The following is a 72,089-nucleotide window of genomic DNA, read 5'->3' on the forward strand; positions in this document are numbered from 1 at the left end:
AAATTCCGTCGGCAAGAAAGACTCCAAAGTTGGTGAGTTGTAATTTCAAACTCCTCGACTCGCGGAGTTTGAAGGCAAAAGTTGCCGCGAGTCGCAGAGACCCAAATTCTGAAACTCCCTATAAAAGCAAACGAATTCTGATCGCAAAAACATATAATATATATCCATCCTCTCTATATCTATACGTAAATATTTATATTTATATTTTAAATTTAATTTTAATTTTAATTTTAATTTTAATCCTAATAATAAGGGTATGTTAGCGAATATTGTAAGGGTGTAAGTCGAAATTCTGTCCGTGTAACGCTACGCTATTTTTAATCATTGTAAGTTATGTTCAACCTTTTTAATTTAATGTCTCGTAGCTAAGTTATTATTATGCTTATTTAATCCGAAGTAATCATGATGTTGGGCTAATTACTAAAATTGGGTAATTGGGCTTTGTACCATAATTGGGGTTTGGACAAAAGAACGACACTTGTGGAAATTAGACGATGGGCTATTAATGGGCTTTATATTTGTTTAACTAAATGATAGTTTGTTAATTTTAATATAAAGATTTACAATTGGACGTCCCTATAAATAACCATATACACTCAATCGGACACGATGGGCGGGGTATTTATATGTACGAATAATCGTTCATTTAACCGGACACGGGAATGGATTAATAGCCACTAGAATTGTTGAAACAGGGGTGAATTACATTCAAGGGTAATTGGTGTAATTGTTAACAAAGTAGTAAAACCTTGGTTTACACGCAGTCGATAACCTAGTGTATTCATTAAACAAAGTATTAAAACCTTGTTACAATTCGAATCCCCAATTAGTTGGAATATTTAACTCCGGGTATAAGGATAATTTGACGAGGACACTCGCACTTTATATTTATGACTGATGGACTGTTATGGACAAAAACCAGACGGACATATTAAATAATCCAGGACAAAGGACAATTAACCCATGGGCATAAAACTAAAATCAACACGTCAAACATCATGATTACGGAAGTTTAAATAAGCATAATTCTTTTATTTCATATTTAATTTCCTTTATTTTATATTTAATTACACTTCTAATTATCGCATTTTTATTGTTATTGTATTTAATTGCACTTTTAATTATCGCAAGTTTATTTTATCGCACTTTTATTATTCGCAATTTCATTATCGTTATTTACTTTACGCTTTAAATTAAGTCTTGTATTTATTTATTATTTTACATTTGGTTTTAACTACGACTAAAGTTTTAAAATCGACAAACCGGTCATTAAACGGTAAAAAACCCCCTTTATAATAATAATATTACTTATATATATATTTGCATTTTTATAAAAGTAAACTAATATAGCGTTAAGCTTTGTTTAAAGATTTTCCCTGTGGAACGAACCGGACTTACTAAAAACTACACTACTGTACGATTAGGTACACTGCCTATAAGTGTTGTAGCAAGGTTTAAGTATATTCATTCTCTAAATAAATAAATATCTTGTGTAAAATTGTATCGTATTTAATAGTATTTTCTTGTAAAATTTAATAGTATTTTATACCCCTTAGCTTTAACCATCAAGTATTTTTGGCGCCGCTGCCGGGGACAATTTAGCTTAAAAGCCGAAAGCGCAACGCTAATTAATTAATTAAAAAAAAAGATTTTTATTTTTAGTTTACTTTTATTAAAATTCACTTTTATAAAAATACGTTTTAATTATTCGAAAATATAAAAAGAAAAACAAAAATATAAGTATTTTTAAGATTTTGTTAAATATTTAAGTTTTATAAAGTTTCTTTATTTTTATATAAGTTTTATTTAAGTATTTTGTTTTTATTTAAAATATAAAAAAAAAACCGAAAAAAAATATATATATATAAATCTAGTTTTAAGATTTTTATTTATAAAATTATAAAGTAGTTCTATTTTTATTCTAGTTTTTAAAATATAAGTTTTTATTATATAAATATTTTAGATTTTAAAACAGAAAATATAAAACAGAAAATATATAAAAAAAAAAAACGTCGAATTAAAAACTGTACCTGAGTTGAATTCTGGAACCCCGCGACTCGCGGAGTTTGCAGCCTCGAATACCGCGACTCGCGGAGACACCCTGACACCGACAGAAACCCTAATCTGCATTTAATTACGGGGTAATTATTAATTATTATTATTATTAACCCTAATTAGTTTAATTATTATTATAATTTAGTTTAAGTTTTTAATTAATATTAATTAGTTTAAGTTTTAATTTAATTAGTATAATTTATTATAATTAGTTTTAATATATATAAAAATTAATGCTTTTATAAAATAATATAAAATTAATATTTTTATAAAAATTGTAACTTTTTACAACTTTTTGTATATTTTTATATTTTGTCCCTTTTTAATTGTTTTAGCGTAATATTTGTATTTTTCGCTCATATTTAGTTTTAAACTTAGCTTTTGCCATAGTTATTTTTACTTCTAGATTTTTAGGCTTTGCCGTAGAATTCTTTAAGTGCTTTTTCTTTAGACTAAGATTTAGGTACTTTAGAATTTTGCGACGCCTTTTTAAGTTTTAGTTTCTTTTTAAGTTATTTCCATTTGGGATATAGTTTTTCCTGTAAGCTTTAATATTTTTAGACGACTTTTACCTATGTATCAATTATCATTCCAATTAGTAATCTCAATTTGCGATTATAATTTTAAGTTAGTTGTAGTAATAAGGTTAGGTTAGTTAAGTGTTTTTAAGTGTTATAAGTTTCTTTTATTTTTCCGTCACCTTTTATTTTTCAACCATTTTTCTTTTTCGACACGCTCTTTTTCTTTCTTATTTCTCGCTATTCTAGTTTTTAGGACATAGATTTTTATTCTACTTCTTATCTAAATTTCTTAAAATTACGAAAATTTATTTTAAGTGGTTAAATTAATAGACATCAAAATTTTCTGGTTCGTAGTAATAGTTGGATTTGTACGTGGACCGGGTTATTGGAGCCAAACAGTCCTCAATTATATTGAGACCAAATGAATCCTGCCCATCTGCTGCATCTTTTGGCTATTCAAAACGTGGGCAAAATCAGAAAAGTCTATTGATTGGATAACTTATTATAATTTTTCTTTCCTTTTAAAAACTAATAGGATATTTAGTGAATGCACCGAGCAAGACGTTCACCACCTTTTGTACGTTCACCACCTGTAACTAGATCAAGACATTTAGCAAATATTACTATCGTTGATTTTTCTTTAGAATCATCATCCAGTCGACCAAGTACTCCAGTTCAAATTTCTGATAATCCATTTTTTGAACCCAAACTCACAATTGAGAATCCGGAGAATATTCAGGAACGATTCATAGATCCTGAACCACTAAACTTTCCTCCGGAACCACCAATCATTCAAACAGAGATTGTTGAGGAACGAACCATTAAATCAGAATCCTCTAGTGATTCCGATTCAACAAATTCAATTATGGAGAATCTGGAACCTTTAAGTATGGAAGACCGAATGAGAGCTAAACGCACTGGCCAACATCACGCAATTACTCATCCAGACATTAATGCGCCAGATTATGAAATCAAAGGACAAATTCTACACATGGTGACTAATCAATGCCAATTTAGTGGTGCACCGAAGGAAGATCCAAATGAACATCTTCGTACCTTTAATAGGATCTGCACACTATTTAAAATCCGAGAAGTGGAGGATGAACAGATAGATCTCATGTTATTTCCCTGGACTTTAAAGGGAGAAGCCGAAGATTAGTTGGAATCGTTACCTGAAGGGGCGATTGATACATGGGACGTTTTAGTTGAAAATTTTCTTAAACAATTCTTTCCTGCATCTAAAGCCGTAAGACTTCAAGGAGAAATTGTTACATTCACACAGAAGCCGAATGAAACTCTATATGAGGCGTGGACTAGATTTGGAAAGTTGTTAAGAGGATGTCCGCAACATGGTTTAGACACCTGTCAAATAGTACAAATATTCTACGAAGGATGTGACATCACTACAAGAAAAGACATAGATATAGCAGCTGGTGGTTCTATTATGAAGAAAACCGAAACTGATGCTTACAAAATTATTGATAACACTGCTTCCCACTCACATGAGTGGCACCAAGAAAAAGATATCGTTAGATCATCTAAAGCAGCTAGAGCCGATTCTAGCCATGACTTAGATTCCATTTCCGCAAAGATAGATGCTGTCGAGAGACGAATGGAAAAGATGACTAAGGATATTCACTCAATACGAATTAGTTGCGAGCAGTGTGGAGGACCACATTTGACAAAAGATTATCTCAGTATTGAATTAACAATGGAACAAAGAGAGAATATTTCATACATAAACCAAAGGCCTGGAAATAATTATCAGAATAATTATCAACCGCCAAGACCGATTTACAATCAAAACCAGAATTATAACCGAAATATTCCATACAACAACCAAGAAGGTCCTAGCAATCAACAAGTATCCAATAATAATTACAATCAGCAAAGACCTAATTTTCAAAACAAACCACCACAAGAAAACGATGATAAAAAGCCGAATTTAGAAGATATGATGACGAAGCTAGTTGAAACTCAAACTCAGTTTTTCACATCTCAGAAACAATCTAATGAACAAAATGCTCAAGCATTTAGAAATCAACAAGCTTCTATTCAAAACTTGGAACAAGAAGTAAGTAACCTAGCAAGATTAATAGGTGAAAGAAAACCGGGAAGTCTACCTAGTGATACAAATGCTAACCCCCGGAATGAAACAGCTAAAGCCATTACCACAAGAAGTGGTACAACACTTAAACCACCTGAAATACTTGTAACTTCTGATGAAGCTATTCCTACTCCACAAGAACCACAACCTAATCAAGATAAGGAAAAAGAACCGGTAGTTGAAAAGGTTAATGAAAATAACACAGCTAAGGATAAACCTTATGTTAAACCATACCAACCACCACTTCCTTACCCGAGTAAAATGAAGAAAGAGAAACTTGAAGCCGAGCAATCCAAATTCTTTGATATGTTTAAACAGATAAATGTAAATCTTCCTTTCATTGATGTGATTTCAGGAATGCCTAGATATGCTAAATTCTTGAAAGATCTGATCTCAAATAGAAAGAAAATGGAAGAACTCTCGGCTGTTACTATGAATGCTAATTGTTCAGCAGTGCTGTTGAATAAGATACCAGAAAAACTATCTGATCCAGGAAGTTTCACAATTCCATGTTTTCTGGGAAGTCTTAGTTCAATAGAAGCATTGGCATACTTAGGTGCTAGTATAAATCTAATGCCGTATTCACTATACGCTAAACTAGAGCTTGGAGAATTGAAACCAACCAGAATAAGCATACAACTAGCCGATAGATCAATAAAATATCCTAGAGGGATAATGGAAAACATGCTAGTTAAAGTTGGTACTTTAGTATTTCCAGTAGATTTTGTTGTTCTGGACATGGAAGAAGATTCTCAAGTTCCTCTCATATTAGGAAGACCATTCTTAAACACGGCTAAAGCAATGATAGACGTGTTCGGTAAGAAATTGACCCTAAGTATAGATGACGAGAGTGTTACCTTTTCAGTTGATAGAGCAATGCAACAACTGCAATCTGCAAATGATACATGTTATTATATTCAAACTATAGATGCACATGCAGAATTATTAGAAGAATTTCCAGAATTACAAGGAACAGGAGAATGTTCTTTAGGAGAAGGAACAGAACAAATTGATGAAGCTGAAATGTTAGCTACACTTATAGCTAATGGATATGAACCAACAACAGAAGAAATTCAAATGCTAAAAGAAGAAGACAGATATCGATACAAATCATCGATAGAAGAACCACCGACATTAGAGTTAAAGCCACTTCCAAACCATTTGGAATACGCTTATTTACATGGTGAATCTGAATTACCTGTAATAATATCGTCTTCTCTTACTGAAAATGAGAAATCACAACTCATTTCTGTGTTGAAAGCTCATAAACCAGCCATTGCATGTAAGATTCATGATATTAAAGGAATAAGTCCTTCGTATTGCACACATAAAATCCTTATGGAAGAAGGTCATAAAACGTATGTGCAACGCCAACGAAGACTAAATCCTAATATGCAAGATGTAGTTAAAAAAGAAATTATTAAACTACTAGACGCAGGTCTAATTTATCCAATTTCTGATAGTCCATGGGTAAGCCCAGTTCAATGCGTGCCTAAGAAGGGTGGCATGACTGTCATTACAAATGAGAAAAATGAGCTTATTCCTACTAGAACTGTAACAGGATGGCGTGTGTGTATTGATTATAGAAAATTAAATGACGCCACCAGAAAAGATCACTTTCCCTTACCTTTCATAGATCAAATGTTGGAAAGATTAGCCGGAAATAGTTACTATTGTTTTCTAGATGGATTTTTCGGATATTTTCAAATTCCAATAGCACCCGAGGACCAAGAGAAAACCACATTCACGTGCCCTTATGGTACTTTTGCTTACAAACGCATGCCATTTGGACTTTGTAACGCCCCTGCAACCTTTCAAAGGTGTATGATGGCGATTTTTCACAACATGATAGAAGAATGCATGGAAGTTTTCATGGATGACTTTTCAGTCTTCGGTGATACATTTGAATCATGTCTAGTTAATCTGGAACGACTGCTTATTAGATGCGAACAATCAAATCTAGTTCTTAATTGGGAGAAATGCCATTTCATGGTTAAAGAAGGCATCGTTCTTGGACATAAAATTTCAAAAGAAGGAATTGAAGTGGATAGAGCTAAAGTAGATGTAATTGCTAAACTTCCACATCCCACCAATGTTAGAGGAGTTAGGAGTTTTCTAGGGCATACCGGTTTTTACCGACGTTTCATAAAAGATTTTTCTAAAATTGCCACTCCTATGAATAAACTCCTAGAAAAAGATGCTCCATTCATCTTTTCAGATGAATGTATCAAATCTTTTAATATTCTTAAAGAGAAACTCACTAATGCGCCGATCATGATAACACCAAATTGGAATCTACCATTTGAACTAATGTGCGATGCAAGTGATTTTGCAATGGGAGCCGTTTTAGGACAAAGGATTGAAAAATGATTTCAACCTATATATTTTGCTAGTAAGACGTTACAAGGAGCACAAACGAACTATACAACTACTGAAAAAGAACTCCTTGCTATTGTCTTTGCTTTTGACAAATTTCGATCATATCTCATTCTAGCAAAAACGGTAGTTTATACCGACCATTCTGCTCTTAGATACCTATTTTCGAAACAAGATGCTAAACCAAGATTAATCTGTTGGATCTTACTCTTACAAGAGTTTGATATTGAAATTCGAGATAAAAGAGGAGCAGAAAATCTCGCCGCTGATCATCTTTCTCGTCTTGAAAATCCTGAATTAGAAGTTCTAAATGAATCGGCCATACAAGACAACTTTCCTGATGAATATCTATTGAAGATAGATTATAAAGAAATTCCATGGTTTGCAGACTATGCAAACTACTTAGTTTGTGGATTCCTTGAAAAAGGATTATCGTACCCAAAACGAAAAAAATTCTTCAGTGATATAAAACACTATTTCTGGGAAGATCCACATCTGTTTAAAAGTTGTCCCGATGGAATAATACGCCGATGTGTATTTGGAGATGAAGCTAGTAAAATATTAAACCATTGTCACACAGGACCAACAGGAGGGCATTATGGGCCTCAACTAACAGCAAGAAAAGTTTATGATGCTGGATTCTATTGGCCTACAATTTACAAAGACGCACACCTTCTTTGCAAATCCTGTGATGCTTGTCAAAGGGCCAGAAAAATAAGTCAACGTGATGAAATGCCACAAAATGTCATCCAAGTATGTGAAGTATTTGACATTTGAGGTATTGACTTTATGGGTCCATTTCCAAAATCTCATAATAATCTATATATACTCGTAGCCATTGATTATGTATCTAAATGGGTGGAAGCACAAGCTCTCCCAACTAATGATGCACGAGTTGTAGTCAACTTTTTAAAACGTCTTTTTGCAAGGTTTGGAATACCGAAAGCTTTAATAAGTGATCGGGGTACTCATTTCTGTAATAATCAACTTGAGAAAGTTCTTAAAAGATATGGAGTAACTCATAAAATCTCCACCGCATATCATCCACAAACAAGTGGACAAGTTGAAAATACCAACCGAGCTTTAAAACGTATTCTAGAGAAAACCGTAGGATCAAATCCGAAGGAATGGTCCATTAAATTAGAGGATGCACTCTGGGCTTTTAGAACAGCCTACAAAACTCCAATTGGAACCACACCTTTTAGACTTGTTTATGGAAAAGCATGTCATCTTCCAGTAGAAATTGAACACAAAGCATTTTGGGCTTTGAAGACATGTAATCTTGATTTACATGAAGCTGGACGTCTACGATTAAGTCAACTAAACGAATTAGAAGAATTCAGACATGAAACATACGATAATTCGTTAATCTATAAGGAAAGAATGAAGAAATGGCATGATAAAAAAATCAGAAGTTCAAAAGAATTTAAAGAAGGAGACAGAGTTCTTCTTTTCAATTCATGATTCAAGCTATTTCCTGGAAAATTGAAATCAAGATGGTCTGGACCATTCATAGTCAAAAGAGTTTTCCCATACGGAACGATAGAATTAATAAATTCAAATGGGATTGAATTTAAAGTTAATGGTCACAGAGTTAAACATTACATACATGGTCCGATGGAAAAAGACAATGAAGTTAATCACAATTTCGATACCACAGCTAACTAAGTATAGGGGGTTTATGTATTTCTGTTAGAGTTAGATTGTCTGTTTTCGTGTAGTTCTCGAAAATGGAACCCGAACGGTCTTTCCCTAGCAGACCCTAAAGAACTAGTCTTCTCCCCCCATTCTGAATTTTTATTTTTTTTAGGAAATGAAGACTGCCTGTGAACTAAACCATGGTCTAATGCTACACGCTTTGATCACTAAACGTAATAATGACACACTTCCGAGTGAAATAGTATCAGTAATCAGAGAAAGATTGGACGGAGTTAGAAAAGAATCCAGATGCGAAGATAATAAGTTACAATTTGGTAAAGGAAAATCAAAATCCGCAGCGAAAAGAAGAGCACGACACCTAGAAAGATGTCACAAATGCGGAAAATGGTCACATGGAGGTAAATGTTTAAATAATCAAACCTATTCAAATACCGAATTTGTTACTTTATGCAGAGACGGACCGTTCGTATGTTTAGAAGAAAAAACACCGAATGCTCGAGGTTACGCCTATGTAGCCATGGAAAACCAATTAAACCGACTATCTTATGAATGGGATAGATCATATAACTAAGAAATCTATTTCACAGGTATGTTTGTACAGTTTTTATTTTTTTTATTTTTATTTTTAACCTTTTGATAATAAACGCTAATTTGTTCGCTATAAAGTATTAAATTAGTATTAAATAAAATTAGGTTTGGCGATCGAAATTATTGATATCATTCAAAAATTTATTACATCACTGCGAAATTTAACGTTTATTCTTAAGGTATAAATATCTTTAATCAAATCAACCCAAAATATTTCAAAAATTCGTCATGAGTTAAATTAGGTCTTGGAACCGAAATTACTTTACCGAAAAGAGGGGCGCATATTTTTGATAATATTTGATTGATTAAAGTGGGATAAAAAGCCAAAAAGATTTTTAATTTTATTTTTACCATGTTTTTAAAATTAATATATAAATCTTAAATTAATATTGTAAACTTTGTAAAAACAATATATTTAAAATTGTAAATATTTGAAAAATTAATATAAGTTTGGTGTGAATTTATAATATGAATTTTTAAATTAAGTTTGGTGTGAATTTTTAATTTTTAAAATATGAATTTTATTTTTATGCATTTTAAATTTTAAGTTTGGTGTGAATTTTTAATATTAATTTTTAATTTTATGTATTTTTATTTTAAGTTTGGTGTGAATTTAAAAACAAAAATTTACTTTATCTCATTAAGTTAAAAATATGATTTTTAAACTTCGTCGTAAGTTGAAGACTAGGTCTTTGAACCGAAATTGCTTTACCCGAGGGAGGGACGCGAACTTTTATTATCATTATTTTTAATCTTATTGAATTAAAGTATGCCAAAAACATTAAAAAACCTAAAAATCTTAGCTTTTAAAACAATCGCTACAAAAAGACAAATTTTAAAATTTTGTCGAAGGACGGACTAGGACATCGATCCGAAACGACCTCGTCCTAAATAACAAGGGAAACAAAATTTTAAAATTAATTACTTAATTGTTTTAATTAGTATAAGATGTTATTAAAAAAAAAAAAAATACAAACTCCGCGACTCGCGGAGTTTGAAGGTTTAAACCCCGCGAATCGCGGGAGGACCAAAATACAGGAAAAAATAAAATCGAGCTGAACTGATCAGTCCACACCACAACTCAAACATACAGCGAAAATACTCCGAAAAAACCCGGAAAAAAACACCCCCAAAATCACAATTTTTAACAGTTAATCATCAAATCTTTTACTAAAATCATGTTGAGAAGGATGCTATCAAGGAATTACTCAAGAAAAACGGTAAATTTCTACACCTAAACACCATTTAATCCGAAAATTAGTGTTCTTGAGCAATTTTATACCCAATTTGATTTTGATGCTTTTTAGTGTAATTATGCTTAAATTGTTTATGTATTATGCTTGTATAACCTAGATTGATGCTATTTAACATGATTAGAAGCCTTAAACTTCAAATTTTGAGTAATCTAGGGTTTGTGTTCTTGAGCAATTTGGGGCTTTTTGATATAAACAGGTTATGGCCGATTTTTGTCATGAATTGTTGCTAAATTAAGTAGTGTAACATGTTTAGGTAGTTAAATGATCCAAACTTTGAGCCTAAACATGATTTTGAGAATTAAAGTGGACTTTTTCAAGTCTAAAATTCATGAACTTGATTTTTGAAAGATAATGCCATTTGAAACTTGTTTAATTGCTAGTAATGATTATTTTGACATGTTATTTGAGTTGAATGCTTATGAACTTGGCAAACATTTTCGTATATGCTTATTTGAAAAAGTGTAGATTTGATGAAAATATGAAAATGAGATTAAGTTTAATATAAATTGATCATGTCATTGTAATTATTTTGATTGATGATTTTGCTGACACTAATGCATATTTGGATGCACAAAAATTGTGTTTGATGTGTTTTGCAGACTGAAAGGGGTGAATCTTCATCCCAAGCTCGCAATGCTCCTGCTGAGAATGCGGAACAACAGGAGGTGGATAACTACTACAAACAAGATATACCTCATCCAGTCATGACATTCTCTGATATGCACTTGGAAGATTTGCACCCGAACCTGAGATTTGACAGACTTTGGATAGATTATCCAAAATACCAAAGGGGTTTGCATACTCTTCATTCTAAAGTTGTTGAGGTACCTAGGGTCATAGAATGGGGACCATTAGAAGCTGTAGAATTGGCCGGGCCAATTAGGGAATTACTTACACAGAGGTATGGTAATTCTACTTTTAACGACTGGGTACGTTTATTCACCATGCGTAGACCTGTATATAAAGTATGGTGTGAAGAATTGTTGTGTAGTATAGAATTAAATGATCGGGTAGCTAGTTTAACCGATCGATCTTTTATTAGATTTTTGTTAGGTGGTTCGATGCGCCACATGTCTTTACTAGACATGGCTCAGGCTTTACGTAGAGGGTTGATACTAAATGGTAGAAAGATAGATGAAAATTTTGATACACATGGTGTATGGAGTCAAATGACAAGCCATCACCGATTCAAAGGGGGAAATTACTCTTATTTGGATATAGATAGAGCTGAATTAAGAGTAATTCATAGGTTTTTAGCTAATTCGATTACACAAAGAGGTAAGAACAAGGAAAAGGTAAATGAACAGGATTTGTTTTACCATATGTGTATTCGAGACCCACAAAGCGCTGTAAGTATACCTTATTGTGTGGGTTATTATTTATCAGCTATGGTTAGGGGGATGAGACCGCATAGCATAATAGGAGGTGGTATATTTATTACTTTGATTGCTGAATATCTCGGTGTGGATATAAGTCGGGGGGGATTATTAGTCGAAGAACCAGAACCCCGCGATACAATAGGTTTAAATGTATACCATGGTGCGAAAGTTTTGAAGAGGCGAAATAACGCCGCAGTACAATACCATGGTAGACATCCACAGGTTGAGAGAAACCAACAGCAAGGTAATGTAGGAGGGGGAAATGAAATGCAAGAAATGCAAAGGTTTATAGCTTCACAGGAGTACGAAAATGCTAGACAAAGAGCATTTGAAGATTGGCAAGTTCATCAAAACCAAATCATAGCTTATTGCCAACATATAGGTAGAAACTATATTCCTACTCCAAAGCCCATATTCCCTCCCTGGTCTATAGAGATGCAACCACCGTATCCTACGTATAACCCTTTCGAAGCATTTTATTGCACCTATGGTTATGCATGGAACCCCTATTGGTATCAGTATCATCCCTAGTCTACTTAGTTTTTTTTTATTTTATTATTTGTAATGTTGATACGTTTAATACTTATGTTAATATTGTAATAGTTTTTATAATTTTCTAACTTTTATTCTTAGATTTTAATAATTTTTGAATGTGGGGTAATATACCAAACTTCAAAAATATGTATATATGTTTGCAGTTTATCTTATGTACACAACAGGGTAAAACAACGCATTTTCAAAGACTGGCATTAAGTTCAGCAAAAGCAACTAATTTTGACGACAAGATGCAAAATATATGTGAAATAACAACAAGACGGAATGAACAAATGATGTGCACCATTTATCATTCGGCAAACAAACGCCAATATATTTGGAAACTTTGGTAAAAATTTAATTATTTTCACACAAATCACCCTCAATAATTTAAATTGTTACTGATTTCTTGCAAATGAGGGCATTGCAAGATCTTAAGTATGGGAAGGGGTTAAATTCTTTCGGATTTTATAATTTTTATCTTAAACACTTGATTACCATTAAAAATACTAGTAAAGCAGTAGTTGTATTAGAATCTAGTGCTCTCTGATAATAAAGAACAGCCCTAGTCTTATATACTGACTACCCAATTCTAGTAAAAATTTTCAAAATTTTTAATTAAATGAACTCAAAATCATGTTTATACATATTTATGAATGATAAAACTAGGTTTTAACACCGAAATTATTGTTACCTCGGAAAGGACATAAATTGAGAAACAAACCAAAATGTTAAAATTCATTTAAAATGGAATAGAGGACAATAAAAAGGAAAATAAAAGCCAAGTGTGGGAAAATTCTCCAAGTTATTCAAAACATATGTCACATATTTTTATACAAATAACTGAAAATACTTTTGCTTTGGACCAAACTAAACTGTTTTACCCGATGAAAGAAAAGAAGAGATGGATCTACACGATGAATCAATTCCATCATTAAAAGGAAGTAAAGTCTTCCGAAAAAGAAACGCGCTTCTTGATATAGGTCATGAAGTTGTCGTCCAGACCAGCTGTAGGTTGACGAAAAATCTAGAAAAGTCATCACTAAAATCAGCAGGAAATCCACGGACCTCAGCATTAAACAGGGTCGCCAAGTGGTCAGATTTATCCTAACCATGAGAAGGATTTTGTCTCGTACAATGGGGGGGCACCATGCAAATTAGCTGGATAAGACTAATGAATCAGATTCCCAGAAAGGATAATCTCCTTAAAAGATCAAAAATCAGCTTTTAAGCCTGATATTACTCAATCCTAGAGATTGACCTTAAAGATTGAGAATTCAAACTCATGGAATTCAATGATATCTAAACTCGAGCTTGAACGAGAAAATATTTTGATCAAAATTACAAACCGATTTGTTTTCTAAAAACCCATTTTCAATGCATTCATTACCATTGAACATAAAATCCTAGGAATTCACTTGGAATTCATTAGGTCACCTGAACCAAATCGGGTGTCAACCGTAAGAACGGTGGTTGCATAGTGGTCAAAGACAGGACCTTGTGCCAAACCTACAAATTATAAGGGTGAGCTTTACTATTGCTCCTACCAAGGATAGTAATTGCGTCTGACACGTTATAGACCATAATTAAAAGCATGTCAGGGGACATTGCCTTAACAGTTGACTTGTTCAACGCTTTCCTTTACAACCGGACGGTAGTTTACCGAAAGATAATATACGGGACAAGTAAACTGGACGTGTTGCTTTCCTAATACAAGATTAGCAAGTGGGTGACACAAAACCGGAAGTTTTGAGCTAAAATTTTCAAATCTGAAACCCACCAAACCCACAAAAATAATTTGCAAACACCGGTGAAGGGTTATTCCGAAAAACTTATCTAGGGTAAAAACTAGATTTAATTTTCAAAAGATCAAATGTTTTCATAAAGATCCAATTTCCTTAATGGATCTAAATTTTATAGTCATGTGGGACTGTAAACCATATCGTTACTACCATTGTTTATACCGCCGTATAGAAATCACTGATGTACAAAGTGTGAAGAATAAAGAAGTGATTCTAGTATTTCAAGACGATATTGCTTGAGGACAAGCAACGCTCAAGTGTGGGAATATTTGATAATGCTAAAAACGAACATATATTTCATAGCATTATTCCTCAAGAAAGACAAGCTTTTAGTTGCAATTGTTCTATTTAAAAGTGATATTCGTTTAAATAATAAAAGGTGAAGACAAAATACAGATTCGACGAATTGAAGACGCAAACGACCAAAAAGCTCAAAAGTACAAAATACAATCAAAGAGGTTCCAATTATTGATAAGAAATGTCTCGAAATTACAAGAGTACAAGATTCAAAACGTAAAGTACAAGATATTAAATTGTACGCAAGGACGTTCGAAAATCCGGAACCGGAACCAGAGTCAACTCTCAGCGCTCGACGCAACGGACTAAAAATTACAAGTCAACTATGCACATAAATATAATATAATATTCAAATAATTCTTATAATTATTTATATATTATATAAATAAAAAAATCCGTCGGCAAGAGAGACTCCAAAGTTGGTGAGCTGTAATTTCAAACTCCGCGACTCGTGGAGTTTGAAGGCAAAAGTTGCCGCGAGTCGCGGAGACCCAAATTCTGAAACTCCCTATAAAAGCAAACGAATTCTGATCGCAAAAACATATAATATATATCCATCCTCTCTATATCTATACGTAAATATTTATATTTATATTTTAATTTTAATTTTAATTTTAATTTTAATTTTAATTTTAATTTTAATCCTAATAATAAGGGTATGTTAGCGAATATTGTAAGGGTGTAAGTCGAAATTCTGTCCGTGTAACGCTACGCTATTTTTAATCATTGTAAGTTATGTTCAACCTTTTTAATTTAATGTCTCGTAGCTAAGTTATTATTATGCTTATTTAATCCGAAGTAATCATGATGTTGGGCTAATTACTAAAATTGGGTAATTGGGCTTTGTACCATAATTGGGGTTTGGACAAAAGAACGACACTTGTGGAAATTAGACGATGGGCTATTAATGGGCTTTATATTTGTTTAACTAAATGATAGTTTGTTAATTTTAATATAAAGATTTACAATTGGACGTCCCTATAAATAACCATATACACTCAATCGGACACGATGGGCGGGGTATTTATATGTACGAATAATCGTTCATTTAACCGGACACGGGAATGGATTAATAGCCACTAGAATTGTTGAAACATGGGTGAATTACATTCAAGGGTAATTGGTGTAATTGTTAACAAAGTAGTAAAACCTTGGTTTACACGCAGTCGATAACCTGGTGTATTCATTAAACAAAGTATTAAAACCTTGTTACAATTCGAATCCCCAATTAATTGGAATATTTAACTTCGGGTATAAGGATAATTTGACGAGGACACTCGCACTTTATATTTATGACTGATGGACTGTTATGGACAAAAACCAGACGGACATATTAAATAATCCAGGACAAAGGACAATTAACCCATGGGCATAAAACTAAAATCAACACGTCAAACATCATGATTACGGAAGTTTAAATAAGCATAATTCTTTTATTTCATATTTAATTTCCTTTATTTTATATTTAATTGCACTTCTAATTATCGCATTTTTATTGTTATTGTATTTAATTTCACTTTTAATTATCGTACTTTTTAATTATCGCAAGTTTATTTTATCGCACTTTTATTATTCGCAATTTCATTATCGTTATTTACTTTACGCTTTAAATTAAGTCTTGTATTTATTTATTATTTTACATTTGGTTTTAACTACGACTAAAGTTTTAAAATCGACAAACCGGTCATTAAACGGTAAAAACCCCCCTTTATAATAATAATATTACTTATATATATATTTGCATTTTTATAAAAGTAAACTAATATAGCGTTAAGCTTTGTTTAAAGATTTTCCCTGTGGAACGAACCGGACTTACTAAAAACTACACTACTGTACGATTAGGTACACTGCCTATAAGTGTTGTAGCAAGGTTTAAGTATATCCATTCTCTAAATAAATAAATATCTTGTATAAAATTGTATCGTATTTAATAGTATTTTCTTGTAAAATTTAATAGTATTTTATACCCCTTAGCTTTAACCATCATATATATATATATATATATATATATATATATATATATATATATATATATATATATATATATATTAGTATATTTATTTTTATTTATATTATTATTATTATTATTATTATTATTATTATTATTATTATTATTATTATTATTATAATTAAGATTAATATTATTATAGTTAGGAGTATTATTATTAGTAGTATTATACATAAAATACTACGACGAAGTTCTGCTCAAATGATTTCAAACTGAGTTTTCAAATAAGTCAAAGCTAAGGAAATTATGGGTTATAGCTATGGAGGTTATGGGTAATGTTCGTGGGTATTGTTCGCAAGTCAAACCTAGTGTTTATCATCTCTGTTGCGTCTACGTACTTTCCTGCAATATTGAATCACAATATTGATATGTGAGTATTCATATCTTATCTTTTATATATTAATAGTGTATCCATGTCTAGTGCTCGAGTATATATGTTTATGCATCATTGTATGCTTTAATTTTGTCGTTAGATAGTTTATGATGAATCACGAATTTGATACATATGCTACTGATATAAAGTATATGATATGCATGTCGTTGGAAAGCTATCGAAAAATTAATAACTTTTCATTTAGAAATCGCGTGATTTCAATGAACGGATTAAAAGATATGGTCAACTGAATTATGTTTGACGTTAATTGAAATTGTGTTTGAAACTGTAAATTAATATTTAAACAACTTGTCTATGAGATTGATAAATTGGATTTTTAGAAATTACTAATCGAGTAAGTGAATTTCTATATAAGGCACGTCTCGTTTTGTTGAACAATTGTCAAAGTTGACTGTCTTATCATGTTTTAAAACTTTATAAACACTATAATCTGATTTTACAAGTATTGAAAAACTATGTGAAATAATAAAATATTTTCGATTGCCATGATAATTCAAATATAATATAGCTCCTGAAATAAATAATATTTTGAGTTTGATAAATTATAAATTCGTTCAAGTATCAAGACTTATACTATGTTAATATAATAAACATGTATAGATTTAAAGATCATATTGGGTCAGATTGACTTTTGAGATGACTTTTGTTAACTTTTGCATGTCGGTCTCGAGCATTAGGATTGTGATACACTATGACCCGACCTAGCTTATTAGACATTTATTGACCAACATATGTTCTCTAGGTTGAGATCTACGGTTACTTTGCATTCCGAGTTTCAATCATATTTCGGTGAATGAATTTATGTGCTGCTAAGGTGAGTTTATAGATCCCTTTTTAATTGCTTTTGCAATCTATATTTTTGGGCTAAGAATACATGCACTTTATTTTAAACGCAATGGACACAAGTACATACTAAATTCTACACTGAGTTTGAACCGAAAATCCCTTAGCTTCAGTAACTAGTAACTGCCAGTTATAAGAACTGGTGGGCGCGAGTAGTTGTATATAGATCCATAAGGGCTTGACATCCGCGTCTATTCCAGGTAGCCTGAACTATAAAATAGACTTATGCTATTTGAGTTTAGTATACGTTGGTTTGCGTGTATTGTACATGTTGGTTGCATGTTTGTTAAAACATGGGTACTTATTATATATGTAGTGACCCGAACTTTTCCATGTTTATATATATTAAATGAAATTGGTATATTTAAATGATTAAATGTTTTCAACATGTTAAGCAATCAAACTTGTTAAGACTTGATTATTTGAAATGTGCTTCATATAGACAACTGACCACCCAAGCTGACCGGCGATTCACGAACGTTAAAAATTTGTAAAAAATACATGATGATATATATATATATATGGATATATATATGGTTAACATGAGATTATGATAAGTAAGTATCTCACTAAGTATATTATCAATGAGTGATATACATAAAAATGAGTTTATTGAATTAAGAAACTCGAAACGATATATATAACGATTATCGTTATAACAACGTCTTACTAAATACATATGAATCATATTAAGATATTGATACACTATGTTTAACATGATAAAATGATAATTAAGTATATCATTAAGTGTGTTAACAATGAACTACATATGTAAAACAAGACTACTAACTTAAGAATTTCGAAACGAGGCATATATGTAACGATTATCGTTGTAACAACATTTAAATGTATATATATCATACTAAGATATATTAATATATCATAATATCATGATAATGTAATAATTTAACATCTCTTTAGATATAATAAACAATGGGTTAACAACATTTAACAAGATCGTTAACCTAAAGGTTTCAAAACAACATTTACATGTAACGACTAACGATGACTTAACGACTCAGTTAAAATGTATATACATGTAGTGTTTTAATATGTATTCATATACTTTTGAAAGACTTCAAGACACTTATCAAAATACTTCTACTTAACAAAAATACTTACAATTACATCCTCGTTCAGTTTCATCAACAATTCTACTCGTATGCACCCGTATTTGTACTCGTACAATACACAGCTTTTAGATGTATGTACTATTGGTATATAAACTCCAATGATCAGCTATTAGTAGCCCATGTGAGTCACCTAACACATGTGGGAACTATCATTTGGCTACTAGCATGAAATATCTCATAAAATTACAAAAATATTAGTAATCAACATGTAAACAAAATTACACATCCTTTATATCTAATCCATATACCAACGACCAAAAACACCTACAAACACTTTCATTCTTCAATTTTCTTCATCTAAGTGATCTCTCTCAAGTTCTATCTTCAAGTTCTAAGTGTTCTTCATAAATTCTACAAGTTCTAGTTTCATAAAATCAAGAATACTTCCAAGTTTACTAGCTCACTTCCAATCTTGTAAAGATATCATCAAACCTCAAGAAATCCTTGTTGTTTACAATAAGATATCATTCTAAATCAAGATAATACTCATATACAAACTTAGATTCAATTCCTATAACTATAACTATCTTAATTCGAGTGATAATCTTACTTGAACTTGTTTTCGTGTCATGATTCTGCTTCAAGAACTTTCAAGCCATCCAAGATCCTTGTGAAGCTAGATCATTTCTTGTCAATTCCAGTAGGTTTACCTACTAAACTTGAGGTAGTAATGATGTTCATAACATCATTCGATTCATATATATAAAACTACCTTATTCAAAGGTTTAAACTTGAAATCACTAGAACATAGTTTAGTTAATTCTAAACTTGTTCGCAAACAAAAGTTAATCCTTCTAACTTGACTTTTAAAATCAACTAAATACATGTTCTATATATATATGATATGCTAACTTAATGATTTAAAACTGGGAAACACGAAAAACACCGTAAAACCGGATATACGCCGTCGTAGTAACACTGCGAGCTGTTTTGGGTTAGTTAATTAAAAACTATGATAAACTTTGATTTAAAAGTTGTTCTTCTAGAAAAATGATTTTTCTTATGAACATGAAACTATATCCAAAAATCATGGTTAAACTCAAAGTAGAAGTATGTTTTTCAAAATGGTCATCTAGACGTCGTTCTTTCGACTGAAATGACTACCTTTACAAAAATGACTTGTAACCTATATTTTTGACTATAAACTTATACGTTTTCTGTTTAGATTCATAAACTTAAGTTCAATATGAAACCATAGCAACTTGAAACACTCAAAACGAATTTAAAACGAAGAAGTTATGGGTAAAACAAGTTTGGATAATTTTTCTTGTTGTAGCTACGTGAAAATTGGTAACAAATCTATATTAATCATATCCTAGCTAACTTATATTGTATTACATGTATTCTAATATATTATGTAATCTTGGGATACCATAGACACGTATGCAAATGTTTTGACATATCATATCGACCCATGTATATATATTATTTGGAACAACCATAGACACTCTATATGCAGTAATGTTGGAGTTAGCTATACAGGGTTGAGGTTGATTCCAAAAATATATATACTTTGAGTTGTGATCTAGCCTGAGACGTGTATACACTGGGTCGTGGATTGATCCAATATAATATATATCGATTTATTTATGTACATCTAACTATGGACAACTAGTTGTAGGTTACTAACGAGGACAGCTGACTTAATAAACTTAAAACATTAAAACGTATTAAAAATGTTGTAAATATATTTTGAACATACTTTGATATATATATGTACATATTTGTTATAGGTTCGTGAATCGACCAGTGGCCAAGTCTTACTTTCCGACGAAGTAAAAATCTGTGAAAGTGAATTATAGTCCCACTTTTAAAATCTATTATTTTTTTGGGATGAGAATACATGCAGTTTTATAAAGTTTTACAAAATAGACACACGTAATCGAAAATACTTTCTATGTTGGATTATCGAACCGAATATGCCCCTTTTTAGCTTGGTAGCCTAAGAATTAGGGAAATGGCCCCTAATTGACGCGAATCCTAAAGATAGATCTATTTGGCCCAACAAGCCTCATCCGAGTTACGGATGCTTTAGTACTTCGATTTATCATATCCGATGATAGTCCCGGAATGATGGGGATATTCTATATGCATCTTGTTAAGGTCGGTTACCAGGTGTTCAACATATGAATGATTTTTATCTCTATGCAGTTTGCGAAATGCCTGATATGAGATGTGTTATAAAAATGAAATCTTGTGGTCTATTATTATGATTTGATAATATGTAGGTTAAACCTATAACTCACCAACAATTTTGTTGACGTTTTAAGCATGTTTATTCTCAGGTGATTATTAAGAGCTTCCGCTGTTGCATACTAAATTAAGGACAAGATTTGGAGTCCATGCTTGTATAATATTGTTTAAAAACTGCATTCGAAGACTTATGTTGATGTGTAATATTATTGTAAACTATTATGTAATGATCGTGTGAAAAATGCTATATTTTAGATTATCATTATTTGATAATCGTCGTAATATTTTAAAGGTTATGGTTTGTTCTAAAATCGAATGCAGTCTTTGAAAAACATCTCATATAGAGGTCAAAATCTCGCAACGAAATCAATTAATATGGAACGTTTATAATCAATATGAACGGGACATTTCAGTTGGTATCCGAGCGTTGGTCTTAGAGAACCAGAAATTTGCATTAGTGTGTCTTATCGAGTTTGTTAGGATACATTAGTGAGCCTGGACTTCGACCGTGTTTTCTTTAAAAACGTTTGCTTAACACTTTTGTTGGAAACTATATATTATTAACATGTAAATATTATGTGATATATTAACCTCATAATGTGTTTGATATTGTGTGATAGATGTCTACCACTAGTACAAATCCATCGATTCACCTAATAATAATGAAGAGTCGAATATATTTTGGGAAGATTCACAAATTCCCGAAGAGGAACAGGAAGAAGAGGAACCGGAAGAGGAGGAACTGAAAGAGGAGGAACCAGAAGAAGAAGAGGTTTTGGAGGAAGAAATATTGATACCTATAGTAAATCGATTAAATAAGAGAAAATCCTCAACCAACGGACCAAAGTTAATAATGGTTAATGGTGTTTTCGCCGAGGAAGCAAAATATTGGGAAGATTATCAATTTTTTGATGAATCGGATCCCGATGAGGATTCCGATGATGTTATAGAAATTACCTCGACCCAATTTAATAAAGCGAAAGAAAATAATAAGGAAAAAGGTATAAAAATAGAGAAATCCGATTCCAACCCCGATGAACTTTATATGTATTGGCAACATTCGTATTTCTTAAAATGTAATAATGACTCGGGAACCTCTAAACCACCAGGTTTTTCTAAACCATTGTGGAAAACGACGGCTCGTATTAGAGGAACACCATATATTCCTAGAAAATTAGGAAAACGAACCAAGTCGGAAGAAGAAGAAATCAGTGATTCAGATTAGAGGGTTGTAATCATGTTGTGTATTATATGTATTGTAGTGTGCTTGTACTTTTATGTTCTATATAAAAATTGCTTGTATTGTTTGTTAATTATCTTTTATGAATCTAACCCTCGTCTATTTTTACAGTATAAAAACACAAAATGGACATTAAGGGTAGACCACCGAATATTTTAGAAGACCTACCAGAGGATATAATTGATGAAGTCTTGTCTAGAGTCGGTCAGAATTCATCAGCACAATTAGTTATGGCGAAATTAACTTGTCAAACATTTGAAAGACTTTCCAGAAATGCCTTAGTTTATAAAAGGCTTTCCTTTGATAGGTGGGGTATATCACATTGGGGAGACTGTAAGTTACGCTGTGTTTTCTTTAAAGCGTTAAATGCGGGGAACCCAAATGCAATTTCACGCTACGGATTAAGAACCTATTTTGACTCAACATATCCCAACATAGGATTTTGTGAATTAGAAAGAGCTTCTAACATGCAACATAAAGAAGCATGTTATGCTTACGGGTTAGTGATGTTCGCTTCTTACCAAAGTGAGAAAAAGAACATCGGATTGCAACTTTTAAATAAAACCTTCCCACAAGTGACGGATTCAGTAGTTGGGGTAAGAAACAAGGTTTTTAGATTATTACGGGGCTGTTGGACATTACGAAACCCTTATCCTTTTGATGACATTACAACATGCTATCTTGTCAATGGTCACAACGGTTATGTTCCACAAGACCAAGGATGGGAAGTAGTCTTAGTAAAACCAGAATGCATGACTTGTTTCTGGACGTATGAATTATGTGTCTTTATTGCCTTTGTTGAACGACTTGCGTATTAACTAGAATTGTTTTCGCAACTGTTTTGTATCAGAGTTTTTATGTGTTATATTTCATGCTATATGTAAAATAGCAGTATTGTAAGTTTGCAAAATATTGTATAAAAGTTTGAATGTGAAATATTATTATAATCAATTTTTCATATAGAATTGTAGTAGTTGAATTGTATGTTAGCTACTAAGTATGAACTTAACGGGTAGGTATTACCCGAATTAAAACTTATAAAATGCTAATAAGAAGAAAAAGCTTTTATAAATGAGTTCACATTATGCTACGGAATACTATTGACTACTCTTAATATTCTATATGATTAACTTAATTCTTTTGGCTATTTTTAAAGGAAATGGCACCGACTACTCGTCAGAACTTGAACATGAGTGAGGAAGACTTTCGTGCTTTCCTTGCAGCAAATACAGCCGCAGTACAGGCTGCAATGCAAAACAACAATAACTGTGGGTCTAGCAGTGGAGTTAACTCCACAGAAAACCGTATAGGATGCTCCTACAAGGCTTTCACTGCCTGTAAACCTTTGGAATTCGATGGAAATGAAGGACCAATTGGACTGAAACAATGGACCAAAAAGGTCGAATCTGTGTTTGCTATAAGCAAATGTGTTGAGGAAGATAAGGTAAAGTACGCCACGCATACCTTCACAGGTACTGCATTAACATGGTGGAATACCTATCTCGAACAAGTGGGACAAGATGCTGCTTACGCACTACCGTGGTCAGCATTCAAACACTTGATGAACGAGCAGTACCGTCCCAGAAACGAAGTCAATAAGCTCAAGACAGAGCTTAGAGAATTACGAACGAAGGGATTCGATATCACCACATACGAACGACAATTCACCGAGTTGTGTTTATTGTGCCCAAGAGTGTTCGAAGATGAAGAAGGACAGATCGATGAGTTTCTAAAGGGGTTACCAGAGAGAATTCAGGAGGATGTGAGTTCAAGCGCGCCCACTTCAATGAAAAAGGCAAGCCGAATGGCTCACAAACTTATAAACCAGATCGATGGAAAGATTAAAGAGCAGGCAGCCGAGGAGGCCAAAATGAAACAAGTCAAGAGAAAGTGGGAAGAACCCAGTGACAAGAGTCACAATTTCAACAATCAACACCACAATCACAACCACAACCGCACCATTTTTCGCAACAACAAACGCAACAAAAACCATTCCAACAACAACAACTACAACAATCATCCCAACAATAATACCAACCGCAACAACAAAAATCCCAACAACAATCTCAATAACAAAACTGGTAATCAAAATCAGAAAATTCCGTGTCTGAGGTGTGAAGGGTACCATCCAACTACTTTTTGTCCAGCAACATGTACTAAATGTAATAGAAAGGGTCATGATACAACGAAGTGTGAAATTTATGGACCATCGGGTAAAGGAACAAGTAATGCCCACATTATTTGTTTTGGATGCGGGAAGAAGGGCCACTACAAAATTGCTTATCCAAACCAGGGAAATAATAATGGGCAAAGCAGTGGGAGAGTTTTTAACATTAATGCGGAAGAAGCGCAGGAAGACCCGGAGCTTGTTACGGGTACGTTTCTTATCGATGAAAAACCTGCTTATGTTTTATTTGATTCGGGTGCGGATAGAAGTTATATGAGTAGAGATTTTTATGCTAAATTAAGTGGTCCATTGACGCCTATGAATAATAAATTTTACTCGAATTAGCAAACGGTAAATTAATTTCGGCAGATAAAATATGTTGGAATCAAGAAATTAAACTGGTTAGCGAAACATTTAAGATCGATTTGATACCAGTAGAGTTAGAGAGTTTTGATGTGATAATCGGCATGGACTGGTTGAAAAAGGAGAGAGCGAAAATCGTATGTTACAAAAATGCAATTCGCATTGTACGAGAAAAAGGAAACCTATAATGGTGTACGGAGAAAAGAGCAACGCGAAGCTAAATCTTATTAGTAATTTGAAGGCACAAAAACTAATAAGAAAAGGTTGCTATGCCGTTCTAGCACACATCGAAGAAGTCAAACCCGAAGAAAAGAACATCAATGATGTTCCCGTCGCAAAAGAATTTCCTGATGTATTTCCGAAAGAATTACCGGGACTACCTCCACATCGATCTGTTGAATTTCAAATAGATCTCGTACCAGGAGCTGCACCAATAGCTCGTGCTCCATACAGACTCGCACCTAGTGAAATGAAAGAACTCTAAAGCCAACTAAAAGAAATTTTAGAGCGTGGTTTCATACGACCAAGTACATCACCATGGGGAGCTCCTGTTTTGTTTGTCAAAAAGAAGGATGGTACATTCAGGTTGTGTATCGACTATTGAGAGTTGAACAAACCTACCATCAAGAATCGTTATCCACTACCAAGAGTCGATGACTTATTTGATCAACTACAAGGCTCGTCAGTTTATTCGAAGATTGATTTACGTTATGGGTATCATCAAATGCGGGTGAAGGATGATGATATTCCAAAGACTGCTTTCAGGACGCGTTACGGTCATTACGAGTTTATGGTTATGCCATTTGGGTTGACTAATGCACCAGCTGTGTTCATGGACCTCATGAACCGAGTGTGTGGACCATACCTTGACAAGTTTGTCATTGTTTTTATCGATGACATACTTATTTATTCAAAGAATGATCAAGAGCACGAAGAACATTTGAGAAAAGTGCTAGAGTTGTTGAGGAAAGAAAAACTGTACGCTAAGTTTTCAAAGTATGCATTTTGGTTGGAAGAAGTTCAATTCCTCGGTCACATAGTGAACAAAGAAGGTATTCAAGTGGATCCGGCAAAGATTGAAACCGTTGAAAAGTGGGAAACCCCGAAAACTCCGAAGCATATACGCCAATTTTTAGGACCGGCTGGTTACTACAGAAGGTTCATCCAAGATACCAAAATAGTAAAACCCTTGACTGCATTAACGCATAAAGGGAAGAAATTTGAATGGAAGGATGAGCAGGAGAAAGCGTTTCAATTGTTGAAGAAAAAGTTAACTACGGCACCTATATTGTCATTGCCTGAAGGGAATGATGATTTTGTGATATATTGTGATGCCTCAAAGCAAGGCCTCGGTTGTGTATTAATGCAACGAACGAAGGTAATTGCTTATGCATCCAGACAATTGAAGATTCACGAGCAAAATTATACGACTCACGATTTGGAATTGGGCGCTGTTGTTTTTGCATTAAAGACTTGGAGGCACTACTTATATGGGGTCAAAAGTATCATATATACCGACCATAAAAGTCTCCAACATATATTTAATCAGAAACAACTGAACATGAGGCAGCGTAGGTGGATTGAGTTATTGAATGATTACGATTTCGAGATTCGTTACCACCTGGGGAAGGCAAATGTGGTAGTCGACGCTTTGAGTAGAAAGGACAGAGAACCAATGTGGGTAAAAGCTATGAATATAATTATTCATACTAACCTTACTACTCAAATAAAGGAGGCGCAACAGGGAGTTGTAAAAGAAGGAAAGTTGAAGAATGAAATACCCAAAGGATCGGAGAAACACCTTAATATTCAGGAAGATGGAACCCGGTATAGGGCTGAAAGAATTTGGGTACCAAAGTTTGGAGATGTGAGAGAAAAGGTACTTAAGGAAGCACATAAAACCAGATATTCAATACATCCCAGAGCGGGAAAGATGTACAATGATCTCAAGAAACACTTTTGGTGGCCGGGTATGAAAGCCGATATTGCTAGATACGTAGGAGAATGTTTGACGTGTTCAAAGGTCAAAGCTGAACATCAAAAACCATCAGGTCTACTTCAACAACCCGAAATCCCAGAATGGAAATGGGAAAACATTACCATGGATTTCATTACTAAATTGCCAAGGACTGCAAGTGGTTATGATACTATTTGGGTAATAGTCGATCGTCTCACCAAGTCAGCACACTTTCTGTCAATGAGAGAAGATGATAAAATGGAGAAGTTGGCGAGATTATACTTGAAGGAAGTTGTCTCTAGACATGGAATACCAATCTCTATTATCTCTGATAGAGATGGCAGATTTGTTTCAAGGTTTTGGTAGACATTACAACAAGCATTGGGAACTCGTCTAGACATGAGTACTGCCTATCATCCACAAATCGATGGGCAGAGCAAAAGGACGATACAGACTCTTGAAGACATGCTACGAGCATGTGTTATTGATTTTGGAAACGGTTGGGATCAACATCTACCATTAGCAGAATTTTCCTACAACAACAGTTACCACTCGAGTATCGGAATGGCACCGTTCGAAGCACTTTATGGTAGAAAGTGCAGATCTCCAATTTGTTGGAATGAATTGGGGGATAGACAGATTACGAGTTCGGAGATAATCCAAGAAACTACAGAGAAAATCATCCAAATTCAACAACGGTTGAAAACTGCTCAGAGTCGACAAAAGAGCTACGCGGACCTTAAAAGGAAAGACGTAGAATTTGAAATTGGGGAGATGGTCATGCTTAAGGTTTCGCCTTGGAAAGGCGTTGTTCGATTTGGTAAACGGGGGAAACTAAATCCAAGATACATTGGACCATTCAAGATTTTAGATCGTGTCGGACCAGTAGCCTACCGACTTGAATTACCTCAACAACTCGCCAATGTACATAATACCTTTCACGTCTCGAATCTGAAGAAGTGCTTAGCCAAAGAAGATCTCACTATTCCTTTAGACGAAATTAAAATCAATGAAAAACTACAATTCATTGAAGAACCCGCCAAGATAATGGATCGTGAGGTTAAAAGGCTCAAGCAAATTAAGATACCGATCGTCAAGGTTCGATGGAATGCTCGCAGGGGACCCGAGTTCACCTGGGAGTGTGAAGATCAAATAAAGCTGAAATACCCGTACCTATTTCCAGAAGATTCGTCAACACCTTCAACAACTTAAAATTTCGGGACGAAATTTATTTAACGGGTAGGTACTGTAGTGACCCGAACTTTTCCATGTTTATATATATTAAATGAAACAATTTATATTTACATGATTAAATGTTTTCAACATGTTAAGCAATCAAACTTGTTAAGACTTGATTATTTGAAATGTGCTTCATATAGACAACTGACCACCCAAGTTGACCGGCGATTCACGAACGTTAAAAATTTGTAAAAACTACATGATGATATATATATGGATATATATATGGTTAACATGAGATTATGATAAGTAAGTATCTCACTAAGTATATTAACAATGAGTGATATACATAAAAATGAGTTTATTGAATTAAGAATCTCGAAACGATATATAGAATGATTATCGTTATAACAACGTCTTACTAAATACATATGAATCATATTAAGATAGTGAAACACTATGTTTAACATGATAAAATGATAATTAAGTATATCACTAAGTGTGTTAACAATGAACTACATATGTAAAACAAGACTACTAACTTAAGAATTTTAAAACGAGGCATATATGTAACGATTATCGTTGTAACAACATTTAATTGTATATATATCATACTAAGATATATTTATATATCATAATATCATGATAATGTAATAATTTAACATCTCTTTAGATATAATAAACAATGGGTTAACAACATTTAACAAGATCGTTAACCTAAAGGTTTCAAAACAACATTTACATGTAACGACTAACGATGACTTAACGACTCAGTTAAAATGTATATACATGTAGTGTTTTAATATGTATTCATACACTTTTGAAAGACTTCAAGACACTTATCAAAATACTTTTACTTAACAAAAATGCTTACAATTACATCCTTGTTCAGTTTCATCAACAATTCTACTCGTATGCACCCGTATTCGTACTCGTACAATACACAGCTTTTAGATGTATGTACTATTGGTATATACACTCCAATGATCAGCTTTTAGCTGCCCATGTGAGTCACCTAACACATGTGGGAACCGTCATTTGGCAACTAGCATGAAATATCTCATTAAATTACAAAAATATTAGTAATCATTCATGACTTATTTACATGTAAACAAAATTACACATCATTTATATCTAATCCATATACCAACGACCAAAAACACCTACAAACACTTTAATTCTTCAATTTTCTTCATCTAAGTGATCTCTATCAAGCTCTATCTTCAAGTTCTAAGTGTTCTTCATAAATTCTACAAGTTCTAGTTTCATAAAATCAAGAATACTTCCAAGTTTACTAGCTCACTTCCAATCTTGTAAAGTAATCATCCAACCTCAAGAAATTCTTGTTGTTTACAGTAAGATATCATTCTAAATCAAGGTAATACTCATATACAAACTTTGATTCAATTCCTATAACTATAACTATCTTAATTCGAGTGATAATCTAACTTGAACTTGTTTTCGTGTCATGATTCTGCTTCAAGAACTTTCAAGCCATCCAAGATCCTTTTGAAGCTAGTCATTTCTTGTCACTTCCAGTAGGTTTACCTACTAAACTTGAGGTAGTAATGATGTTCATAACATCATTCGATTCATATATATAAAACTACCTTATTCGAAGGTTTAAACTTGAAATCACTAGAACATAGTTTAGTTAATTCTAAACTTGTTCGCAAACAAAAGTTAATCCTTCTAACTTGACTTTTAAAATCAACTAAACACATGTTCTATATCTATATGATATGCTAACTTAATGATTTAAAATCGGGAAACACGAAAAACACCGTAAAACCGGATATACGCCGTCGTAGTAACACCGCGGGCTGTTTTGGGTTAGTTAATTAAAAACTATGATAAACTTTGATTTAAAAGTTGTTCTTCTGGAAAAATGATTTTTCTTATGAACATGAAACTATATCCAAAAATCATGGTTAAACTCAAAGTAGAAGTATGTTTTTTAAAATGGTCATCTAGACGTCGTTCTTTCGACTGAAATGACTACCTTTACAAAAATGACTTGTAACCTGTATTTTCGACTATAAACTTATACTTTTTCTGTTTAGATTCATAAACTTAAGTTCAGTATGAAACCATAGCAACATGAAACACTCAAAACGGATTTAAAACGAAGAAGTTATGGGTAAAACAAGATTGGATAATTTTTCTTGTTGTAGCTACGTGAAAATTGGTAACAAATCTATATTAATCATATCCTAGCTAACTTATATTGTATTACATGTATTCTAATATATTATGGAATCTTGGGATACCATAGATACGTATGCAAATGTTTTGACATATCATATCGACACATGTATATATATTATTTGGAACAACCATAGACACTCTATATGCAGTAATGTTGGAGTTAGCTATACAGGGTTGAGGTTGATTCCAAATATATATATACTTTGAGTTGTGATCTAGCCTGAGACGTGTATACACTGGGTCATGGATTGATCCAAGATAATATATATCGATTTATTTCTGTACATCTAACTATGGACAACTAGTTGTAGGTTACTAACGAGGACAGCTGACTTAATAAACTTAAAACATTAAAACGTATTAAAAATGTTGTAAATATATTTTGAACATACTTTGATATATATATATGTACATATTTGTTATAGGTTCGTGAATCGACCAGTGGCCAAGTCTTACTTCCCGACGAAGTAAAAATCTGTGAAAGTGAGTTATAGTCCCACTTTTAAAATCTATTATTTTTTTGGGATGAGAATACATGCAGTTTTATAAAGTTTTACAAAATAGACACAAGTAATCGAAAATACTTTCTATGTTAGATTATCGAACCGAATATGCCCCTTTTTAGCTTAGTAGCCTAAGAATTAGGGAAATGGCCCCTAATTGACGCGAATCCTAAAGATAGATCTATTTGGCCCAACAAGCCTCATCCGAGTTACGGATGCTTTATTACTTCGATTTATCATATTCGATGAGAGTCCCGGAATGATGGGGATATTCTATATGCATCTTGTTAAGGTCGGTTACCAGGTGTTCAACATATGAATGATTTTTATCTCTATGCAGTTTGCGAAATGCCTGATATGAGATGTGTTATAAAAATAAAATCTTGTGGTCTATTATTATGATTTGATAATATGTAGGTTAAACCTATAACTCACCAACAATTTTGTTGACGTTTTAAGCATATTTATTCTCAGGTGATTATTAAGAGCTTCCGCTGTTGCATACTAAATTAAGGACAAGATTTGGAGTCCATGCTTGTATAATATTGTTTAAAAACTGCATTCGAAGACTTATGTTGATGTGTAATATTATTGTAAACCATTATGTAATGGTCGTGTGAAAAACGCTATATTTTAGATTATCATTATTTGATAATCGTCGTAATATTTTAAAGGTTATGGTTTGTTCTAAAATCGAATGCAGTATTTGAAAAACGTCTCATATAGAGGTTAAAACCTCGCAACGAAATCAATTAATATGGAACGTTTATAATCAATATGAACGGGACATTTCAATATATACGTTAAGTTTAGTTACCAAGGTGCTCAATTTCGTAGAATCTTTTGATAAATGTTTCGGATGAAACAACTGAAATCTTATGATCCACCTTTATATACAGATTATGCGCAACACTAAAACTATGAACTCACCAACCTTTGTGTTGACACTTTCAAGCATGTTTATTCTCAGGTTCCTAGAAGTCTTTCGCTGTTTTCTTATATGTTATATATGCTATGTGCATGGAGTCATACATGCTTTATTAGAGAAAACTTTGCATTCACAAAATCATCACCATGTATCTTATTTTGACTGCATTGTCAACGGATGTATTATTGTAAACTATTATTTACGGTGATTGTCTATATGTAGAAATCATCAGATGTCAATAACCATGGAATTAGATATACATTTATGGTGTGCCTTTTTAAAAGAATGCAATATTTACAAAACGTATCTTGTAGAGGTCAAAACCTCACTATGAAATCAATGAATGATGTATTCGTCCAAATGAATTTGGACGGGTCATCACAGTTGGCATCAGAGCTAGAGGTCATAGGGAAACAGAATTTGCATTAGTGTGTTTAACTGGTAATTGTTAGAATGCATTAGTGAGTCTGGACTATGACCGTATCTGTTTTTACTGAGTTTTGCTTATCATTTTTGAGTCTAGACACGTTTTCCTGCAATTATTGCATAGATAGTATACAGACGAATTCATATCTTAACATATCTGTTACTGTAAACTTTTCCTGACCTCTTTCGAAAATTTCTCCGTAATTTATGAGATTTTGGTATTATATATACATATGTAAATATGTGTTGAAGGATACCAATCTAAGTTCTATAATCTATTTCATATCAAAAATCAATTCCCTGATTATACAAGATGGATCCCGCATCTAGTTCGAATTCCTCAGATTCCGACAGCTATCCCGATATGGAATTCAACCTAAGCTCCGAAAGCAGCGTAACCGGAATGGATCAACCCATTAGCCATCACCTATTCTGGATGAATTGGGGATGGGTTCGTAATCTACTTAATCATTGGAGACAAGAAGAAGGTGATCCCTTCCATCCACCACATTCACCTCTTGGCGAAGAACCTGAAGCACTTACCGGCGAACCTGTCCGAAACACCATTTTCTCTCTCATTTCCAGAGTATCTCATCACGATTATTTACTATCTCAAATTCTAAATCTTATTCATCCGCTCATCCGAACCGACAAATATCCCGGTGTAATAGAAGAAGTCAACGAGCTTCGCGCTCGGGTAGTGGCTTTGGAGAATATGGTGCAAATGTTACAAGCACCAGCAGCATCACCGGCATCAACAGTACCACCATCATCAACATCAACAGTACCATTACCACCACCAACATCATCCACATCCCATGCTTCAACATCACAAACTGTCCCACAAGCATCAACGTCATACGCACCATAGATACCAAGGAGTACCAACAAAATAACCGATGAAGTATTAATTCATAACTTCATTGGAGAAACATTCTGCGGCGATTATGTAATCTTTAAAGTCTTAGAGATTATCTATTCTAGCCTTAACCATAAATCAGATTAGTGGACCGAAATGATAGAAGGAAGAGTAGAAACCCTAACAAGAATAGTGCGTGATTTACAAGCTAGACTTGTTATACAAGCGCCACCAGTAGTACCACCAGCATCACTATCAGTATCACCAACACCAGCAACACCTGTAGCACCACAAGTTACACCAGCTCCATAACCATCAACGATATCGACACCACAATCATCAATGGGTATATTGAAATAATGAAACATAGAAATATTAACTCATTATTTCCAAAGAAATTTTGGAAACCATAAAATATCTTTTCGTACTAAGCTATTACATGTGAATTTTAATTGGTAGGTACTACTTGATAAATTCATATCACTAATATGCTATAATGTACATCCTTCGTTAATGACTTAACAATCGTTAACTACAATCTCTGTTTCAAATTCAACGAATTCCTTTTCATAATAAACTAAGTGTATTATTCAATTACATGTTTGATTTTACACTTTCGATATACTCGAAACTTTCTAAAAAACATCATTCGTACCTTGCGAAGTTAGCAAGAGTTTCATGAGCACCAACATGAATCACTGAGAAAATATCAATAAAGCTGAATAATGAAGTATTGATTACATTAGTGAAATACTCCGCGAAGATTATTAAATCTTTAATGTTTTAGAGATTATTCATTTCTAATCCAGCCGAAAATCAAATGAGCTTAATATGATATTAACTCATTAAATCTGTATTACATCTGAAGAAAATATACATACATATATTTTCATAAAGACTGTAATAAAATTCTCTGGTACAAAATATTACTTGTGAAACTTTTAACGGGTAGGTAATACTCAAGAGATATATAAATTCACAATTAATATGTTACATTCTTCGATTCTGATTCAGCAAATCATCAACTATACTCACTACTTTTACAACGATATACATTCTTTCATAGAAATCAAAACAACCAATCACATCCAAATTTGATTACATATTCTGATTTTGAAAAATCAGAATCCAAGCCAAGATTTAACAGAAAACATCACTCTTAGATTCTTACATCTTTCAAATGCCATACTTTGAATTCAAAACTGTACTAGAACATCATATGTATACATATAACATTCATCTCTTAGAATTTTGAGCTTTCATTCTGAAATTCTGAAAAGCAACCAGTCTACGAATCAATACTCTGAATGTTAAAAAAGCTGATAAAGCAGCAACAACTGTAAACGACTTTAACAGTCAAAAGTTTGATGATAAAGAATAGTGTGTTGGCAAAGCTCAGAAAAGTTGGAACTGGAAAACGGATTGAGCAAACTATGAAGGAGACTGTTGACAAATCACAAAGACTAAATCTACCTTCAAAGGATCCAAATGATTCAGTGTTTACTGAAGTCTTTAATAAATACTTTACTCCTGACTCTAAACCTTTACGGACAAATCTTCTTTATCATCTTTCGATATTAGAAATTCTAAGATATCATCGTATCTTTCATTATAAATATCCTCGATATTTCTGAAGATATTTTCATAACTATCCTTATCTGAAATCATTTATCTCCTCGCGTTATCTGTATTACATCATAAAGGAAACTGCTTAGTTTCTATATTCTGTAAACCTTCGAGTTTAAATTATGAATGTTTTTGAAGAAGTGTTGGGAATTAAAGAATGAGTTAGTATAATATAATGAGACTTGATCAACGTGATTATATTACAGTAAGTCATGCTGAGTTTCTAATGGAATGTGATAAAGGTTCACAGATCATACCATCATCAAGAACCATGTTACATAACTCTTTCATTCTATTTAACCTCTAAACATATCAAGAAAATATTTTTCTTGATGATTCGGTCTTTTTCGAATATTCTGGTAATTTGACAAATCAAATCGTGCTATTACCTTTCCTTTTTGCTTTGTATATTATTATCATTCGAAACTTCATACCTACGAATTCTGGACCATTATTCGCTTGACTTGAAGTTGGGAAGGAAAAACAAAAGCATGGAGCTCCTAAATATAACGGAAAAATATAAAGCCTGACAACAACACATACATTACAAACCATGTATATCAATGCGTATTGCAACGTAAAGACATGGGAGAATTAAAAACACTATAACCCCAAGGTAAATAGTAGAAGTAAATAGATTTCTCCGGTGGAAGAAGAAAAAGGAGAATGACAGATACGATGGCCAGGAAAATGTCAAGAATCAGGACTGGATTTAGCATTTTCACAATCTATTGGGATGTATGAAATAAGGAAGAAGATTATAGGAGTGGTGAAAATAAATGAAACGGAAGAGGTCAATTTATAGTGAAATATCAGACATAGCAATCGAGGCAGATTACCGCATTTATTCAAAGAGGATCATAATTTCCTTAATTACCAAAGAATCAAATCTTATATAGATTATGAAGATATTCTCTAATTTCCTCGAATTCCGGGAATCAAACGTGACTACGTCAAAAGTTAATACGAATCTTTAATTTCCTCATTTCATTTTTTTCTTTTGTGATAGCTTCACTCGTACTCTTCACAAAAATCAGATTGTTTTATTCATATTACTCATTGATGATAAAACTCTAATTTCCAACTTATATGAGTCATGAAAACATACTTATTGTCAACCATGATGATTCCAATCAAATTTCGGGACGAAATTTCTTTAACGGGTAGGTACTGTGACGACCCGGAAATTTCTGACCAAATTTAAACTTAATCTTTATATGTTTCCGACATGATAAGTAATGAATTATGACAAGTTTTAAAACTTTTGAAAATGATTTTTTATATAACGGTTAACCACCCTGTTTTTCCGACGATTCACGAACGTCGTAACTTGTGATAATTATATAATTGTGTGTGTATATATATATATATACACAGAAACATGCGAATAATATTTATATACGAAATGATAAAAATTTACTATTGAATGATGCAGTTTCGAATTAAAAAGTTTACGTATATTATCATTTTATTTTTATGATGTATTTTTTTTAGTTTTTAAGAAGACACGAAGTTAAATCAAAGATGTACAAGTTGTAAAGCACAACGTACAACAGCATAACTTAAATAGTTTGTATCGAAATTAATTCATTTACTATTTATATGAATAGTAAATGAAACGAAATTAATTAATTTACTATTCATATGAAACCGACATGATAGAAATTATTAATTATAAGTTACATAAAATACCCCTGAAGTATTTAATAAATGCGACTTTTTAAAATATTAAAATTCATTAATTCGATTGAATTAAACGAATTCAATAATTTACGGTGGTACATAATGATCAGCAGACTAGTACGTACACTCTACATCGAACGTATATAGTAATTTTATAAATAAATGAACCTTTTTACAACTAGTTTTATAAAGCTTAAGACCAAAATAAATATATGTATTCAATTATAAAAAGTAAAATATTTTTTATTTATACTTTTACCCGTCAATTATTAGCAACAGAGTACGAAATATCGGTCCGTGAAAACTGTCGGCAGATATTATTGAATGTTAATTGTCACGTTTTTATTTTCTATATTATTATATTATATTTATATTATTATATTTTATACATATATATTCGATCAATCCTGCCGAACCATTTCACAATTCAATCTATCTCTCTATCTAATTCACATACTCCATAGTATATTTATTTTTATTTATATTATTATTATTATTATTATTATTAAGATTAACATTATTATAGTTAGGAGTATTATTACATAAAATACTACGAAGAAGTTCTGCTCAAATGATTTCAAACCGAGTTTTCAAATAAGTCAAAGCTAAGGAAATTATGGGTTATAGCTATGGAGGTTATGGGTAATGTTCGTGGGTATTGTTCGCAAATCAAACCTAGTGTTTATCATCTCCGTTGCGTCTACGTACTTTCCTGCAATATTGAATCACAATATTGATATGTGAGTATTCATATCTTATCTTTTATATATTAATAGTGTATCCATGTCTAGTGCTCGAGTATATATGTTTATGCATCATTGTATGCTTTAATTTTGTCGTTAGATAGTTTATGATGAATCACGAATTTGATACATATGCTACTGATATAAAGTATATGATATGCATGTCGTTGGAAAGCTATCGAAAAATTAATAACTTTTCATTTAGAAATCGCGTGATTTCGATGAACGGATTAAAAGATATGGTCAACTGAATTATGTTTGACGTTAATTGAAATTGTGTTTGAAACTGTAAATTAATATTTAAACAACTTGTCTATGAGATTGATAAATTGGATTTTTAGAAATTACTAATCGAGTAAGTGAATTTCTATATAAGGCACGTCTCGTTTTGTTGAACAATTGTCAAAGTTGACTGTCTTATCATGTTTTAAAACTTTATAAACACTATAATCTGATTTTACAAGTATTGAAAAACTATGTGAAATAATAAAATATTTTCGATTGCCATGATAATTCAAATATAATATAGCTCCTGAAATAAATAATATTTTGAGTTTGATAAATTATAAATTTGTTCAAGTATCAAGACTTATACTATGTTAATATAATAAACATGTATAGATTTAAAGATCATATTGGGTCAGATTGACTTTTGAGATGACTTTTGTTAACTTTTGCATGTCGGTCTCGAGCATTAGGATTGTGATACACTATGACCCGACCTAGCTAGTTAGACATTTATTGACCAACATATGTTCTCTAGGCTGAGATCTACGGTTACTTTGCATTCCGAGTTTCAGTCACATTTTGGTGAATGAATTTATGTGATGCTAAGGTGAGTTTATAGATCCCTTTTTAATTGCTTTTGCAATCTATATTTTTGGGCTGAGAATACATGCACTTTATTTTAAACACAATGGACACAAGTACATACTAAATTCTACACTGAGTTTGAACCGAAAATCCCTTAGCTTCAGTAACTAGTAACTGCCAGTTATAAGAACTGGTGGGCGCGAGTAGTTGTATATGGATCCATAGGGGCTTGACATCCCCGTTTGTTCCAGGTATAGAAACCCTAGCCTGAACTATAAAACAGACGTATGCTATTTGAGTTTAGTACACGTTAGTTTACGTGTATTGTACATGTTGGTTGCATGTATGTTAAAACAGGGGTACTTATTATATATACGTTAAGTTTAGTTACCAGGGTGCTCAATTTCGTAGAATCTTTTGATAAACGTTTCGGATGAAATAACTGAAATCTTGTGATCCACCTTTATATACAGATTATGCGCAACACTAAAACTATGAACTCACCAACCTTTGTGTTGACACTTTCAAGCATGTTTATTCTCAGGTTCCTAGAAGTCTTTCGCTGTTTGCTTATACGTTATACAAGCTATGTGCATGGATTCATACATGCTTTATTCGAGAAAACTTTGCATTCACAAAATCATCACCATGTATCTTATTTTGACTGCATTGTCAACGGATGTATTATTGTAAACTATTATTTACGGTGATTGTCTATACGTAGAAATCATCAGATGTCAAAAACCTTGGAATTAGATATTCATATATGGTGTGCCTTTTCAAAAGAATGCAATGTTTACAAAACGTATCATGTAGAGGTCAAAACCTCACTATGAAATCAATGAATGATGTATTCGTCCAAATGAATTTGGACGGGTCATCACATAGTGTTACCCAGAATCATCACACTAATCTTGAGAACATTGGCGAACGATGTCGCATAATCATCTCCACCACTCTACTAGTTGACTAACTCCCACTAGCTCGATAACTTTCATCGGTTACCAAACTCAACCGAGTTCCCAACACCCTCAAACGATCCTAGAAAGCTCAAGTTTCGGGACTTACAAGATTATCCGCCCCTTTTCCATCACCTAAAGACTTCTAATTGATCACCCTTGAAGAAGAACCGCTCCTTTAGTTGAAACTTCAACTAAATCCGAGCAACCGTCGAACGTGTTCTATCCGACACCCTTCGATAATCAATTTTCTTAGTGACTAGGAACTCTAATCTGCCCGCATATTCCATTATCACTGGAATACTAACCAAATACCATTGGTCATCTCGTTTCCAAACCACAAGCACCAAACTTCCCCCGACACTCCCATTATCGACTTTCAACCGATGCATTGTGTTCGTTACCTAACCGCTCTAAACTGAGAGAAAAACACTCTCCTGGGCTCCCATAACAAACCCACATCTCTGAAAACACAGCTCGTATCGCTCGAAGTTTCCGAGATAAAACCATCTCGCGCTCGCGTCATTAAACCTGAAAAAGTTCACCTGAAAACTGCCCAAATTCTAAAAATCATATCTCAAGATCTAATGACCAGATCAACCTCAGATTTCTACCACGTCAGTTTGTCTACTATCCACAACCAAAAAATCAAGTCGATCCAATGGTTAACGAACCCTCTATATATACATAGTGAAGGGATCTAGAGAAAACTAGGAATATCATATTCTTAAAGATGCAAAGTGACGGTGAATTAACATTTGAAATAAAGAATAAACAAAAAAAAGCAGACAAAAAAGAATTTGGTTTAGATGTTAAAGTCCAGAACAAATAACACGTTAAGTTGACATTTTAATTACAGATACTCTGTATAAGAGTTCTGAGTTAGGATTGAGGGCGTTGGTTAAAGGCTGAGACGATCATAATAGAGTTTACAAGTCGCTTTGATACGTAACTGAAGACATAGAAAGAAGAATTAGTGAGACTTTTCTTGATAAACGGGTCGATTATTCATATCGATTGTATTAATTAACAACCTGAAGTATCCATCCAGGTCGCTTTTCGCTTAGTGTGGAGCAACGGGGAGGTGGGTTTTACCGGTCATGCCCTCGAATTGGTTTGGGTTTCCTGCAGGGCAGTAGTTGGGGACGGGTTATGCAACTACGGGAGATGAACGAGTAGTTCATCTGGGTAATCCCAAACTGATGCAAAAAAAAAATAACATGCATTTTTTTAAGTTAAACTATTTATTTTTGTACTATGACGTCTTTTTGTGATGATAATAGGAATTTTTTTAAAATGTTTTTTAGAGTAATTACAGAAATGGTTTTTCAAAAAAAAATACAGAAATAGGTAAATCGGTATTTAAATCGTCAGTTTGTCAGTGTAGGGCCAAACCGGCATTTCATTTGCCGGTTTGCGTCCTCGTAAACCCTAACCTTACATATACGTAGTACATTTCTGACAGATGCTGATGTTTACTGCAAACCAGCATTTCATTTGCCGGTTTCAACCCTGATATTTCACTGTTTTTCTAGTTTTTTCAGTGTATTAATACTGCAAAGCTGCAATCTATCATGTCATTGTTTGAGTTTGCATTTGAATTTGCCAGCCAAATTTTTTATTTATAGAGTTATTATTGAAATCAATTAATCTCAATTCCATAATGATTACATGTTGTTCTTTAATCATAAAACACCTCCTCATATTACTAAAAACACTAAAACACCATTATATTCATCACATATAATGGCCGAATTTACTGGTTTTATGGTTCATTTTATTTGGAGTGGTAGAATTACATTTCAAAATGGGTGGTTAACTGGTGATGAAACATCACTTAGAACCAGTTTTTCACTATACCAAAAGATTAATTGCATGCAGTTAAACGAAATGGCTTATAAATGTGTGGGTGCTGATCCAAGAACACATACGTTGAAGATGATTATATGGAATGATTACTTCGGCAATGCGTGTCCGACTAAAATTCACGATGATAGGTCTTTGGAATCAATGTATTTTTTGGCTAGTTAAAATGCACGTTACATTGGTCAAATTGAAACTCAGTTTGAGCAAGTCTTTCCGACACAAGGATCCGGTTTTGTTGATCAGCTACAAAGTTTAATTCAGTCTTCTCAAGTTACACAAACCGGGGCCGGTGCTGCATCGACATCTCAATCACGAGGTGTGTTTGTAGATGAAGATGAAGAGGTGGGTGAAGAACAAAATAAAGAAGTAAATTCCGACGATGGTGTGTCAACAACGAGTGATGGTTCCGTAGAGAATTATATTGTTGAATGTGATATATCTGAAGATGATCAAAACGTGATCGAGAGACCGATCTAACCTATCGTGAACCATCATTTCGGGTTTTTTAATGTTGAAGAAGATTCTGGTCGACCCGCGTTCGATGAGGATGACTGGCTAGGATGGGATTGTTATAACGACGATGGTGTAATTAGAAAACGAATGGTTTTTAGAAATAAAGAAGAACTTGTATCCGCTGTTAGGAATTGGAATATCGATCGACAGAGAGAAATATTTGTTGAAGATAGCAGGCCAAAATATTATAAGGCAATTTGTTACACAAACAGTCCTCATTACAATGGTCCAAACCAAAATAGACGATGTCCTTGGATGGTAGCTGCTACAATGAAAAATAAGGATAATGTGTGGAAAATTAAAAAATGGTTTGAGGGACACATTTGTTATGGAAGCGTGCAAAGTAACAACAATCGTTGCTTAACCTCCAGTATAATTGCTACTGATATTATATCTTATATTAGTCAAGATATTGCGTATGAGGTTAAACACATCCAAACTCACGTATAAAAAAGTTTGGAAAGTGGATATCTCCTACGCAAAGGCTTGAAATTCAAGGCGTATTGCAATTGAACGTTTGTTTGGAACTTGGCAGAATTGCCCACATATGTCGATGAATTGCTTCACACCAATCCAGATACTATTGTTCAATGAGAGTTTGGCCCTCAAGTAGAACATGGTGTCCACACATTTAAATATGTATCTGTAAAGACCCAGAAAATTTCATATTAATAAATTAATTACAGATAAAATGTTTCCGACACGATAAGCGAACCTATTATGTTGAGTCTTAAAACTTTTTGAACTAGTTTATACATTCATGTACCCTTTGACCATTCTCGACGATTCACGAACAACAATTTATAAATGGATATATATATATATATATATATATATATATATATATATATATATATATATATATATATATATATATATATATATATATATATATATATATATATATATATATATATAACGAATTAAATAAATAATTTATATAAATAATTTAATTATATACTTTATATAAATAACTCGGTATATATATCATTGAAACTGGTGAGATAGTTTTTGGACAAAAATATGGGGCTTTTTATTTTTCACTTTTGATAAACATGAATATCTATATATATTCGATATTAGACTAGGACAAAATTTAAAGTAGCTAGACATTTGATCATGCAAGTTCACGTGTGTGTATATAATTAGTCTCACTTAAATTTTGTTAAAGATAAAATTCAATTTTAGTTATAGAAACTATAGATTTTATATATTACATTCTAGGTGGTCAGTTTTCTTAAAACAAATGTACAAGTATTTTAGACATGGGTACACTTTTTACCACACATTTCTCCTAAGTCATGATTATAATAAATATAAAAACCTTATCCTAAAATATGGAAAATTTATATAAACAAGTAAAAATATGAGGCGTTAGTTCAATTGAAGTAGTTATTCATTTGATTTATATGTATGATTACTTATGGGACATTGTTTCCAAGTAGGGATTTTAATTCAATTAAGCAAAAAGTAAATGAGGCGCATTTGGAGTGTTATGTCTTCTTAAAAATGTATATATTTTTATAAATATCTAGAACCATTTTTTTAACAACTTGTTTCTTAGCTGTCATGAAAAGGATAAAGATTTTAACGTTATTCTGAATTTTGGAATTTTTCTAAGACTTTTTGATATTTATTATTGATAACGGTCTGTGATTTAATAGGATATATATATATATCTATATATCTATATATATATATATATATATATATATATATATATATATATATATATATATATAAAATATAAAATAAAATTTCAAATCATGAACTTTGTATAGTACTTTCACGTGAACACTTTCACGTTTGTCTTTTTGATTTTTATTTATTTATTTATTTTATTTAATATATTTATATTATTATAATTATTATAATTATTAATTAGTAAAAAGAAACTATTTAAGTTTTAACTTAAACGTATATAAAGTTCAATTCTATTACATAAAGAAAAATGGACATACCACATTCATTGGGTTGTGGTCATGTGGAAAACAGGAACCGAATAATTAAATTAAAGTTCATAGTATTGATGTTATATGGGGTCGAGTACATGTCGATTTTTGAGAAGACACATGAATGGATTAAATCCAAATTAATCTAATTGTAAGAGGTATTATATTATAAACAAAATTTAAAGTCATGAACCTTGTTTTTTTTAAATCACGGATGGTTATTATTGCTAGTCAAAAGTGAGTTAGACTAGGAGTATAAGACTAAAATTTTTGTGGATATAAATTGAAAATGTGAGAATTTCAAAACTATATATATATTTTGGTTTTCACAAGAGATAACACACTTATGTTTGAACTTACTCCGTAACACTTCAACAACACAAGCATACTTAAACTTAAAATTACTCTATATTATATTTTTCTTTGTCAAACACATCACATACATGAACACAAAACATATATAAACATAAAACACACATAACCCATCTATATCCTCCGTATATTTTTATTTATTATTATTATTATTATTATTATTATTATTATTATTATTATTATTATTATTATTATTATTATTATTATTATTATTATTATTATTATTATTATTATTAGTATTATTATTATTAATAATAAATACTACGACGAGGTTATGCTCGGGTGATTTTCAATACGGGTTTCCAAATGGTTTAAAGCTAAGGAATTTACGGGTATTATCTAAGAAGGTTATGGGTAATGTTCGGGGATGTTGTTCGTGAATCAAAGGTCAACCTAGCACTTGCCATTTACTTTGTGTCTGCATACTTTTCCTACAATATTGAATCTTAATATTGAACAGTGAGTTTATAGATCCCTTTTTAAATGCTTTAAACATTTTTGGGCTGAGAATACATGCAATTTATTTTAAACGCAATGGATACAAGTACATACTTAATTCTACACTGAGTTAAACCGAAAATCCCTTAACTTTGGTAACTAGTAGCTGCGAGTACATAGGATATGGACTGGTGGGCGCGAATAATTGTATATGGATCCATAGGGCTTGACATCCCCGTTCGAGCTAGAGCGCTGGCCTTTTAACGGACGTATGTTATTTGAGTTTATGATACGTTGGTTTGCGTGTATTAAAACGAATAGGGTAATTATCATTATAGCGTTAAGTTTAGTTACCAGGGTGCTCTGTTACGTAGAATCTATTGATAAACTTTTGATGAAATCTTGTGGTCTATCTTTATATACTTATGACTCGAGCAATTAAACCTATAACTCACCAACATTCGTGTTGACCTTTTTAGCATGTTTTATTCTCAGGTCCTTAGACTGCTTCCGCTGTGATGTGCTTGTTGCTTGCATGGAGTCTCTCATGCTTTGTATAAAGTTTATTGCATTCGAAACAAAACTATGTTGTGTAATAAATAATTTGACTGTGACGTCAACCTGTAAGATAAAGACTTATGTATTTCCAGAGATTTACTTATACTTAAGTAATCGCCCACATGCTTATGACTTTCTATGTTTAGAAAGTCACTTATTTTAATGAATGCAATATTTTATTAAAACGTATCATGTAGAGGTCAAAACCTCACTATGGAATCAATGAATAACGTGCTACGTCAATAGCGATTTTGACGGGTCGTTACAGTATCCTGCGCATTTGGCCCCGCTATTATGGCGTACCAACAATGTATTCCTATACTTTGTATTGATGGGACTCATTTGAAGGGTAACTACATTGGCAAGATGCTTACAGCGGTAGCCAAAAATGCCAACGAGCAAATTCTGCCTGTTGCATTTGAAGTAGTTAATAATGAATCGAACGAAAGTTGGGCTTGGTTTTTGGAAATGGTCCAAACACATGTTAATGTCAGTAAAAGAGATTTGTGGGTTATATCTGATCATCATGTAGGTATAATTAATGCGATGGCTAACCAGCAATATGGTTGGCATCATCATTATTGCTTGCGCCACATTCGTAGTAACTTGATGACAAAGTTTAACAGAAACACCTTGTTGAAGAAGTTGTGTTGGAGGGCCGATTCCACGATGCAAAGTAATAGATACAAACTTGCAGTGCGTGGAATTAAAACATTGAGTGAGGCGGCTTGGAAATATTTAGAAGACGCTGATATTCATAAGTGGACTTTGTATAGAGACAGCTTCCGTTTGCGTTGGGGTAACTTAACAACAAACACAGCCAATTCGTTGAACAATGTTTTGCGTCATGCACGTATGATGCCAGTCAAAGCGTGTATGGATTATACATTTCACTACACAAGAGAGCACTTCAACACGCAAAAAACAACCGCTCATGAATGGCAAGCACCACTATCGAAGTCTATGTGGACACAATTTTAAGAACGTGAAAAACTTGCTTCTGCTTACACAGTAACATGCTATAACAGCAATCCGGGGTGTACAAGGTTCAATCTACATATCAAAGAAGCGGTGATGGTGGGACAGAGTACACTGTTAGATATTTGGCCAAAAAGTGCACTTGTGGAAGATGGAAACATCAAAGAATGCCTTGCTCTTATGGCATTGCAGTATGTCGCATGAGAAATAAAGATCCAAAAACCTTGATTAGTATATACTACACTACTACAACGTGGAGGATGTCATACCCCGTCCAAATCCTCTTGGACGAATACAATAACATCTGGTACCATTGCGACGAACGGACCTCTATATGCCATGAACGACTCCATGTAATATGAGCAAATGCACAGCGGAAGATTTCTTTCATACCTGAGAATAAACATGCTTAAAAGTGTCAACCAAAAAGGTTGGTGAGTTCATAGGTTTATCATAAACAGTAAAATTCATCATTTTGATAGACCACAAGATTTAAATACAGTACACCTATCTCGTGTACTAAACCATTTTTCATAATGCTTAGCAGAGTAGGTTCGTATCCTTTTCTCCCCCGTAGGTTGCCTCACGATTTTTAAATATCCGTACACATATCTCGTGCACAAAAATAATACACATAACCTGTGTATAAAAATCATTCTCTCGATACATCACATTCACTTTACTTTCATTGCTTAGCTTGGTAACCGACCTTAACATAAAATGCGCATCAATAATATCCCCAAAACAGAACATCTCGTCTGTATAAATATATAAACTTCGAAGTACTAAACACCACGCCCACTAGCTCTTCCGTCTAGTGAACATTCTGGGTGGGGGTGTTAAACCCGGTAGTTAGCTTTAGGATTCGCTTGAATTAGAGCCATACCCGATTCTAATTCTTAGGTTACCAAGCAATAATAATCAGGGGAAAATATATTCATCAATTGGTGGCAATTATCATGTCCACATTATTCAATAATAATCCACAGAACTTCTGTCTGCATAATAATTCATTCGAGGAATGTTTTGCTTGTGTCTATCTCGTCAAACATTTATAAAAGCATTTCATGTATTCTCAGTTCAAAATATATTTCAAAAGCATTTAATAAAGCAGTTGTAAAAACGGCGCATGTATTCTCAGTCCCAAAAATATAAAGAGTAAAAGGGAATCAAATGAACTCACGATACGATATTTTGTAGTAAAAATATGCATACGACGATACTGAACAACGCAAGGTTGGCCTCGGATTCACGAACCTATATCAATTATATATATTAACACTTGTAATCATAATCGAACAAGTTATATTTTAATATATATATATATATATATATATATATATATATATATATATATATATATATATATATATATATATATATATATTATTTCAATTGTTTATATTTTATCTCTATATGTATACTTTTATATATGTTTTATATAAGTATTTTAATAACAATTTATCGTAGTAATAATAATAATAATATTAATAGTAAAATTGTTAATAATAATAATATAGTTCTTATAATAATAATAATAATAATAATAATAATAATAATAATAATAATGCTAGTAATTTGTAAAAATGATAATAATTATTATAATAGTATTAATTTTAAAATAATAATAATAATGATGATAATAATAATAATTATAATATTCCTAAAATTAATAATAGAAATATATTCATATAAATAATAAAGATAATAATGATAAAAACAATGATAATTCTAATAATAATACTAATGATATTTTTAAAAATGATAATTTTAATAGTCATGATAATAAGAATACTTATACTCATAATGATAATAATGTTAATGATAATCATAATATTTATCTTTAATAATAATAATGTTGTGATAATAATAATATCAATAATAATAATAATAATAATAAAAGTAATAATAATAATAATAATAATAATAATAATAATAATAATAATAATAATAATAAATAGAAATTCTACCTCTAAAAGAAATGGCTAAAAAAATAATGCCCCAGCCCGGGTTTGAACCCGCGACGTCCCGCTAACCCGATAATATCCTTAACCTACTGCTCCACTAACCCTTTTCCTCTATCCCTGCTTTTCTGATTAAAACCATAAGGTAACTTATTTAACCTTGTTTATGTTTCTCTTTTCTTCTTAAACCAAAAACCCATATCATCTTCCTCATATATTATCACAGAATCATTATCATCATCATCTAAACGCCTTACAATTCGTTATCATTAAAGGATCATCAAGTAACATCATCGTTCATTATCGTTATGCATCACCATCTTAATTCATAATCTAACAATCATTGTTATTATCATAATCCTAACCATCTCATTTTCATCTTCCTAATATACCATCATCATCATCAATAGCACACAATTCGTAAACATTATTATTAACTTATCATCGAGTCATCATCATCTTCTTTCATCATCATCATCATCATCTCGTTATCATAACAGTCCATCATCATCATCTTTTCCTTCATTTAACATCCTCATCTTCATGCATTATTTCATCTTAATCCTAACAGAAAATCAGGAATTATATTCCAGCAAAAACCTACCCGAACTAAAAATAAGATTTGGACTTTGGCCCAACTCCAACAATAATATGGATCAACCTTGAAACAAATTCGAAGCCCACCTATCAATCTAAAGTTCACGGCCCATAATAAATCAAGCCTTGCCCCAACTATCTAACCACACAGCCTAACTTCAAGTATTTCATTTCTATAAAATATATTGTCTGCGAGTTATGGTTTAGGTCTCAAAACATATATACGGTAGTTGCCTTAATTATCATTATTAATCATAATCATTATCCTTAATATTATACGTAAACTTTCAAATGAAAATAAAATGAGTGTGTTTGCTTATATCCACAAAAGAAAGGTACAGCTCAATACTTCACTCAAGTTCCCTTTACTTTAATGATAGCTTTTATCAAATAATTAGATCGACATGAGTAATTGGTGGGTCTTCAATTCATTATATAATTATTCATCTAAACCTCATTATCACTTCATACCTCATAATACTATCACGTTATCAAATAACATTTTCCTTTCAGCTCCTCATTGTCATACCCCGTCCTAATCCATCTGGACGAAGTCACCAACATCTGGTTCCATTGCGACGATCGACTCCAAATAATGTCTTTACAATGAGAAAAATGCATAGCAGAAGATTTCTTTCCTACCTGAGAATAAACATGCTTTAAAGTGTCAACCAAAAGGTTGGTGAGTTCATCGGTTTATCGTAAACAATAAAATTCAGTACTTTTGATAGACCACAAGATTTAAATGCTGCATGGTACAAATGGGCCCGAATCCTATACCCACATGTAATGTACATGCGATATCTTTTAAATACAGTACACCTTTCTCGTGTACGAAATCATCTTTCATAAATCTTAGTAACCGTACACATATCTCGTGCACAAAAAATAACATACACATAACATGTGTATAAAATCATTCTCTCGATACATAACATTCACTTTTCATTTCTTTCATAGCTTGGCTTGGTAACCGACCTTAACATATAATGCGCATAATAATATCCCCAAAACAGAACATCTCGTCTGTATAATAATCATATAAACTTCGAAGTACTAAACACCACGCCCACTTGCCCTTCCTTCTAGTGAACATTCTGGGTGAGGGTGTTAAACCCGGTAGCTACCTTTAGGATTCGCGTCAATTAGGCGTGCACTAATTCTCAAAATTAGTGATGTTCCCTAATTATTAGGTTACCAAGCAATAATAATCAGGGGAAAAATATTCATATCAATTGTGGCAATTATCACGTCCACATAATTCATTGGTGGCAATTATCACGTCCACATAATTCATTCGAGGAATGTTTTGCTTGTGTCTATCTCGTCAATCATTTATAAAAGTATTTCATGTATTCACAGTTCAAAAATATATTTCAAAAGGATTTAATAAAGCAGTTGTAAAAACAGCGCATGTATTCTCAGTCCCAAAAATGTAAAGAGTAAAAGGGAGCAAATGAACTCACCATACTGTATTTTGTAGTAAAAATACATATGACGTCATTGAACAAGTGTAGGGTTGGTCTCAGATTCACGAACCTATATCATTTATATATATTAAAATATATAATTATAATCGAACAAATTTTCATATTTTATTAGTGACATAATTATTATACTAATAATTTATATGTTTCTTTTAATTAAGTAACTATATTTATTTAATGTATTTTAAATAAATACTTAACATTTATTATAAAATTATTAATATAGATGTTGTATTAAATATATTTTTATATAAATATCTTTTGTTAAATTAATAATTATAATGTTACTAAAATAATGATAATAATACTAATAATTAGATTTAATAATAATAATTTTGATAATAACAATAATTATTCTATTAGTAGTAATAATATTAATAATAATGATAATATTAATAATAATATATAATAATAATAATAATAATAATAATAATAATAATAATAATAATAATAATAATAATAATAAATAAATAAATAAATAAAATAACTACCTTGAATGGAAAAGGCTTAATAAAAATAAACTGCCACGACCAGGGATCAAACCCGCGACCTTACGCCAACTCAACACCTCCCATGACCATTGAACCATCTACTATTTTTCTGTTATAGTTAGGATCCAGTTTTATTTAACCCGTTAATATTTAAAAGAAGCCCAAGTTACAAGTCCATTAATCTTTAAAAGGAGAGCCCAACAACAATTCTTTAAACCCCAACGAATCATACAACGACCTGATAAATTAGGGTTGGGTGTTTGCGTTGAACCAGGTAATCAAACGAAAAGTAGCAACATTTGGTTTGATGGATTATTCGAATTAGAAAACAGGAAGCAGAAACAAACGACGAGAAAGAGAGCAAAAATCACAAACGGTAATCATCTTCATCATGACCGAGATTATTATCATGATTAACATTTATCATACATACCGCCTATTACCACCATCATACAACATCCATTTAACATAATCATCATCACAGAATTTTCCTTGTTTCATCCCGACGTCCCCGTTTTTAGCATGGATATTTTGGATAGATTTACAAGCTCTCAAATTCTTCCTATATCACGTAAAACGTGTCCTGAATCAAAGGCTTAAAAAAAATATCCAATTCGGTATATATATGGGATGGAAATATAACTTAATTAAGTTACAAAGTAACTTGTGTAGGACACTTAAATCCATTTACCATCCAAGTTGTAATTCGTTAGTAAAGAGAAACAAAATATTAGACATTTTGCAAGGAAAAAATGGGTTATACCTTGACCCTACCCACTTGAAAAAGATCAACCACTCTTATCAAGTGTTAATAAAATACTAAGCAAAATGAGCAATGAATATCACGCAGTACCATTATTTATTTAGCATCTTCTAACTTTATAGACATCATGTTTCATCACCATCATAATAACTTCGTGCTCGTCATTGTCACAGAAATAGATAAGTAAGCTGCAGGAATATTTGAAGTTGAAGCGAAGAAACATAAAAATAAAAGGATCAAGATGATGAAAGTGTTTTGGTAATTGAATTATTTGTGGGTTCTTGGCCATAATAACAGCGAATAGGAATTAGAACAACATGAGCAGTTGTTGCAGGTGGTTTGTTCCACGATCTTAAAAAGTAACAGAAATTATAATTCCCAAGGTGATGGTGTAATTGGCGATTTAGTAGCAAATGGTTGTTTTGGTGATCCGGTTAACAAAGAGTGGTGATGGAAGTGGTCTCGTGGATGTGAAGTGGTGGTTTGAAGTAGCAGAAAAATAGTAGTGGTAGATAGATTGAAGAGTGTTTGATGTACTCGTTGATCACACAACAGAAAACTCAAGCAACAACAATCCACTGGACGTTTGGGTTATCACACTCGTCGGGTTTTCATCTCCACTTCATGGAATCTGAATTGGGTCATCCATATTTGACAGTTTAGACGTTTCATGACTAGTTCAACATGTCATATTATCATAATGTGGAGTTTTTGAATTAGGAATCCAATCATCAGAGAACACATCACATTTATGACGAGTACCATTTATGAATGGAAATTTGTTTATAAGAAGATAAGGATGTACAAGTATTGAGATGATGAGTGTTGAGGATACAAGTATTAGGGTTTTTAGATGTGCTTTAAAGGTTGTACTTTGATGGTGATTGTTGTTATTCCCGTTTGAAATCTCAGTCACCTTCGTTGAGACAAACAAAGAGATGGTGAGAAAGGTACAAGTGCCAAAACAAAGGTGGCGGTTGTGATCAAATAAAATGAGGTGATGGTTGTGGTAAGGATGATGAAGGTGGTTGATGGGTTTCCAAATAAAGAAGATCGTTGTTGTTTGATTGAACAAGAAATAAGAGTATGGAGTAAGTAACATTGCTTGTGTGCAAATGGGTGTTGGATAAAGATGGGGTGATAAAGGAAAGAAGGCAAGTGGAGTGGTTTAAATTATTTCCTCAATCATAATCAACTTATTACGGATAGTTGATTGATAACAGAAATATAATAATAGATAAAATATTATAATAATAAAACGTGTTTAATTAGACACGGCAATTGGAAGCTCATAATTCAAATATCAATTATGGTGTAGCAGCCGGTAATTGGATTTATCTATGTCGACATCCAATATTAATGATATTATTTCGTGGTTCATTGCTAAACAGTTTACAATAAAAGTCTTCGGAAATATTCTAAATTTTTAGATCGACTGTATTTATTTTAGTCATTATCGTATAAAATTTGATCATTAATTTATTAAATAAAAATTACATCAACTGTCTCTCTCATTTATGCGTGAAATATAAAAAGTGTTAAAACTTAACAAATAGTTCCTAAATACATTTTTAATAAGTCTATAATTTATAGAACTCATTTTCGGATCACCGTTTATTTTAAAATTACATAAGTTTGAATTTAACTTGCTTAATATCGATCGGAACATCAAATGAGTATTACAATCATTTAATATTTATTTTTAATATACTTTATTTATATATAGAGATATATTTTAAATAATAATTATTATAATATCCTGTTTTATTTTTATTAATTTTTTATAACAACAACATATAATACTTCAAATTATATTTCGAATTATTATTTATATATACATACACACATGTCTATTTACAATTAATTGTTCGTGAATCGTCGAGAACAGTCGAAGGTCAATTGAATATATGAACATCGTTTCAAAATTTTCTAGACTCAACATTACGTACTTTGCTTATCGTATCGAAATCATATAAAGATTAAGTTTAAATTTAGTTGGAAATTCCTGGGTCGTCACAATACCTACCCGTTAAAGAAATTTCGTCCCGAAATTTGAGTGGGATCATCATGGCTGACAATAAGAATGTTTTCCTATTGAATATGAGTGATAAAGAGAGTTTTATCATTATTGACTAATATAGATAAAACGATTCGATTATGTGAAGCGTACGAGTGAAGCTGTCACAACAGAGTGAAATGAGAAAGACAAGTTTCATCATAACTTTTGACTAGTCATGGTTGAATTCCAGAATTCAAGGGATTAAAGAAAATCTTCGAAATCTATAAGATCTGATTCTTCGGGCTTTAAGGGAATTAGGATCTCTTTAATTAAATGCGGTCATCTGTCCCGATTGCTATGTCTGATTTTTCCTTTATAAATTAAACTCTTTCGTTCCATTATTCTCACCATTCCTATACTTTATTTCTTAGTTGATACATCCAAAAGATTATGAAAATGCTTAATCCAGTTCTAATCCTTAATATTTTCTAATTATCTTTTCTGTCATCCTTCTTTTCAATCTTCCATTGGGATGATACTATTCTTAATTATACTATTTATTTATATTGCTATTCGTATTAATATCCGTAGTTTGTAACCTTCGGGTTGTTATTGGGCTTTATATTTTCTCTTATATTTTGAAGATCTTTGCCTTTTTATTATCCTCTCGATCTCTATTAAAGCGAGTATTGGTCCAGAATTCGTAAGTATGGAGTTTTGAATGAACTTAATGTTCTAAACGAGAAAGGACGTAATAGCACTATTTGATTTGTCAAATTACCAGAATCACTGAGAATAGAACTATCAAGAATATATTTTCTTGATATGTTCAGAAGTTAATCAGAATGAAAGAGTTATGTAACATGACACATGATGATGTTATAATCTGTGAATCATCATGTTTCATTTAGAAACTCAGCATGACTTACTGTAATATAATCACGTTGATCAAGTGTCATTATATTATACTAACTCATGCATCAGTTCCCAACATTACTTCAATAACATTCATATTTTAAGCTCAAAGTTTACAGAATATAGAAACTAAAAGTTTCTATATGATGTAACACTGATAGCACAAAGAGATTAATGATTTCAGATAAGAATAGTTATGAAAATATCTTCAGAAATATAGAGGATATTTATAATGAAAGATACGATGATATTTTGGAATTTCTAATATCGAAGGATGGTGAAGAAAATTTGTCCGCAAGAGTTTGGAGTCAGAAGCAAGGTATTCGCTAAAGATTTCATCAGAAACAGAATCATCATGATTCTTTATGTACAAGTTTAGTCCTTGTGATTTTTCCACAGTCTCCTTCATGGTTTGCTCAATCCGTTTTTGAGTACCAAATTTTCTTTTGAGCTTTTCCAACGTATCTTTCTTTATCATCAAACTTTTGACTGTTAAAGTCATCTACAGTTTTTGTTGCTTCATTCGGCTTTTTTTTATTTTTAATATTCAGAGTATTGATTCGTAGACTGGGTGCTTTTTCAAAATTTCAGAATTGAAGATCAAATTTCCAGAAGTTATACGTTATATGTATATATATAACTATTGAAGTGAAAACGCTGCGAGATTCGAGATTGATGATTGATGATTCCCGGTAGTTGATATGGCAATTATTGTTACATGATGTAGATGAGTACATGGTAGGGTTTCACTGATTTTTCTGAAGGTCAAAGATCAACGAAGTTGTTGGTAAGTTTACTGTTAATGTGGTGGAATATAAGCGGTTCTCTGGTAACGTTGACGAAAGGCAAACTTATATATCAAGGTTATAATAGAGTTTATTCGAACGAAAGGTCGATGTGGATTTTCTGGAGCTGTGACAAAATTGGCTAATTTTGAAAAGGAATTGCAAAGTTATTTTTGGTAATAACAACGCCAAAGGTGTTAGCACAGATACGTGTTAAACGTTTACTCAAGTTCCGAGAGTTTTTCAGGTGCATAACTATATGTATAAATCTTTCCTTCCGTAGATGAAGTGCGGTTGGTTCATCCTCTCGATTGAGGTGTTTTCAAGAATTATGAAAGATTTGAACACAGATTGTAACCGTCAAAATACCAATGAGGTTTAAGACGAAATCAAGTGGCAAACTTGAAGAAATGTTTAGTTTCATATGTTATAATCAATATTTTAATTCATTTTAATTGTCCAATGTTTTTAGTCCTCAGTCGATAGTCCATAGTTAACAGTCCAATAATTCATATATAGTTTAATTTATAATGTTCGAATTAATTAATACGTATCGTGACCCGTGTACATGTCTCAGACTTGATCACAACTCAATGTGTATATATTATTGTAGAATCAACCTCAACCCTGTATAGAGAACTCGATCATTACTGCATATAGAGTGTCTATGGTGATTCCAAATAATATATAAAGATGTGTCGATATGATATGTCAAAACCTTGTATACGTGTCCCGATATTTAAAGTGCGTAAAATAAATAACAAAAATTAAATGACAATAAATAAAATTGCTAGAATATAAACTGCGATAATTAAATTGCGATAAATAAAATGTAATCAGTTAGCTAGGAACAGTTAGCGTGGATTCTTAACAAAATTTCTCATAGTTAATTTGTCTGTTTCTAACAAATTTTATTTTGTCATGTGTTTTCTTCATTATGCCACTTGTTGGATTCTGATAGGTCAAAATCCAAATATGAAATTGAATGAAAATGGTTATTCTGCGGTGAACAGATACGTATATCGGTGGTTGTAAGTAGGATAGTAAATGACTGTTGAATCAGCTTCGACGAATGTACAGTGTAACTTATTAAGGTGAAATCTAAATATTCCTCGGGTATTACCTACCCGTTAAAATATTTTCACCATTAACAGTTTGTACAAAAGAATTTTTAATTACAATCTTTATGAAAACATATATACGTATATATTTTCTTCATATGTAATCATGGATTTAATGAGTTAATATGATATTAAACTCATTTGGTTTACTTTTAGAACTAGAGTACATAATCTATAAAACATTAGAGGTTACATAACCATCATGTCGAACGAAGATAAATGATGTAGAACGTCATGTAAAACGATGATTATTCTCGAGGTACAGAATGAGATGTTGAGGCGTGTTTTGTTGAAACTTGAGTTGTTGGTGGTACTAGTGTTGATGTTGGTGGTACTGTTGGTGCCGGTGATGTTGCTGAAGCTGGTACATTTTGTACTATATTTTCCAAGGCTACAACTCGGGCGCGAAGTTCGTTGACTTCTTCCATTACTCCAGGATGATTGTTGGTCAGAACGAGCGGATGAATAAGGTTTAGAATTTTATGTAGTATATAATCATGATGAGATACTTTGGAAATGAGAGAGAAAATGGTGTTTCGGACAGGTTCACCGGTAAGTGCTTCGGGTTCTTCGTCAAGAGGGCAATTTGGTTGGTGGAAAGGATCGTCTTCTTCCCGTCTCCATCGGTTATGTTGACTACGAACCCATCAGATGAATTGGGGATGGCTGATTGGTTGATTCATTCTGGTGACGCTACTTCCGGAGCGTAGGTGAATATCCATGTCGGAATAGTTGTCGGAATAACTATCGGAATAGCTATCGAAATCTAAGGGACTCGAACTAGTTAAGGGATTCATCTCGTACAATTAGATGAAGGATTTTCGATAAGAAATAGATTATAGGATGTAGATTAGTACCCTGCAATATATAATTTACATATGCATATATAATACGAAAATCCCATAAGTTACGAAGGAATCTATGGAAGCTGTCAGGCAAAGGTAACAATAACAGATACACTAAGATATGAATTTATCTATACACTTTCTATGCAATAGAGGCAGTAAGACGTGTCTAGACCTTAAGGATGATAAGCAAATAATTTTTTTTTCCGACACTAAATGATAAGCAAAACTTTTGACATGCAGATACGGTCGAAGTCCAAACTCACTAATGCATCTAAACAACTATCAGTTAGACACACTAATGCAAGACCTGGTTCGCTAAGACCACCACTCTGATACCACATGTCGTACCCCGTCCTAATCTATCTGGACGAAGTCACCAACATCTGGTTCCATTGCGATGATCGACTCCAAATAATGTCTTTACAATGAGCAAAATGCACAGCGGGAGATTTCTTTCCTACCTGAGAATAAACATACTTTAAAGTGTCAACCAAAAGCTTGGTGAGTTCATCGGTTTATCGTAAATAATAAAATTCAGTACTTTTGATAGACCACAAGATTTAAATGCTGCATGGTACAAATGGGCCCGAATCCTATACCCACATGTAATGTACATGCGATATCTTTTAAATACAATACACCTTTCTCGTGTACGAAATCATCGTTCATAAATCTTAGTAACCGTACACATATCTCGTGCACAAAAAATAACATACACATAACCTGTGTATAAAATCATTCTCTCGATACATAACATTCACTTTTCATTTCTTTCATAGCTTGGCTTGGTAACCGACCTTAACATATAATGCGCATAATAAAATCCCCAAAACAGAACATCTCTTCTGTATAATAATCATATAAACTTCGAAGTACTAAACACCACGCCCACTAGCCCTTCCGTCTAGTGAACATTCTGGGTGGGGGTGTTAAACCCGGTAGCTACCTTTAGAATTCGCGTCAATTAGGCGTGCACTAATTCTCAAAATTAGTGATGTTCCCTAATTCTTAGGTTACCAAGCAATAATAATCAGGGGAAAAATATTCATATCAATTGTGGCAATTATCACGTCCACATAATTCAATGGTGGAAATTATCACGTCCACATAATTCATTCGAGGAATGTTTTGCTTGTGTCTATCTCGTCAACCATTTATAAAAGCTTTTCATGTATTCGCAGTTCAAAAATATATTTCAAAAGCATTTAATAAAGCAGTTGTAAAAACAGCGCATGTATTCTCAGTCCCAAAAATGTAAAGAGTAAAAGGGAGCAAATGAACTCACCATACTGTATTTTGTAGTAAAAATACATATGACGTCATTGAACAAGTGTAGGGTTGGTCTCAGATTCACGAACCTATATCATTTATATATATTAAAACATATAAATGTAATCGAACAAATTTTCATATTTTATTAGTGACATAATTATTATACTAATAATTTATATGTTTCTTTTAATTAAGTAACTATATTTATTTAATGTATTTTAAATAAATACTTAACATTTATTATAAAATTATCAATATAGATGTTGTATTAAATATATTTTTATATAAATATCTTTTGTTAAATTAATAATTATAATATTACTAAAATAATGATAATAATACTAATAATTAGATTTAATAATAATAATTTTGATAATAACAATAATTATTCTATTAGTAGTAATAATATTAATAATAATGATAATATTAATAATAATAATAATAATAATAATAATAATAATAATAATAATAATAATAATAATAATAATAATAATAATAAATAAATAAATAAAATAACTACCTTGAATGGAAAGGCTTAATAAAAATAAACTGCCACGACCAGGGATCGAACCCGCGACCTTACGCCAACTCAACACCTCCCATGACCATTGAACCATCTACTATTTTTCTGTTATAGTTAGGATCCAGTTTTATTTAACCCGTTAATATTTAAAAGAAGCCCAAGTTACAAGTCCATTAATCTTTAAAAGGAGAGCCCAACAACAATTCTTTAAACCCCAACGAATCATACAACGACCTGATCAATTAGGGTTGGGTGTTTGCGTTGAACCATGTAATCAAACGAAAAGTAGCAACATTTGGTTTGATGGATTATTCGAATCAGAAAATAGGAAGCAGAAATAAACGACGGGAAAGAGAGCAAAAATCACAAACGGTAATCATCTTCATCATGACCGAGATTATTATCATGATTAACATTTTTCATACATACCGCCTATTACCACCATCATACAACATCCATTTAACATAATCATCGTCACAGAATTTTCCTTGTTTCATCCCGACGTCCCCGTTTTTACCATGGATATTTTAGATAGATTTACAAGCTCTCAAATTCTTCCTATATTACGTAAAACGTGTCCTGAATCAAAGGCTTAAAAAAATATCCAATTCGGTATATATATGAGATGGAAATATAACTTAATTAAGTTACAAAGTAACTTGTGTAGGACACTTAAATCCATTTACCATCCAAGTTGTAATTCGTTGGTAAAGAGAAACAAAATATCAGACATTTTGCAAGGAAAAAATGGGTTATACCTTGACCCTACCCACTTGAAAAGGATCAACCACTCTCATCAAGTGTTAATAAAATACTAAGCAAAAGGAGCAATCAATATCACGCAGTACCATTATTTATTTAGCATCTTCTAACTTTATAGCCATCATGTTTCATCACCATCATAATAAATTCGTGCTCGTCATTGTCACAGAAATAGATAAGTAAGCTGCCGGAATATTTGAAGTTGAAGTGAAGAAACATAAAAATAAAAGGATCAAGATGATGAAAGTGTTTTGGTAATTGAATTATTTGTGGGTTCTTGGCCATAATAACAGCGAATAGGAATTAGAACAACATGAGCAGTTGTTGCAGGTGGTTTGTTCCACGATCTTAAAAATTAACAGAAATTATAATTCCCAAGGTGATGGTGTAATTGGCGATTTAGTTGCAAATGGTTGTTTTGGTGATCCGATTAACAAAGAGTGGTAATGGAAGTGGTCTCATGGAGGTGAAGTGGTGGTTTGAAGTAGCAGCAAAATAGTAGTGGTAGATAGATTGAAGAGTGTTTGATGTACTCGTTAATCACACAACAAACTCGAGCAACAACAATCCACTGGACGTTTGGGTTATTACACTCGTCGGGTTTTCATCTCCACTTCATGGAATCTGAATTAGGTCATCCATATTTGATAGTTTAGACATTTCATGACTAGTTCAACATGTCATATTATCATAATATGGAGTTTTTGAATTAGGAATCCAATCATCCGAGAACACATCACATTTATCACGAGTACCATTTATGAATGGAAATTTGTTTATAGAAAGATAAGGATGTACAAGTGTTGAGATGATGAGTGTTGAGGATACAAGTATTAGGGTTTTTAGATGTGCTTTAAAGGTTGTACTTTGATGGTGATTGTTGTTATTCCCGTTTGAAATCTCAGTCACCTTCGTTGAGACAAACAAAGAGATGGTGAGAAAGGTACAAGTGCCAAAACAAAGGTGGCGGTTGTGATCAAATAAAATGAGGTGATGGTTGTGGTAAGGATGATGAAGGTGGTTGATGGGTTTCCAAATAAAGAAGATCGTGGTTGTTTGATTGAACAAGAAATAAGAGTAGGGAGTAAGTAACATTGTTTGTGTGCAAATGGGTGTTGGATAAAGATGGGGTGATAAAGGAAAGAAGGCAAGTGGAGTGGTTTAAATTATTTCATCAATCATAATCAACTTATTACGGATAGTTGATTGATAACAGAAATATAATAATAGATAAAATATTATAATAATTGATGCATTGAAACAGTACCTTTATTTATGAACGGGTTTGAGTTGTTTTGTTACACGAATTGATTTATTGTATATATAGTATTTTAATGAATTTAGGTTGGTTTCAAACATATATAGGCAACTAGTCCTATCCGTGTAGTTTAGTTTGTTGGTAAATCCAGGTTCGTTCCACAGGGAGACAGTGTTCAAATTAATTTTTTTAATAGTCTTTGAGGTTAAACTTTTTTAAAGGGGGTTTTGGATTAGGAATTTATAATACTACATAATAATAATAAAATATAACTTAATCCTAATTTAATTGAACTACTTATTAATTTATACGAATACATTATTTATAATTATTAACTTAAAAGTGAATTAATTGAAAGTATACTAATAAGTTTATTACTAAATGATAATTAATAAAATAATAACTTTTAATAAAACTAATTAATTAGAATTTTGTTTTGAGCAATTATAATATAAATTTATTTAAATTAACTAAATAACATATTTTAATTAAATTAATATAAATTAATAGGAATTATAATAATTAACTAATTATAAACTAATTACTAATTATAAATTATTATCTTAAATACTAGTTATAAATTAATAACTTAAATATAATAATAAAATATTTAAAACCCTAGATTTTAGGAGTGAAAAAAGGTTATCATGGTGGGGAACCTTTAACCCCATGCACCCTTTGGATGCCAACTGTACGCGGGTCAGCACAGCCCCGGGCAAGTGTGGTCGGAACCAACCCCTGTCTCAGCGCCTAATACAACTGGTGGCCGAACCGAGATTTGAACTTTCGCCATTTAGGAGTGAATTGCCAATTGACTAGGTCAACTGAGCATTTGCGGGGCACCCTGGTCACCCAGGCTATGCCCGGATGGTTTAAAACCCTAGATTTTAACTTAATTGCTACAGTACACGTATTAATACTTACGCGTTTCGCGTAATGATATACGCGTTCCGCGTGTGTGTTACAACGTACGCGTATCGTGTTATGTATACACGATCCGCGTATGATATAATCGATGTGACAAAACAGTAATGTTTAAACTGAATTATAATGTTGTATAATTTTTTTGTTTTACTGAATAAATATACGTAAATAATAATAATAATAATTAGCAATATATAAATGGGAGTGTTTACTTAAATGTGTCACCTCTAGATTCATGGATTGTTTTAAGTTTAAGCTCGTATTAAAATGTTTAGTATAAAACTTATATTTTCCTTTCGAATAAATATAAAGTTTTGGCTAACTAAATTAAATCTAATTTTCATTGGATTATATTTAGATAGTTACTAATCCTTAAGTATTTAAATTGAGACCCAACCCAGTTTTGACCTTCGCCAAAACCCAAATCATAACGGTTTCCCTTTTTACAATTTCACTATTATATGACTAGTGATATTACCCAAACCACCGAACTTTACTTTTAATTTAGTGTTAGTAAATTAGTTATAAGTTCGTCTAGATCACTTTTAATGTTGAAGCTTAATTTATAAAAATAAAAATAACTTTCGTTATTTTAATCTAACAAATTAAGTGACAGGGGTTAAATATCCAAATACATAATAATGGTTCTTTTAATTAGGCTCAATGTTAAAAATACTAGAGTTACATTTTAATTTTTACAAATTATAACAATCCATTTCACTAGGGGCTCTACATCTAAGCAAACACTAGGGAAATTAGCTACTCATTATACTAGGGTAAACATGAAAATATAAATCTACAAACATAATAATAACGATAAAAATTGATAACGATAATTTTAATAAGATATACTTACGAAAGTCTTCACTCTCATTTACTTTAAACGGTAGAAAATTAAAATAACAATACCCCTTTAGCGCGTACAATAATACCCTTAATCACGAATAATACACCCTTAAAACTGAAACTATCCTAATTATTGAATTTTGGAAATTAAAATTAATACAGAGTAATTGAAGGAAAAATAAACAGAATAAAAGGTTGTGTGGAATTTTTGAGTTGTATGAATTCTCTACTGTCTTGTGTCTGTCTGTAATGTGTAAGTAGTACTCCGTATTATAAGAGTCTGAGATTCAAGTAGTAGGTAAATTTTGAGCTGTTAATTCCTTTTCTTCTATAAAGCTGAAAAGTAAGTTATATTAAACACAAAAGCAGCCGTCCCATTTGCATTTGGAATCTGGATCTGGACAGGAGATTACGCGTTTCACGTAGACACTCACACGATATGCGTAAGACTTAAATACTACGCGTTTCGCGTAAACCTTCACACGTTTCGCGTAAGAGTAGTCGACAGTTTTACTATTTTTATTTTTTCGTTTGTTCTCTGTTGATCCCGTGTTTACGTATATCGACTTGGAACTTTTCATTTGAACTCTTCTCTTCGATCATCTTGAACTTGCATTCGGGTAAACATTATCTTAATATATATTTGGTTTAAATCCGTCGTTTTATCGTTGTTTTATCAAACTTCAAGCTCGCGTTTACTTTTGTCATTTTTCTCGTGAATTATGCATTTGAATGTCTTCGTTTCGGTAAATGCTGATGAAATATAAATGATATTGCATCAAAATATATGTATGTTTAAAGCAATATCAAAATACTCCACACTTGAACGTTGCTTATCCTCAAGCAATTACATCTTCTAAATAGAATCGGAACATTACATATTTTTCCATATCGAACATTAAATCACACAACACACGCTACACGAAATGAAACACACGCTATATGGAACAAGTTGGAAACACTACACAATATTTATTGGATCACACGCACACCACACTAAATGAAATTCTGACAACAGAAACAAAGTAGAAATCTCGTGATTAAGGTTTTAAAAATTTGGATCCTTAGGGAAAATTGGACCTTATGAAAACGTTTTAAGATTTTATAAAATGGCATGCTAGTTTTTATACTAGACACATTTTCCAGTTTTAACCTCAAACTCCGGTCGAGGGTAACTGAAAACCGAAGTTTCAGTCGGCGATTAGCAAGCTATCCGCCTCCATAATTGAAGTATCATGGAACTTGAAACCGAATGTCCTAAAAATGGTTTTACACAATATAATTCATAAAATAGCATAAGTTTTAGAGTAAAATTATATCGTGTCCAAATATCATCGGTGAACCATGAGTTTGCACACCTCAATTTGTTATGGCATATGTATGTTGACCGCGGTCAAACATAGATGCGGTTGATCTTTACGGAGATCATCCATCTAGGGATTAGATTCATTAGTCTTAAAATCTAATTTGCAATGTACCCTCCCATTGTACGAGACAGATCCATCTCATGGTTAGGATAAGTCTGACCACCAAAAACCCTGTTTGATGCTGAGGTGAGGTGGATTTTCAGCCGATGATATGAAATGTCCCGTTCTTATTGATTAAAAACGTTCCATATTAATTGATTTCGTTGCGAGGTTTTGACCTCTATATGAGACGTTTTTCAAAGACTGCATTCATTTTTAAACAAACCATAACCTTTATTTCATCAATAAAGGTTTAAAAAGCTTTACGTAGATTATCAAATAATGATAATCTAAAATATCCTGTTTACACACGACCATTACATAATGGTTTACAATACAAATATGTTACAACAAAATAAGTTTCTTGAATGCAGTTTTTACACAATATCATACAAGCATGGACTCCAAATCTTGTCCTTATTTAAGTATGCGACAGCGGAAGCTCTTAATAATCACCTGAGAATAAACATGCTTAAAACGTCAACAAAAATGTTGGTGAGTTATAGGTTTAACCTATATATATCAAATCGTAACAATAGACCACAAGATTTCATATTTCAATACACATCCCATACATAGAGATAAAAATCATTCATATGGTGAACACCTGGTAACCGACAATAACAAGATGCATATATAAGAATATCCCCATCATTCCGGGACACCCTTCGGATATGATATAAATTTCGAAGTACTAAAGCATCCGGTACTTTGGATAGGGTTTGTTAGGCCCAATAGATCTATCTTTAGGATTCGCGTCAATTAGGGTGTCTGTTCCCTAATTCTTAGATTACCAGACTTAATAAAAAGGGGCATATTCGATTTCGATAATTCAACCATAGAATGTAGTTTCACGTACTTGTGTCTATTTTGTAAATCATTTATAAAACCTGCATGTATTCTCATCCCAAAAATATTAGATTTTAAAAGTGGGACTATAACTCACTTTCACAGATTTTTACTTCGTCGGGAAGTAAGACTTGACCACTGGTTGATTCACGAACCTATAACAATATATACATATATATCAAAGTATGTTCAAAATATATTTACAACACTTTTAATATATTTTGATGTTTTAAGTTTATTAAGTCAGCTGTCCTCGTTAGTAACCTACAACTAGTTGTCCACAGTTAGATGTACAGAAATAAATCGATAAATATTATCTTGAATCAATCCACGACCCAGTGTATACGTATCTCAGTATTGATCACAACTCAAACTATATATATTTTGGAATCAACCTCAACCCTGTATAGCTAACTCCAACATTCACATATAGAGTGTCTATGGTTGTTCCGAAATATATATAGATGTGTCGACATGATAGGTCGAAACATTGTATACGTGTCTATGGTATATCAAGATTACATAATATATAATACAAGTTGATTAAGTTATGGTTGGAATAGATTTGTTACCAATTTTCACGTAGCTTAAAATGAGAAAAATTATCCAATCTTGTTTTACCCATAACTTCTTCATTTTAAATCCGTTTTGAGTGAATCAAATTGCTATGGTTTCATATTGAACTCTATTTTATGAATCTAAACAAAAAAAGTATAGGTTTCTAGTCGAAAAAATAAGTTACAAGTCGTTTTTGTAAAGGTAGTCATTTCAGTCGAAAGAACGACGTCTAGATGACCATTTTAGAAAACATACTTCCACTTTGAGTTTAACCATAATTTTTGGATATAGTTTCATGTTCATAATAAAAATCATTTTCTCAGAATAACAACTTTTAAATCAAAGTTTATCATAGTTTTTAATTAACTAACCCAAAACAGCCCGCGGTGTTACTACGACGGCGTAAATCCGGTTTTACGGTATTTTTCGTGTTTCCAGGTTTTAAATCATTAAGTTAGCATATCATATAGATATAGAACATGTGTTTAGTTGATTTTAAAAGTCAAGTTAGAAGGATTAACTTTTGTTTGCGAACAAGTTTAGAATTAACTAAACTATGTTCTAGTGATTACAAGTTTAAACCTTCGAATAAGATAGCTTTATATGTATGAATCGAATGATGTTATGAACATCATTACTATCTTAAGTTCCTTGGATGAACCTACTGGAAAAGAGAAAAATGGATCTAGCTTCAATGGATCCTTGGATGGCTCAAAGTTCTTGAAGCAAAATCATGACACGAAAACAAGTTCAAGTAAGATCATCACTTGAAATAAGATTGTTATAGTTATAGAAATTGAACCAAAGTTTGAATATGATTATTACCTTGTATTAGAATGATAACCTACTGTAAGAAACAAAGATTTCTTGAGGTTGGATGATCACCTTACAAGATTGGAAGTGAGCTAGCAAACTTGAAAGTATTCTTGATTTTATGAAACTAGAACTTTTGGAATTTATGAAGAACACTTAGAACTTGAAGATAGAACTTGAGAGAGTTCAATTAGATGAAGAAAATTGAAGAATGAAAGTGTTTGTAGGTGTTTTTGGTCGTTGGTGTATGGATTAGATATAAAGGATATGTAATTTTGTTTTCATGTAAATAAGTCATGAATGATTACTCATATTTTTGTAATCTTATGAGATATTTCATGCTAGTTGCCAAATGATGGTTCCCACATGTGTTAGGTGACTCACATGGGCTGCTAAGAGCTGATAATTGGAGTGTATATACCAATAGTACATACATCTAAAAGCTGTGTATTGTACGAGTACGAATACGGGTGCATACGAGTAGAATTGTTGATGAAACTGAACGAGAATGTAATTGTAAGCATTTTTGTTAAGTAGAAGTATTTTGATAAGTGTATTGAAGTCTTTCAAAAGTGTATAAATACATATTAAAACACTACATGTATATACATTTTAACTGAGTCGTTAAGTCATCGTTAGTCATTACATGTAAGTGTTGTTTTGAAACCTTTAGGTTAACGATCTTGTTAAATGTTGTTAACCCAATGTTTATAATATCAAAAGAGATTTTAAATTATTATATTATCATGATATTATGATGTACGAATATCTCTTAATATGATATATATACATTAAATGTCGTTACAACGATAAACGTTACATATATGTCTCGTTTCAAAATCATTAAGTTAGTAGTCTTGTTTTTACATATGTAGTTCATTGTTAATATAATTAATGATATGTTTACTTATCATAATATCATGTTAACTATATATATAACCATATATATGTCATCATATAGTTTTTTACAAGTTTTAACGTTCGTGAATCACCGGTCAACTTGGTTGGTCAATTGTCTATATGAAACCTATTTCAATTAATCAAGTCTTAACAAGTTTGATTGCTTAACATGTTGGAAACATTTAATCATGTAAACATCAATCTCAATTAATATATATAAACATGGAAAAGTTCGGGTCACTACAGTACCTACCCGTTAAATAAATTTCGTCCCGAAATTTTAAGCTGTTGAAGGTGTTGACGAATCTTCTGGAAATAGATGCGGGTATTTCTTCTTCATCTGATCTTCACGCTCCCAGGTGAACTCGGGTCCTCTACGAGCATTCCATCGAACCTTAACAATTGGTATCTTGTTTTGCTTAAGTCTTTTAACCTCACGATCCATTATTTCGAAGGGTTCTTCGATGAATTGGAGTTTTTCGTTGATTTGGATTTCATCTAACGGAATAGTGAGATCTTCTTTAGCAAAACATTTCTTCAAATTCGAGACGTGGAAAGTGTTATGTACAGCCGCGAGTTGTTGAGGTAACTCAAGTCGGTAAGCTACTGGTCCGACACGATCAATAATCTTGAATGGTCCAATATACCTTGGATTTAATTTCCCTCGTTTACCAAATCGAACAACGCCTTTCCAAGGTGAAACTTTAAGCATGACCATCTCTCCAATTTCAAATTCTATATCTTTTCTTTTAATGTCAGCGTAGCTCTTTTGTCGACTTTGGGCGGTTTTCAACCGTTGTTGAATTTGGATGATCTTCTCGGTAGTTTCTTGTATAATCTCCGGACCCGTAATCTGTCTATCCCCCACCTCACTCCAACAAATCGGAGACCTGCACTTTCTACCATAAAGTGCTTCAAACGGCGCCATCTCAATGCTTGAATGGTAGCTGTTGTTGTAGGAAAATTCTGCTAACGGTAGATGTCGATCCCAACTGTTTCCGAAATCAATAACACATGCTCGTAGCATGTCTTCAAGCGTTTGTATCGTCCTTTCGCTCTGCCCATCTGTTTGTGGATGATAGGCAGTACTCATGTCTAGACGAGTTCCTAATGCTTGCTGTAATGTCTGCCAGAATCTTGAAATAAATCTGCCATCCCTATCAGAGATAATAGAGATTGGTATTCCATGTCTGGAGACGACTTCCTTCAAATACAGTCGTGCTAACTTCTCCATCTTGTCATCTTCTCTTATTGGTAGGAAGTGTGCTGATTTGGTGAGACGATCAACTATTACCCAAATAGTATCAAAACCACTTGCAGTCCTTGGCAATTTAGTGATGAAATCCATGGTAATGTTTTCCCATTTCCATTCCGGGATTTCGGGTTGTTGAAGTAGACCTGATGGTTTCTGATGCTCAGCTTTGACCTTAGAACACGTCAAACATTCTCCTACGTATTTAGCAACATCGGCTTTCATACCCGGCCACCAAAAATATTTCTTGAGATCCTTGTACATCTTCCCCGTTCCAGGATGTATTGAGTATCTGGTTTTATGAGCTTCTCTAAGTACCATTTCTCTCATATCTCCAAATTTTGGTACCCAAATCCTTTCAGCCCTATACCGGGTTCCGTCTTCCCGAATATTAAGATGCTTCTCCGATCCTTTGGGTATTTCATCCTTTAAATTTCCCTCTTTTAAAACTCCTTGTTGCGCCTCCTTTATTTGAGTAGTAATGTTATTATGAATCATTATATTCATAGATTTTACTCGAATGGGTTCTCTATCCTTCCTGCTCAAGGCATCGGCTACCACATTTGCCTTCCCCGGGTGGTAACGAATCTCAAAATAGTAATCATTCAATAATTCAATCCACCTACGCTGCCTCATATTCAGTTGTTTCTGATTAAATATGTGTTGAAGACTTTTGTGGTCGGTATATATAATACTTTTGACCCCATATAAGTAGTGCCTCCAAGTCTTTAATGCAAAAACAACCGCGCCTAATTCCAAATCATGCGTCGTATAATTTTGTTCGTGAATCTTCAATTGTCTAGACGCATAAGCAATCACCTTCGTTCGTTGCATTAATACACAACCGAGACCTTGCTTTGATGCGTCACAATAAATCACAAAATCATCATTCCCTTCAGGCAATGACAATATAGGTGCCGTAGTTAGCTTTTTCTTCAATAACTGAAACGCTTTCTCTTGTTCATCATTCCATTCAAATTTCTTCCCTTTATGCGTTAATGCAGTCAAGGGTTTTGCTATTCTGGAAAAGTCTTGGATGAACCTTCTGTAGTAACCAGCTAGTCCTAAAAACTGGCGTATGTGTTTCGGAGTTTTCGGGGTTTCCCACTTTTCAACAGTTTCTATCTTTGCCGGATCCACCTTAATACCTTCTTTGTTCACTATGTGACCGAGGAATTGAACTTCTTCCAACCAAAATGCACACTTTGAAAACTTAGCGTACAATTCTTCCTTCCTCAATACTTCTAACACCTTTCTCAAATGTTCACCGTGTTCTTGGTCATTCTTTGAGTAAATAAGTATGTCATCAATGAAAACAATGACAAACTTGTCAAGGTATGGTCCACACACTCGGTTCATAAGGTCCATGAACACAGCTGGTGCATTAGTTAAACCAAACGGCATGACCATAAACTCGTAATGACCGTAACGTGTTCTGAAAGCAGTCTTTGGAATATCATCTTCTTTCACCCGCATTTGATGATACCCGGAACGTAAGTCAATCTTTGAATAAACAGACGAGCCTTGTAGTTGATCAAATAAGTCGTCGATTCTCGGTAGTGGGTAGCGGTTCTTGATGGTAAGTTTGTTCAACTCTCGGTAGTCGATACACAACCTGAATGTACCATCTTTCTTCTTGACAAACAAAACAGGAGCTCCCCACGGTGATGTGCTTGGTCGAATGAAACCACGCTCTAAAAGTTCTTGTAATTGGCTTTGCAGTTCTTTCATCTCGCTGGGTGCGAGTCTGTAAGGAGCACGAGCTATTGGTGCAGCTCCTGGTACAAGATCTATTTGAAATTCAACGGATCGATGTGGGGGTAATCCCGGTAATTCTTTCGGAAATACATCGGGAAATTCTTTTGCAATGGGAACATCATTGATGCTCTTTTCTTCAGTTTGTACTTTCTCGACGTGTGCTAGAACAGCATAGCAACCTTTTCTTATTAGTTTTTGTGCCTTCAAATTACTAATAAGATGTAGCTTCGTGTTGCCCTTTTCTCCGTACACCATTAAGGGTTTTCCTTTTTCTCGTATAATGCGAATTGCATTTTTGTAACAAACGATCTCCGCTTTCACTTCTTTCAACCAGTCCATACCGATTATCACATCAAAACTCCCTAACTCTACTGGTATCAAATCAATCTTAAATGTTTCGCTAACCAGTTTAATTTCTCGATTCCGACATATATTATCTGCTGAAATTAATTTACCATTTGCTAATTCGAGTAAAAATTTACTATCCAAAGGCATCAATGGACAACTTAATTTAGCACAAAAATCTCTACTCATATAGCTTCTATCCGCACCCGAATCAAATAAAACGTAAGCAGATTTATTGTCAATAAGAAACGTACCCGTAACAAGCTCCGGGTCTTCCTGTGCCTCTACCACATTAATATTGAAAACTCTTCCACGGCCTTGTCCATTCGTGTTCTCCTGGTTCGGGCAATTTCTAATAATGTGGCCTGGTTTTCCACATTTATAACAAACTACATTGGCATAACTTGCTCCGACACTACTTGCTCCGCCATTACTCGTTCCGACACCATTTGTTCCTTTCGTTCTATTAACCCCTGGTCCGTAGACCTCACACTTCGCCGCGCTATGACCATTTCTTTTACACTTGTTGCAAAATTTGGTGCAGAACCCCGAGTGATTCTTTTCACACCTTTGGCATAGTTGCTTCTGATTGTTGTTGTTGTTGCGGTTATTATTGTTGTTGGGATGATTGTTGTAGTTGCTGTTGTTGTTGTTGTTGTTGTTGGGCCGTTTGTTGTAGTTGCGATTGATGTTGCGATTGTTAGGATAATTGTTGCGATTATTGTTGTAATTGCTGTTGTTGTTGTATTGGTGATTCTTATCACCGTTTTCCTCCCACTTTCTTTTGACTTGCTTCACATTGGCCTCTTCAGCAGTCTGTTCTTTAATTCTTTCTTCAATCTGGTTCACTAGTTTGTGAGCCATTCTACATGCCTGTTGTATGGAGGCGGGCTCGTGTGAACTTATATCTTCTTGGATTCTTTCCGGTAATCCTTTCACAAACGCGTCGATCTTCTCTTCCTCATCTTCGAATGCTCCCGGACACAATAGGCACAATTCTGTGAATCGTCTTTCGTACGTGGTAATATCAAATCCTTGGGTTCGTAACCCTCTAAGTTCTGTCTTGAGCTTATTGACCTCGGTTCTGGGACGGTACTTCTCGTTCATCAAGTGCTTGAATGCTGACCACGGTAGTGCGTACGCATCATCTTGTCCCACTTGCTCTAGATAGGTATTCCACCATGTTAACGCAGAACCTGTGAAGGTATGCGTAGCGTACTTCACTTTGTCCTCTTCAGTACACTTACTTATGGCAAACACCGATTCAACCTTCTCGGTCCACCGTTTCAATCCGATCGGTCCTTCGGTTCCATCAAATTCCAAAGGTTTGCAGGCAGTGAATTCTTTGTAGGTGCATCCTACACGATTTCCTGTACTGCTAGATCCAAGGTTATTGTTGGTATGTAGCGCAGCCTGTACTGCGGCTATGTTTGAAGCTAGAAAAGTACGGAATTCCTCTTCATTCATATTCACGGTGTGTCGAGTAGTCGGTGCCATTTCCTTCAAAATAGTTAAATGGAACAAGTTAATCATACAGAATATTAAGAGTAGTTAATAGTATTTCGTAGCATAATATGAACTCATTTATAAAAGCTTTTTCTTCATATTAGCGTTTTATAAGTTTAAATTCGGGTAGTACCTACCCGTTAAGTTCATACTTAGTAGCTAATATACAATTCAACTACTACAATTCTATATGAAAAACTGATTGTAATAATATTTCGCGTTCAAACTTTTATACAATATTTTACAAACTTACAATACCGCTTATTTTACATAAAGCATGAAATATAGCACACAATAACTTTGATACAAGATAGTTGTGAAGACAATTCTAGCTAGTACACAAGTCGTTCGGCAAAGGCAATAAAGACACGTAATTCATACGTCCAGAAACAAGTCATGCATTCTGGTTTTACTAGGACTACTTCCCATCCTTGGTCTTGTGCAACATAACCGTTATGGCCATTGATAAGACAGCGTGTTGTAACGTCATCAAAGGGACGAGGGTTACGTAATGTCCAACAGTCCCGTAATAATCTAAAAACCTCATTTCTTACCCCAATTACCGACTCCGTCACTTGTGGAAACGTTTTGTTTAATAGTTGTAGCCCGAT

Source organism: Rutidosis leptorrhynchoides, chromosome 3 (genome assembly GCF_046630445.1).
Source record: "Rutidosis leptorrhynchoides isolate AG116_Rl617_1_P2 chromosome 3, CSIRO_AGI_Rlap_v1, whole genome shotgun sequence".
In the NCBI taxonomy this organism is placed as follows: domain Eukaryota; kingdom Viridiplantae; phylum Streptophyta; class Magnoliopsida; order Asterales; family Asteraceae; genus Rutidosis; species Rutidosis leptorrhynchoides.